This window comes from Cryptomeria japonica, unplaced genomic scaffold (assembly GCF_030272615.1).
Source record: "Cryptomeria japonica unplaced genomic scaffold, Sugi_1.0 HiC_scaffold_36, whole genome shotgun sequence".
In the NCBI taxonomy this organism is placed as follows: domain Eukaryota; kingdom Viridiplantae; phylum Streptophyta; class Pinopsida; order Cupressales; family Cupressaceae; genus Cryptomeria; species Cryptomeria japonica.
In genome coordinates this window covers 343,226-415,314 of record NW_026728858.1, presented here as the reverse complement: position 1 = coordinate 415,314, position 72,089 = coordinate 343,226, and the positions used below count along the sequence as shown (strand labels likewise).

General features: G+C 35.4%; 2 protein-coding genes across 2 annotated transcripts; both read right to left on the bottom strand.

Moving 5' to 3' along the window:
• Positions 1 to 31,006: 31,006 nt before the first annotated feature.
• LOC131054911 (ATPase family AAA domain-containing protein At1g05910-like) lies at positions 31,007 to 42,700 on the bottom strand. The gene is made up of 11 exons (XM_059214980.1): positions 42,575 to 42,700; positions 35,611 to 35,661; positions 35,391 to 35,495; positions 33,486 to 35,282; positions 33,164 to 33,352; positions 32,869 to 33,011; positions 32,349 to 32,594; positions 32,056 to 32,242; positions 31,883 to 31,948; positions 31,524 to 31,767; positions 31,007 to 31,416 (listed from the first exon to the last, which is right to left on the bottom strand). The coding sequence occupies exons 1-11, from the start codon at positions 42,698 to 42,700 to the stop codon at positions 31,007 to 31,009; spliced, it is 3,564 nt and encodes a 1,187-aa protein (XP_059070963.1).
• An 8,704-nt stretch (positions 42,701 to 51,404) lies between these two features.
• LOC131862170 (uncharacterized) lies at positions 51,405 to 52,415 on the bottom strand. Its single transcript, XM_059214981.1, has one exon. The coding sequence runs from the start codon at positions 52,413 to 52,415 to the stop codon at positions 51,405 to 51,407; it is 1,011 nt and encodes a 336-aa protein (XP_059070964.1).
• Between the last annotated feature and the right edge of the window lie 19,674 nt (positions 52,416 to 72,089).

Sequence of the window (72,089 nt, the reverse complement as noted above, 5' to 3'; positions counted from 1 at the left end):
TGATTTAAACTCACAAATGCCCCTAAAGACTGCATAGACACGACTGAAATGAAAACCTGCGATCTGGAAACTAAAAATGTTGTCGAGAACACAAACGGGATTTTGGAATGCACATACGCGACAGAAAAACAAAAACATGATTTTAGAGGGTGCAGACGCAAAAAGTTGAAATATCATCGGAAAATGTCAGATCTGGAAGTTCAAAAACACAAAATTTGCAACAAAAGATGTTAAATGCAAAAGGGACAAGAGTCCCACCGGGCGTGCCAAAATGTGTATGGTGAAAACTGGATAATGGAACAACAATATTGAAAGACTAAATGAATTCAACCATAAAACCCTAGCCTAACAACAACAAAGGTCCACCATAACATATGAAGATTACTTGAGACAATGCAAATCAACAAAATCAAAAAGATTATACCATCAGATGTCAACTAGGGTTTGAATCTTCATTCTTCTTATTTCCATTGATCTTGCTTGATATATTTGCTCTCAGATTTTATGTGTGCACAAGAGCTCAAAAAAAAATGAAAATGTGGTTGATAGTTTGATCGCAAAAAGGCTTGATTGCATAAGATTGATTAGAATGCTCATTAGCTGATTTGAATGATTAGGGTTCATAATGAAAGAAGCATCCTCTTATATAGAAGACACTGTAAGAAATGGAGGGATACGATTAAGAGGTGTAAAGATAAATGGTCGGCTAGGATTAGAGGGTAGGTAGAGGAAATAATAAAATGATAAAGGGGGTAGGTAGTGTAGGAATTAAGAGATGAATGACATGTGTCATGGATAGAAAAGGCTAATGAATTAATTAAATAAATGAAGATTTATTTAATTAGTAGAGGAAATGGGATCAATTAAATAAATAAGTATATATTTAATTTAGGAAAAGGACAATTTAAATAAATAAAAGTATTTATTTAAATGAGGAAAGGCTTAGAAGAGGATTAATGAATTCGTTAAATAAATAAAAATTTATTTAATTAAAAAGGACAATTTTAAGTATCTACACTATTAATGTAGTGGATTCCTCTTAAGGATTATTTGATTGTTATAATGAATAAAATCCCTCTACAAATTTCATAGAGTTAATTTACACCATACATACACTTGTGTGGTATTGAAGCATAAAAGTGTAAGTCTCATTGATAATATAATATAATTCATATGAATTGTATGAATCATGAGGGAAATTGTTAGGTTGCTCCACTAGAATGAAATTGAAAAAGATATGCTAACAGTATTTCATTGCATGCACAATCTAAAAATATTGAACACTAATAGGTATTCAAACATACAACTAATTATGTGATGTATACACTTATGGATATTACAACTTGCATGTTTGTTCCTTTTTCCCATACTTCTACAAAAAAACATTTATGACTATTATTCATAAAATTTCACCTCCTCATGTACCTTTATTTATTTCATTTTACAAGGAGATCCTAAACCACAATTATTATGGTCATTATTTTCTCCATAGTCAATGTTGGCATTTGCATGAAGATTGTATTAATGATATGTTATGTTGTCATTGATATCAATTAACCGGTAATGTTATTATTATAATGATGTTTTGTAACCGGTAGGAAGAGCTAAGTGAAGGAACTGTAACTGGTAGGAAAGTTTGTGGAGTGAATTGGTATTGCTAAGTATTGGAGGGTTGAACCGGTAAACCATGCCTGTTGTTTTGATAAACCCTAACCAATTAAGTTTGGTGAATTGGTTATATTGGTTTATGATTTGATGACGAGCGGTGATGATTATGACACATATGCATATTGTATGAAGAGAGTTTCAAAGTGATTTTGGCATGTTGAGGTAACAATTTTTTTTGTATTGGGAATGAGCAAGTATATTGCATATAATGCAAAGCGGGTGATGAGTTATTGAGTTCGATGAAGCGGTGATCAAGGAGTGGTTGAGGCTTTTTTGAATGATGTGTAGAGATTTTTTATGTAATCCAACAGTCATACTTAAACCTACTTGTTTGTAATCTCTATGAGAATTAAGTTTTTGTTGTGTTACCGACCTAGTTGATTTATTTATAAGGTCGATGATTTGTTTAGTTTGAGTGTGTTGGCAAAGTTGAATTGAATGTGTGGTTGCCAAACTGGATGATGTATCTATAGTTTGAGTAAAGGAAGATAGTAGCATGAAAAGGATTTGAACAAGCAAGTGAAGTATTATTCAAACAGATCAGAAAACTCCTATTGTTTTCTAAAAATTATAGCAGTTAAATCCCCTAACCCGGTAAGCTCTAACAAGCTTGGTGTTATTCAAATCCTATAACAAGGTGATCCATTATCTTGGATTCTAAATCCTTTACAAAGGTTACTCCTTACAAGGTATTTCTTCTAACAAGGCATTATAGTCAATCCCTTAACCGAGTGGTTCCTAACAGGACCTTTTGTAAAGCTTTAACAAGCTTGGCTCCTAACAAGGCAAACTTCAGAAGAGTTCAAAATTTCTTGTGAGTTCCATCTCACCATGGTTTTTCCCATTTGGGTTTCCACGTCAAAAATATTGTGTCAAGTGGTGAATGTTTTTGTGGTTATGTTTCTATGGTTGATTTTCTTAACTACTTATTCCACTTTGATAAGTCATGATAACCGACAACAATATGAAATGAAGTTTTACTTATGTCAGTAAAAGTATTTGAATGGTTATAAGTTTCAAGTTGATTATTGTTATCTGTTGTAACAGTCAACCAGTTTAGTTTGACATTTTTTATCTTGATAGAGATATTGCATTTATAGTTCTAAGTTTACTTTGAGAGATTGATTTTGAGATTGGTGAAGTTTTATTAGTTTTTCTATCTACTGATTCACCCCCCCCCCCCTCATTAGTTGACCGGATCCTTGTTCTTTCATAATACCATCAATTGGTATTAGAGCCAGGTTCTTAGGTCCTCTAAGCTCTAATCCTAACAACTTGAGGTAAAGATCTTGTAAATCATGATGAAGAAGGAAGGTCTAAAGTTTGATAGAGAGAAGTACAGGATATGGAGTGACAGAATGAAAATTTATATCAAGTGTCTTGGAAATCAATACTGGGAACATATTAATACTCAATATGTTGCACCTATTGGAATTATGACTGATGATCAGAAGAAAGAGCAACAAGAAAACAATCAAGCACTAGAGGCTATTATCAGTTCTTTATCTGATGTTGAATATGTTGATGTTCATGTTGGTATTATGGATGTGTTGCATTAGTTTTGTCATTGATGTCAACACTTGTCAACACTTATCCTTATGGAGGTCTTTGGTTATGTTCACCGGCATGTTCAGTGACTTATGCACAGTCACCGGTATCTAATTAACCTACAGGTTATATTGTTCACTGGCATTAAGGATGATCTGTTATCATCTGGAGATTACTTGGTTATGTCAAAGACATTGTTTGGACACTTGGTTTTGGTGATTTAATTATTGGTACAATCAAGTTTGCATATTTGTTGTTACCGGCAAATAGGTCTTGGTTATGGACCGACAAGCATTATCTATTCCAGATCAGCACGACACATTATGGAGATGATTTGTTACTATTGTAAATGTATTGAGCTGACATGATGCGTCACATATTGATTCATTTGTAATTGATTTTATTGTAGTATCTTAGTGAGTGGACCTACACATCTAGTCTTAGGTTTTCGTATATATGTAAGATCTCAGTTGTGAGATTATGTAGAGGAGTAAGGAAAAGGATTGTAATAAGATATATGCGAATATCAGCAGAGCTATACATGCAGACATCATTTGAAGATTTAAGGAAGGTATGAGGAAGACAAACAGAGCTTAACCGGTACTGAATCTAGCATATGAAGATGTTATTTTGAGCAGTACATTATCATTGGATTTAACCATCCAATTGTAGTCAGTGTGACTCCCATTTTGTACACACATACTATCTGCAGTAGTATCATCTGATTATGGGTAAGGTTTCCCACCGTGGTTTTTCCCCTTACAGGGTTTCCACATACAAATAACTATGTTATGTGTTATGTATGTTATTTGTCTTTCTGTTTCATGAATTAAACTTTACCGGTACTATTATTAACTGCTAAACTATCTACCGGCATTAAGTTTGGTTAAGTTGTATTTGGGTTGAAATTAATAGACAAATGACTCACCCCCCCCCCTCTCAGTTGCCTCTGGGTCCTAACAATTCATGGTCTGGAGACTGCACATGAGGTATGGAAGAAACTTGAAGAGATTTATAGCAATAATGAACATGTGAAGATTGCCAAGGAAGGAGTCTAAGAGGGAATTTTGATGACATACGGATGGCGGAAGGTGAGAATATCCAACAGTATGGTCAGAGGATAAAAGAAATAGTTGGTGAGATCAAGGGTGTTGGTGGTAAAATGGATGATGCCACAGTAGGTAGTAAGGTATTGAGAACCCTACTACTAGTCTACGTTATCTGAGTTGCATCCATTTAGGAGTTGAAATCTATTGACAAAACCAAGGTAACCCTTGATTCCATCATTGGTAAACTTACTACTTTTGAATTAAATGGTTATGATGGTAGTGTTCAAAAATCTGAATCACCATTTAAAGCTTCTGTTTCTAACCCATCTATGAGAAAAAGTAGAGATGTCAGTCACAGTTATGAATCTAGATCCAGCAAAGAAGTCGATAATGAAGATAATTTAATTTAGATTGAATCTTTGTTGGCCAAGCGGTTGCCTAGAGGAACCAGTAAATATAGAGGTAAATTACCTTTGAAATGTTTTGCATGCAACAAGATTGGACACATAGATGTGTTGGCATTTTTGATGTTTATGTTGTGATTGTCATTGATGGACACACACTTGTATTGAGATCTCCTTTATATGTATGAGCTAGAGCTCAACCGGTATGTTGTATTCTAGTCTTTAGACTATTGGTGATTTTGCAGAATGTGTTTCCCAGTCTGAAGCGGCATGTTGACCCCAAGCGGCTCAAAGATCTCAAGCACTACAAGGAAGAAAAGCAGCATAACACATTCTTACCAGTCTTCATTTTTGTCAAACAGGAAACTGGTATTTTGTATGAACCGATAATACTCTATGATGAGTTCCCAATCCATCGATTGATTGACGGTGCCGACCCACTGATGGTGCTTTTTGTGTCATGTTACTGAGTATGTCTAGATTCATTGAACCTAGGAAATTGTAATGTAATCCTATTGGACTGACATGAAATCAGATTCCTTTAAAAGGACATCATGTCTAGGGTTTTAGGCTGTTGCTAAAAGGGTCTATGTTGTGCTAGGGTTTAAGGTGATTGTTGAGTTGTTGAAAGAGCGATCTTATCTGAGAAGATCAAGTTGTAACTGAGAGAGAGAGATAGAGAAGACTGAAGTAATGCTGGAATGCATTAGCAGTGAACTATACTGGATCTAACCAAGCAGTCTGTACTATTAGATAGATCAAACACTTGTTGATTAATCACATCTTTGACAAGTCTGTAGCCCTTAACCGGGTAGGCCCAAAAGCCTTTGTAAAATCCTCTAACAAGGTGGTTCACTTCTATGAATATAACATCCTCTAACAAGATAGTCTTTAATTAGACTTATCTCCTAACAAAGATTGAGATTCCTAACAGGATCTGTTCTGGTGAAGAACATTGTAAGACCTTAACCGGTTTGGTTTCTATTCTGCAGATAGTGACTTGTGAGTTCCATCTCACCGTGGTTTTTCCCATTTGAGTTTCCATGTCAAATATCGTGTGTTATGGTTGTATTGCTTTTGTGGGGTTGAAGATCTGGTAAAGGATAGAGATCATGAGATCTCCAAGTTGAAAAAAGAGATTAGTGCACTAACTGCTCGCCTTCATGAGAGCAAAATGGAAAAGGAAGACATGCAAGGAGAACTGAACATAGCCATCTCCAAAAAATGCAAGCCTAATGGAGACAAATACTTCTATTTCCAAAGAACTCTCTGAGTCAAAGGAAATACTTGCTAAGTTTAGCAAAAGTACTGTCAAGTTAGAGAAAAAGCTTGAGTCATCTAGACCGGTAAAGAATACCAATGGACTTGGTTTCTCTGGACATGAGGAAGGAGAATCCTCAGGAACAAATGCTGAAGCATCAAAGAAGCAACCGGCACTCAAAGGAAAAGGTAAGCAAAAATTCAAACCTCTTTGCTTTAACTGTCTTAAAGAAGGAAACACTGCCAATGTATGTAGGAGCAAAGCCTACAATAATTTTCCTTATTTTATCAACAATGTACCTAGATCCAATAAGTTCAATGGTCATTGTTATGCATGCAACAAGTCTGGGCATAGAGAATCTAAATGCAGGTCTATCATGAACAATACCGGAAGATATCCTCAGAGGACCCAAGGAGCTGGTATGGAATCTTTTGTGAACCAGAACCCTAACCGGTTTAATGCTTACAATTATCAGTCAGGCAACAATGGTTATCAACTGGCAACCGGATGGATAGAAAACTATTGGATTTGTCATGGACATGGTCACACTACTGCTACATGCAGAAGGAAGAATGGAAACATGAACAATGGACCTTGGAGAGCACCTGGATTGGTTTGCTATCAGTGCAACAAACTGGGTCACATTGCAAGATTCTGCAGAAGCAAAAAGAGTATATCTGATGATATACCGATCACTCAAAAAGGAGAAATTGATGTTGAAACAATTCAAGCGAACATGAACAAAACCTAGAGGAAGAAACCAACAATGTTGGAAGAGGAACCGGTTTCTGCACCTAGTGTGGAAATATCAGAACCGGCAAACTAAGCTCCAAAGAGGCTTAGGTGGACCAAACGGCGAAATGATTGTGAACCCCCGGTTACACCGGTAAAAGACCTTAACCGATATGTAATACCTGTCGCTTGGCAGAAGACTGGAAACGGTAAAAGAGGCAAATTAGGGTTTACGCCCTAATAGAGGAGCATTAATGGCGGTAGGTGGGAGACATGTATAAAAGCATATTTCAAATCATTTCTCACTCTATTTTTGAGCGAAGAAAAAAATTTCAAAGTGCAGAGCGAAGAAAAGGTGATTTGAGCTAAGATTTCAAGAAGTTGACAAGTCTTGAAGGTGATTCAAATCCAATTTGCAAGCGGTCGTGGAGAACACAAAGCGGTGATTTGGCAATCGACGGAGAGTGGAGTGAAACAGAATCAGGAAGCCCTAAATTCACGTTGTAAAGGTATTTTTCGTGTTCTTGAAATACTCAACAATGGCTTCCTCATCTCATACTAGTTCTAGTACATCCATTGAGTCAGAAATTTTTATTCAAAGGAAGTCCAAATATAATGCCTTATCACAAGTTATGGCTGGAGTCATAGTTGAAGAGGGAATTTCAGATTATATTGATTACAAAATAGAAGACCTAGGGTCCTTAGTGATTCACACCCAGTTAGGTTTATTTTGCGGCAAGGACAAGAAAATCAAACCGGAGTTTAGTATCCTAGAGAAGAAGAAACTCCATAATGTAGTATACTTTCTGGAAGATTTTACGGAGGATCATATCAGGATCATTTTGAGTAGAGTCCATGGTGACAAGATGTACCTGGAGAAGATGCATGATATCATGCCTCAGGCAATTCATGCAGTCACCGACTTCTGTAGCACAGGGGAAGTGCCAGTCCTAAGAACGGTAAGCAAAATGAAAATGGCCAAGCTCATCGGTTCAACAAGTGACTCACGGGGTATGACAGTTAATCCTATCAAGGATGATCTGGTGAAATACACCTGCATGGTGATAGGCTATAGAACATTCTCAGCCAGCAGAATTAATTATGTATCTGTTGCAGTGGTAAATGCCACTTACCGGATGATTAAAGAGGATGCATCATTTGACTTATGCACCAGTATGCAGAGGCAACTCCTGTCTAATCTGAAGTTGATTAAACGGGATAATGCACTGAGATTCAAGTTTGGACAACTACTGGTTGGGTTGTTTTTCTATTTCCAAGGCTACTTTCCTAGAGTAGGAGATGTCCAGTGGTCTCCTAACCAACCGGTAACCAAGCAGATCAAGGAAAGTATACAAGCCATTGGAACCGGTTACCCTGAGGTGTTGAACAAATATTTTGATGAGTTCAGAAGGAAGATGAGTCAAAGGGTAAGGATCTCAGGTGACATAGTTAAGAAATACGAAGATGACATATGTTTCACCATTCAGGTGGACAAATGCTTAATGGAGGTTGTTGAGCCTAGAATGGAAGAAGTGGAGCCAATGGGCTATGAGGTTATGTATGATATGCTGGAAGGGTATGCCTCAACCCTTATTGCCTCGCCTCTTGATCCTAAGGCTAAGAGGACTGAAACCTACTTGGAGAGGATTGCACCGGCCGAGGAACCATCTGTTAAGAAAGGAAAAGAACCGACAGCAAAGAAAGAAAAGGCAGTGCCTGCAGCATCGGCACCGGCTACCACTGCAACTCCAAGAGTGACCAAACGGTCACCTGTAAAGAAGAAACCGGAAGTGACACTGGCAAAAGTCTTCAAAAGAAAAAGGAAGACTAAGTCAAATGAACTAGACTCCGAAGAGACTGAGTCTGATGAAAAGCCAAAGAAGGCCAGACAGACAAAGAAGATGAAGAAGAATGAACCGGCAGCATCCGCACCGGTAAATATTGATATCTCCTCATACAAACCTTTGACACATTATCAAAGGACAATAAAGAATATTAGGATAAAATGACTTCATGATTTAATAGATTATTATGATGATTTTAGTGATGAGGAGAAAGAAGAAGTATTATAGGAAATCATTATTTATTTGTGTAAAAATGACCGATCGCCATCAGAGATAAAATCTCAGACACTAGATTCTTTATATAAAGCATTAGATAATAAATGGCGCATTGCTATTGAGAAAGAACGAGAAATTAGGGAGAAAGTCTTTGCACAGTACTTTCCCGACCTCTCAAATTCAGAATTATTTGATGTTTTGGATCAGAATAAAGGACTCTTCTTCACAAGGAGAAGAAGACTCTGGTTGTTAGAGGGGAGAATTGATGATGTTGAAAAAGACACTCATCAGCATATGGACTATGCTATCAATTCTCACAAAGCACGAATGGCCAACCTCCAAGCGGAAAAAGAACCGGTTGTATCCAAACCGGATGAAGTTTTTGATGAAGAAGGAAACCTGGTTGAAGAACCAGTCAACACTATTGATTTTGATGCACTGGACATAGAAGATGTCACTCAGGACATACCTTCCAAGGGAACAGAACAGGGTCAACAAGTCGAACAGGGCAGTGAGCAAGCCAAGGACACACAGGAAGCGGCCAAGGAACAGGAAGAGAAGAAGAAGAGGGATGAAGATGAGAAAAAGAGAAAAGAGAAAGAGAAGAGAAAAGAGGAAGAGAAGAGAAAAGAGGAAGAGGAGAAATGAAAAGATGAAGAGAAGAAGAAGCAAGAAGATGATAGGAAGAAGAAAGAAGAAGAGGATAAGGAAGAAAAGAAGAAGAAGGAAGAGGAATAAAAGAAAGAAGAGGAGAAGAGGAAGGAAGCAGAGAGGAAAAAGAAAGAAGAGGAAGACAAGGCACAAGAACAGAAGAAGGAAGCAGAGAAAAGGAAGAAGGAAGAAGCAGACAAGGCAGCAGAAGCAATGAAGAGCACATAGATGGAGACTCTGAAGGCAACCGGGAGTCAAGCCAAACTGGCTGATATCTCCAGTCCTATCGATCTCCAGTTTGCAAGTGAGTCGGAGCTTATGCAGAGCATCAAGGTTGCTCAAGAGCACCTTGAAATCATCCGAAGGAAAAAAGAGCAAGACATAATTCAGGCGGCTGTAGACACCCTTACCGGTTTGATCCCCGGTACCAATCTTCCTAACACTGAATCATCACTACCACAGCTCAAACTACTATGTATTGTAGTGGATGATCAGGTGAAAAGCCTAGAAGAAGTAGTTGAGGCAAATGTCAAGATAGAGCATCAAAAGGCTCTTAACATTGCTCTAGTGAAAAAGTTGAATGAGCTTCGGTCTGAACTTCTAAAAGACCAAAAGGATATAAGGGACGCTTTGGATGAGGGAAACTTGCTGCTAAGCAAAATATGTCAACCCCATCTATTTTGCGATGATGTGCTAACTCAAAAGCAAAAGCTTCAAACAGACTTACAGTCCTACTTGAGCACATTTAAGCCACCCTATGATTCCTTTGCAACTTATGGGCAAACCGTTCACCGGTTCCAGATCCAGTCAGCCAAAATGGAGCAAGAGATCAGTACATGATCTAGGGATTTGTAGGAGCTACAACTGGTTTTACTTCCACGTCTGCAAATTCTTCAGAAGTGTTATCTGAACCTTGATGCCTTGACAGTTACGCAGGAGCTAAGCACAGTTGATGCCATGGAGGAACAGGTATCCCAGATGCAAACATAGAAAGAAGTGGCCACCTCCCAACTTGAGTCCTGGTCTGTATCAATGAAACAATTTTTTAAGGACTATAAATCAGTTTTTGACAAGTATTATTCATTGTTGTCATAAACTTTTATTATTTCAATATCAAATGGAAACAACGTTGTTCAGCGGTACTTTGTCATTGTTGGCAAAGGGGGAGAAGTACTCTATCTATTTTGGAGACAAATAGGGAGAAGTATCTGGTTTTAAAATTTTGATATATGCTATATGCTCTGATATCTCAATGTTTATGTTATGTATGCAAAATTGCTATACATTGTATTGATTAAGGGATAGTGTATATGCCTAGGGGGAGCAATTTTGTTAAAGGCATGTTTTTGTTGTAAAACACTTAGATGTCAAAATTTTATTTTCCTAAGTGTTGCCATCAATGCCAAAGGGGGATATTGTTGGCATTTTTGATGTTTATGTTGTGATTGTCATTGATGGACACACACTTGTATTGAGATCTCCTTTATATGTATGAGCTAGAGCTCAACCGGTATTTGTTCCAACCGGTATGTTGTATTTTAGTCTTTAGACTATTGGTAATTCTGCAGAATGTGTTTCCCGGTCTGAAATGGCATGTCGACCCCAAGCGGCTCAAAGATCTCAAGCGGTACGAGGAAGCAAAGCGGCATAACACATTCTTACCGGTCTTCATTTTTGTCAAACCGGCAACCGGTATTTTGTATGAACCGGTAATACTCTGTGATGAGTTACCAACCGGCATTTTGTGATGAGTTACCAATCCACCGATTGATTGATGGTGCCGACACACTGACGGTGCTTTTTGTGTCGTGTTACTGATTATGTCTAGATTCATTGAACCTAGGAAATTGTAATGTAATCCTATTGGACCGACATGAAATCAGATTCCTTTAAAAGGACATCATGTCTAGGGTTTTAGGTTGTTGCTAAAAGGGTCTATGTTGTGCTAGGGTTTAAGGTGATTGTTGAGTTGTTGAAAGAGCGATCTTATCTGAGAAGATCAAGTTGTAACTGAGAGAGAGAGATAGATAAGACTGACGTAATGTTGGAATGCATTAGCAGTGAACTATACTAGATCTAACCAAGTAGTCTGTGCTATTAGATAGATCAAACACTTGTTGATTACTCACATCTTTGACAAGTTTGTAGCCCTTAACTAGGTAGGCCCAAAAGCCTATGTAAAATCCTCTAACAAGGTGGTTCACTTCTGTGAATCTAAAATCCTCTAACAAGGTAGTCTTTAATCGGACTTATCTCCTAGCAGAGATTGAGATTCCTAACAGGATATGTTCTGGTGAAGAACATTGTAAGACCTTAACCGGTCTGGTTTCTATTCTACAGATAGTGACTTGTGATTTCCATCTCACCGTGGTTTTTCCCATTTGAGTTTCCATGTCAAATATCGTGTGTTATGGTTGTATTTCTTTTGTGGGTGAATGCTTTACTTGCATTTTGGTTTGCATGTGTGATAACCGGTATGTCTGCTAAATTGTTTTACCGGTTTGTCTTCAGACTGTTTAAGTGTTTTAGTGCAGAGATTTTTGGCATACTAATTCACCCCCCCCTCTCTTAGTATTCATCAAGATGCTAATTGTCCCAATGGTGATAATGAGCACAAGCGAGACAAGTTCAAGAAGTACAAGGGAAAAGGAAAAAGAGATTGTCTTATTGTAGTTGACGGTGGTATCACTGATGAGGAATCTAATTGTGATGCTAATGAAGACATTGTGTTTGTAGCCATTAAAGAATTATTTGATCAGAAATCTTTAGTTTCACGCATGGATAATTCTGATGATTGGATCATTGATAGTGGTTGTTCACATCATATGACCAGTGATCAGAGCAAATTTCTTTCTTTGAAGGAATTTGATGGTGCAGTTGTAAGATTTGGTAATGACTCACCCTGCATGATTAAAGGTAAGGGAACTATTTCTATTAATGGAAAGAGCAGTGCAGATGATGTCTATTAGGTTGAAGGTCTAAAGCACAATCTGTTCAATGTTGCCCAACTCAATGGCGGAGGATATCCATTGGAGTTTAAAAATGGTATGTGCAAAATCTATGATAGCAAAGGTGAACCGATTGCAACCGGCAAGAAAACTAAAGGTAACCTGTTTCACCTGAATCCTAAAGTCAGCAACTGTTTAATTGCTAAAATAGATGAAAGTTGGCTTTGGCATAGGAGATTTTGTCATTTGAATTTTGATAACATTGTTAAAGTGAGTAAGTTAAAGTCAATGAGAGGTTCGCCTCAATTGGACAAACCGGTTAATGCTCTATCTAAGGAATGTTAGTTAGGAAAGATGACATCCTCAACTTTCAAGAGCAAGTCTTTTTCAGCAGAGCAATTGCTAGATTTGGTTCATACAGACCTATGTGGACCAATAAGGACTAAAAGTATTCAAGGTGATAGATATTTTATGATCTTCACTGGTGATTGCTCAAGGATGATGTGGGTCACATTCTTGAAGGATAAAATAGAGGCATTTGGTAAATTCAAGGCATTCAGGGCCTTAGCTAGAAAGGAGAGTGGAAAGAAGATAAAGTGTCTGAGGACAACTCAAGGCAGAGAATTCACTTCTTAGGAATTCACTAGATATTGTGAAGAGAATGGTATCAAATGACAACTTTCTGTACCTAGGACACCACAACAGAATGTTATTGCAGAGAGAAACAACCAGTTAGTTGTTGAAGCTGCTAGGACGATGTTGATACAAGGAGGTGTAGCGAAAACTTTTTGGAGAGAATCTGTCAGCACAACTGTCTACACTATGAACAAGATTTTGGTAAAAAGAGGTAAGGACAAGACTCCTTATGAATATTGGTATGGTAGATCACCTAATGTTGATTATTTTAAGATATTTGGTAGCAAATTTTTTATTAAGAGAGGTGACTATATTAGCAAGTTTGAGGCTAAAAGTGATGAAGGTATATTTCTTGTTTATTCCACCATGAGTAAGGCCTACAAGTGTTTTAACAACCAGAAACAAAGAATCATTGAGAGTGTTGATGTTCGAGTGGATGAATATCCTGAAGTCTCAAGAGAAACCAATGTAGAGAAAAAGGATGAAGACCCTTTCATTTTGTTTTTGGAACCAAAACCTGTGAAACCTTAAACTGGTAAAGCAAATATTGATGTACCAGTTCAACAAGAATAGGTAGACTCAGAAGAAGATGATGATAATGAAGATGAACCCAAAGATAATGAACATCTTATTCCGAGGTATGTGAGACTCAATAACAATCCCGAATAAATTATTGGAGATAAGGATGCTGGAGTGCAAACTAGAAGAAGAATCGGAGAAAATTCCTGCATGATCTCCACTATTGAGCCTAAACTGCTAAGGAAGCATTTGGTGATGATCATTGGGTTAAAGCTATGAAGAAGGAGCTTGAACAAATTGAGAAGAAAAACACATGGACTCTAGTACCTCGGTCGGTAAATAAAAATTTAATAGGTACTAAGTGGGTTTTCATGAACATGTTCAATGAAGATGGTGTTGTAGTTCGCAACAAAGCTAGATTGTTTTGCAAAGGTTATGCACAAGAAGAAGGAGAAGATTATGGTGAGACTTTTGTACTAGTGGCCAAACTGGAAGGTGTCAAAACTTTACTGGCTTTTGCAGCTCATAAAGGATTCAAAGTATACTAGATGGATGTAAAGTTAGCATTTTTGAATGGAATACTAGAAGAGGAAGTATACATTGAGCAGCGAGATGGTTATTCTTTAACAAACAAGAAGGACATGGTATTTAATTTGCACAAGGCACTATATGGATTGAAAATAGCACCAAGAACATGGTATGAAAGGCTTCATTCACACCTAATGAAGATAGGATTTTAGAGAACTAGTGAAGATAGCAAAATATATCTTAAATCTGAAGGAGATAAAATATTGGTTAGTGAAGTGTTTGTAGATGATATCATATTTGGAGGAAATGATGACATGAGCAATAACTTTGCAAATGAAATGAAAAGTGAGTTTGAAATATCTCTAGTGGGAGATAAAAAAAATTCATAGGTTTGCAAATACAACAAATGAAGAGTGGTATTTTCATCACACGGTATAAGTATGTGAAAGAGGTATTAAATAAATTTGGTATGAGTGACTATAAACCAATTGGGACACCAATGGTTACAGGTTGTAAATTGTCTAAGGAAGATGAGGCCACATCTGTTGATGAGAAAGAGCACAGGTCAATGATTGGAAAATTTCACTATGTTGTTCACAGGAGAGCGGATATAGCTCATGCACTTGGTGTAGTTGCAAGATTTCAGAAGAATCCGAAGGAAACACATTTGATAGCAACTAAGAGGATTTACAGATATTTGAAAGGTATTGTTGACTATGGATTATGCTATCCATATGGAGGAAACTTTGATTTGAAGGTGTACACAAATGCAGACTGGGCAGGTAATGTTGATGACCGGAAAAGCACAATAGGTGGAGCATTCTTTCTTGGAGGAAGACTTGTTTCATGGAGTAGTAAAAAGAAGAGTTGTATTTCACAATCTATTGTTGAAGCTGAGTATGTTGCAGCTTATATGAATTGTACCCAGGCTATTTGGATGAAATACATTTTGGAAGGTTTCAAGATGAAGTTTAGAAAACCTATAAAGATCTTATGTGACAATACTAGTGTCATAAATATTTCAAAGAACCCTGTCTTGCATGCACGAACCAAGCACATTGAATTGAAATATCATTTCTTGAGGGAAAAAGTGCAAAGTAAAGATGTGATCTTAGAGCATGTTTCTACCAAGGAGCAACTTGCAGATATCTTTACTAAAGATCTTCCTAAGACTACTTTTGAGTATCTTAGAAGTCAGTTAGGGGTTGTACCCCTTCATGAGGTAAATTCAGCATGATGTAGATTACATCAGTCCCGGAGCTACTTGCAGAATTTTACAGCAAGATTGGTGTAGAAGTGGAGTTATTCCACGGGGGGAGAATCAAGTTGTAGGTTGTTGATGCTGCACAATGAAGTTTTACATTGCCTGTTTTATTTTTTATTTGGCATTGTTGTCAAAGGAGGAGAAGAACTATGTGATTATTGTGAGAAGAATTGTATGATGTACAACCAGCTAGTAGTTTAAGAGAAATTGAAGACAAGATGAAGACAAGGAGAGTACAATGGTAAATTGTAAACCAGGATTCCTATTCACAATCACAACAATCAATGGTATTGATATTTGTATTTCCATCAATGCCAAAGGGGGAGATTGTTGGAATTTGCATGAAGATTGCATTAATGATATGTTATTGATGTCAATTAAGCGGTAATGTTATTATTGTAATGATGTTTTGTAACCGGTAGGAAGAGCTAAGTGAAGGAACTATAATCGGTAGGAAAGTTTTTGGAGTGAGCCGATATTGCTAAGTATTGGAGGGTTGAATCGGTAAACCCTACTTGTTGTTTTGATAAACCCTAACCAATTAAGTTTGGTGAATTGGTTATATTGGTTTATGATTTGATGATGAGTGTTAATGATTATAACACGTATGCATATTGTATGAAGAGAGTTTCAAAGTGATTTTGGTGCATTGAGGTAACATTTTTTTGTCTTGGGAATGAGCAAGTATATTGCATATAATGCAAAGTGCATGATGAGTTACTGAGTTCAATGAAGCAGTGATCAAGGAGCGATTGCGGCTTTCTTGAATGATGTGTAGAGATTGTTATGTAATCCAACGGTCATACTTGAACCAAATTTTTTGTAATCTCTATGAGAATTAAGTTTTTGTTATGTTATCGACCTAGTTGATTTGTTTATAAGGTTGATGAGTTGTTTAGTTTGAGTGTGTTGGAAAAGTTGGATTGAATGTGTGGTTGCCAAACTAGATGATGTATCTGCAATTTGAGTAAAGGCAGATAGGAGCGTGAAAAGGATCTGAACAAGCAAATGAAGTGCTATTCAAACATATCAACAAACTCTTGTTGTTTTCTAACAATTACAGCAGTTAAATCCCCTAACCGGGTAAGCTCTAACAAGCTTGGTGTTATTCAAATCCTCTAACAAGGTGATTTATTAGTTTGGATTCTAAATCCTTTACAAAGTTTACTCCTCACAGGGTATTGCTTCTAACAAGGCATTATAGTCAATCTCTTGACCGGGTGGTTCCTAACAGGATCAGTTCTTAACAGGAGTTTTTGTAGAGCTTTAATAGGCTTGGCTCCTAACAGGGCGAACTTCAGAAGAGTTCAAAATTTCTTGTGAGTTCCATCTCACCGTGGTTTTTTCCATTTGGGTTTCCACGTCAAAAATATTGTGTCAAGTGGTGAATTTTTTTTGGGTTATGTTTCTATGGTTGATTTTCTTAACTACTTATTCCACTTTGATAAGTCATGATAACCGACAGCAATACGAAATGAAGTTTTACTTATGTCAACAAAAGTATTTGAATGGTTATAAGTTTCAAGCTTATTACTGTTATCTGTTGTAACAAACAACCGGTTTAGTTTGACAGTTTTTATCTTGACGGAGATATTGCATTGATAGTTCTAAGTTTACTTTGAGAGATTGATTTTGAGATTGGTGAAGTTTTATCAGTTTTTCTATCTAGTGATTCACCCCCCCCCCCCCCTCTCAGTAGTTGATCGGATCCTTGTTCTTTCATCATACCATCAGTCAACAATGTGAAGGTATTCCCATTAATCCAGGCAATTAATATAGCATATGCATAGAATAATTTGATATAATTAAAAAATTAACATCAAACAAATATAAAACTATTTATGTGTTTGTCTAAACATAGCCAACGGGGTTCTTGTGGACACTTTAGAGAGTTTTGTATTTCCTCTTGAGATGGGGTTTAAGGAGATAGGTGAAGTTTTCCATATCGTGTTCCATTGGCTAGATTTTGTAGTTTACTTGGAAGACCTTTGTTACAATAGTAATTGTGATACCCTCTCTAATACATCAATGTCTAAATTATGTTTTCCAGGAGAATATTATAGTAGTGATGAGAGATACATATATACTACTTTAAACTTGAAAATTATGTTGTCACTCGAACAAAGAAATTTATAAGATTGCAAAGGAAACAAACATCAAATAGAAACTTTATATGAAACCAAAGAAAAAATTCATTAGTTAAATCTTTTTTGTGATAATTACAATATTTTTAAGATATATCAAATGATTAAAATGATCATGATTACAATTTAGAGTCAAGTCACTTCACACTTGAAAATTATGTTGGACACTCTCAGTGACATTTGTTATGATTATAAGAGTAAGGAACATTAAATAGAATTTTTTTATGAACACAAATATAGAATTTATTAATGATGCCAAAGGAATATATCAAAAGAACAAAAAAAGGGTAAAAAAGAAAAAATAGTAGTAGACAATAATAATTTCATTCCTCCATATATGAAAACATGGAAGATTCCATGTTTATGCTCCAAAGAAAAATAAGGAAGCAAATTTCACCAATCTCGATGCCACCTTATTTGAAGATGCTAATTTCAAATGGGTTCCAAAGAAAAATCAAAATATTAAGAAAGAATAAGTGGAGCCTAGTCCACAAGTAAAATACTAACATAAAAAAAGGTCAATCTACTATTTTGCATACATCAAGCACATTAAACAACAATATATCATGATTAAATTGAAAATATTAAAAATGTTTGTAAAAGTACAAGATGAGAATAATCTAAAATATGATGACCCATCTAACATTATTAATTGAGATTTGAATCTTTTATGCTCCTTTCTTTGGTAATTAAATTGCGGATAAGGACCTTCTCTTACTCTATTAATAATTAGATAGAATTTAAATAAAATATCACATTGATTATAGGCATGATTGAGACAATACATATTTTCTATAACCAAAAAGGATGTAGGACAAGTTAGTGAGAAAACCCAAGATAAAAAGATAAAAAACAAAACAAAACAAAAAGATAAAATGATTGAGAAAGCAAGTCACACTAGAGTCATTAGAAAATAGAAGCACTAAAAACTGTGGTTGAGGGAGATATAAAAAGAATCTTATATGTTCCATAGGGGACTATCTATATATAAGATTTCATTAGGAGTAAGTGTATGAAAATGGGGGGCCAAATGGGGCTCTTAAGTGGCCACTTTTTTCTTTTAAAAAAAGAAAGACTTATAAAATTGAAAATGTATGAAAATAAGAGTTATAATGCACCAAATTTATTTTCTAAACTACAATTTTTTTTTTAAATGGTGAGAAAAAGGGGGGCCACAAAAAGTGGTCATGTTTTTTCAAACCATAAAATACATTTCCGTAAGGATCGTGATGGGCCAAACTAGGCCTCTAAGTGACAATGAAAAAAAAAAGTTCAACAACTTCACATAAAAAATTGAACAAGTTATTGTACTATCGTAAATTGTATACCTTTACAATTTGACACTAGGTTTGGAACCACTTTGGTATTTTTTCAAGTAATTTATGCCTAATTCAACTTAGTTTTACGATTGTTTCTTTAAAACTGATGCATTACCCTATTCACAACCTTTTTCATGGCTCATTTTTCTAGGAATAGAGTGGGGTGCCCTTGTTCAAACAAATTAGACTCAAAATTCAAAAGATGAATGTTGACTTTGCAAATTGTGGGAATTTACTTACCTTTATTAACCTTACCTGAAAATTAATTTTGAAAAGGTTTAAAAGCTACATATAAACACAACTCTCTCTCTCTCTCTCTCTCTCTCTCTCTCTCTCTCTCTCTCTCTCTCTCTCTCTCTCTCTCTCTCTCTCTCTCTCTCTCTCTCTCTCTCTCTCTCTCTCTCTCTCTCTCTCTCTCTCTCTCTCTCTCTCTCTCTCTCTCTCTCTCTCTCTCTCTCTCTCTCTCTCTCTCATTTCAAACTCTAAGTCTCTAAAACCAAGTTCAACCAAGCATAATCAAGCAATTCAAGTTCAAGTATGCATTCAAGGAGAAAAGCATTCAAGCATACAACTTTGTTACAAAAATCATGTTCGACTACATTGTGTTTCTCCCTAATGAAATCATGCACTAACATGTTGTGTGAATTCACCCAATCTACAACAAGGCTTGTGTGATATTTCATGCCAAGGGTTTCATATTTGGGGTAACATTTGTCAATTCAACATTTTCATTATTATTTTGCCTCTATCCCCCTAGGACATGCACTCTTCTTAGGATGTTATGCCCCTATGATGATATTTATCTTATATAAGTTCCTTTTTGTTATTTTATAATATAAATTTAGCAAAGAGAATGGTGGCCATTGATCTTGCTTTGATCTAATGGCTTGCATATTTGTATTCATTATCAAATCACATGAATTAGTCATCTAATCTTCACTTGATGATATAGTTCATGCAACTCCTAATCAAGACCATGAAATGTCTCAAGGCCCTCAAGCACCATTGGATGACCCCCATTTTTATTCTCCCAATTATTCTTATGGTAGCCATTATTACATAAAATTGCCAAATTGCATTAACTTGCAACCTATAAGGATTGTTCAGAAATTTCCCTCCAAGTGATGTGCCAAAAAATTACTCCAAGGATTGTTTTAGATCTTGTGCTCATGTGTTTGTTGTGCTTTGTGCTTTCATGATTTATTATTGCGGTAATTTTATATAGTTGCGACTTGAACTTTAATTTAAGATTAGAAATTATGTAAATTTTTAGGTCCAGACTAATCCCCCCCCCCCCACTTCTACCCTTCCCCCCCTCCCCTCTCATTCTTGTGGTGTGTTCAACAAGGAGATGGTATGAGAACAATGCTTTTCAATAACTTAAATAACAATGAATAGACATTTATAGATAAAATATATACATATCCAATCTTGACTATATGAATATTTAGGTTCAACTCCTATTGTAAGGACAATGACAAGACCTTGACTATATACACAAAATTAATACTTATTAAATTTTATAATGAGATATTGCATAGTTTCTTAGGCTCAAAAAGGTATTATAAAATAATTCAGTGGCTAAAACCCGAATTTTATTACCAATGTAGTAAGCTCCAACATTAAAAGTTATAAACTTTATCTAATGCCCTAAGTCCACAACATACATTGCTAATCTTAAAAATGTTATAGTTAATATTGGTTAGATGATCTAATGACATCCAAAATTAATTATTGATCTTGTTTGATTGTCATCTATCACTCATGCACAACTATCATGTGGACATTACATTGACTATAATCATTTGTGCTCTATCTTTTTGCTATTATGTGCAAACAATGTGGTTTTACCAATCATGAAGAACTCGTGGCACTATTTATGCCATTGCATGATCTTACCTCTTCCACACACAATCTAAAGCTTACTTACAAAACTTCATAAATTGTAGAATTTTACTTTCCAAAAGCATGCCCTTACACCAATAGGAAAATGAACATCACTATATCAAGTGCCTAATATTGCAAATGTAAGCCAATTGAAGTTTTGTACTAGAATGTACCTTTAAGTGTTAGCTTGATAATGGATGATAATTGATAGAAGAAAGTTAACTTTAGATTGATTTATGATGTGATTGAATGACATGCATATGCAAATAAAGAGAAGAATTTTTTCAATGTTCTATCAAAACATTCTTGAATAATGTGAAAATGTCTTAGGATGAAATTTTAAAATATGTACACACTCAATATATGAAATTAAAATTTGGCATTCATATAAGTGAGTAATGGTTGGATCTGAGAATTATTAGATTTGAAATATGAAAATTTGTATTTTTTATTTTTTTTTATCGATAAAAGGTCGAGGCCAAAGAATTTTATTAATTTTTAAAAAATAGATAGAATTACATTTACACCTCCATTCGGTGTGGGCACCGGTAGGAAAGAATGGAGGGAAGAAAACCTCTGGTCTAGCCCAGATCCTCAAGGATCAGAAAAAATTAAGAATGCGATACAAAATGGAGATACAAGATCACAAAGGGAACTTGTCCAAAATAATGAAGATTGTCTGTAGAAATCCTCTGTATAATTTTATTGACGATGAATAAGCTATTCAAGTAAGAAATAACATGATTCTAAACAAGAAAATAAAATATACTATTTTAATCAACTAAATTTTAAATTAATAAATACATCAAAATAATCAAATCGTATGCTAAAATGATACAAACAAAGCATTGAAATAAAATACTATAAAACTATATAAATATCACTCTACACATATATAAAACAAGATAACCTGTATAGTAATATCCCACAATTATAATGTTGAATGAACTTAGTATAATTGTGAATACAAAACCACACATTTATTGTAAAGGTCAACAATATTCCTACTTTGACAAAACAAGTAATTGTCTATTGAAATATCTTACCTGAATGATAAAAGTTATAGTCTATGGAAATTTCTTATCTGAATAATGAAAGTATGATCTAATTTGGGTTCGATTTTTTTTTTCATTTAAATTTCTGGCTTTACTTTTACGAATGCATGTTTAATAATATCCCTATTTTTACACCAAGGGTGTTGATCACCTTGAAGATTTATCTATGATAAAAAGAGAATACATGATCTAGTGATGGCACTATTAAGGTATCTTCTTGGGTAGTACCCCATAATCAAGAAGTTATATGGTCAAATCCAATAGTTGTAATCATTAGTTGCTTATAATTTTGATTTTAGTAGTTTTTATACTTTGTGTGTTGTGCTAAATCACATTAGACAATAAGAAGGGTATATTTTTATTAGTACCCTAGGTATTTCATGGTAGAAAGAAGAACTAAGAAATAATTAACCATGATGCCTCATTATGTTTTAAAGCCACTCATTAATGGAGACTGGACATACATGGTCACTCTTGTGGTCACTATTGATATCATAATAAATTTATAAATACCAAATAATGGCTATTATACGAGTGGAGAATGATAGCTATTGACTTTTTAGGTGTTTCAACTATCAACTTGTGCTTGGCCCCATTAGAGATGTTGTAGGTCTCTATATACGTAAACAAAAGTCTAATTAATTCAATAGATAAGGTCATGTAGAAGGAATTTGATTAGCATGTATAGAACATACTATTTATAATAGCCAACTCTCTATAATGTATGAAAAATACAAGGCATAAAACGAATTCAATAGTTGATAAGAATTTGATCTAGAGTAGATTTATTGGCCACATCTATGCAAAAATGGTATTAAGATTTGAGACTAATACTAATAGGCCCTAGAGATTGTTACGTGGTCATTTGGTAGAGAATTTAAAAATGCGTGATCTTTATAATCTTGTATAAAATTTCATATTATTTGGTTTACAAGCTATCAATGTTATGTTTAATAGCTAGATAATACGGACCTTCTGTTGAGTTTGGATCTATAGTGGTCACATGTAATTAAGTTATATTTTATCTTCAAAGAAATTCCTAGTATTTTAATATTCACTCATGAACATTAATGTGTATAGTATGTAATGCATCAAAGTCAAACAATTGACTTGGATATGAACATATTGTTTCATAATTTAGGACTAAGGTAAGATATTAATCATTGATGCATAGAAATTAAAATTTTAAGGAACACATCAAAACTTCATTATTAAGAGACAAAGCTTAATTCATGTTTAGGTTTAAAGACCTTCATCATAAGCTTAGTTTTAAGAATATATTAGACCCTTTTAATATTTATCCGCATTGGCCTCATGTTTGAAGATGTTACGCCCCTATAATGACATTTTATCTATTTTTTATATTATAGACTCTGACTTCACACCTGCCATTTAATTTGGGTTGCAAGTTTCTAAAGCCTTTTCAACAAATCCATTTTGTTAATCCCCTACAATCAAGGGGTTGAGAAATTATTTCTTTGAGGCAATCTATCAAATAATTCATATTCCTTTTCTACGCTTACAATTTTTTGTATACACGGACCTGCAAGGGCATTTTCAACTACATGTAACAAAATTAATCCTATGTAGTTTGTCTTGTGATGGATGTTAATACCTTTCTCCAATGCTCCCACTTGCCTTTTGAAATATGGAATTGTCACACTGATATCTAGTGAATGGACATTTTTTTATAATTTTTTGTTACATAATTTTTTTTAGTTAATTTTTGAAGATAGAGTAATTGTAATTTGGACAGATGCATATTTTGTAATGCATAACTCTTTTTTTATGCATTTAAATTAGCTTCTTCTTTTTGTGTTGAAATGAGGATATCAATACCTAGGGAAAATATATTTTTGTACAATTTTTATTTTCTATTTTTCAAATTCTCCACATGTGTGAAACATGTCCTTAATTTTTGATGAAAAACCTAAATTCATAAGAAATAAAACATAAATATATTAAGGAAATTAAATATATTTAAAATTATACTATTTGGAAAGCTTATAATAAGGACTAAATACTTTAAAACTCAAAAATTTTAAATGAATTCATTTGACCCCCAAAACCTAATGTAAAGGTGGGTTTTAATCAACATTTTGATAGTTGCGAAGGAGACTCCATTGCGGGTATGATTTAGAAGTAGAGAGACTCTATCCAAGAAATTTTGATCTAAGAGCCTTTGATCTAACTCTCCTCAATTAATTACTTCAAATGGGACCTCTTCTAGCTTAAATCACTATATTTTCTTAAAAAATGTATGATTTCAACAAAAATCAAGATGTACCAAAAAGTGTAACCAAGTATTGTGGGGTCACCCCATTGTGAATTTATGTGTGTGCGACACTTTCCTTTGTGTACACGTCACTATTTTATGTGAATGTGGCATAGCAACCTGCAATTGCATTACCAATTAAAGCAAATGTAGTGAAGATTCCATGAATGCAGCACATAAAACTTGCAACTTGTAAGATTTAAAAACCCACAAAATAGATTTAATTAATGCATGATTTCACATCAGGTTCATCAAATGTAACGAATATAAAATGTGAAACATGTAATAGATCAAACGAGAAACCACAAACTCAAATCAACTACTAAATTCTCAATCGCGATCAATGTAAGAGTAAAAAATAAAAATCAATAACAAAGTAAACCCAATGTCAAATTCATGAAAGAGACTTCCATTGCTCTCCTTCTTTTTGTGTTGTATGTGATGGCTCTCAAAATCGTCAAACTTTTCCTACAACATGATAACAAAAAAATTTGAAGACTATGATTATTGATGAATGATAATTAGGTTTTCTTTTATAGATTTCATGATATTGATCAACAATTCACATTAAAATAGAAACGGAATTATCAATGGCTGAGGATTGTTGAGACAATTTGATTGAGAGTTGATTTCTCATGTGAGTCAGACTGACTGATTAGCCAATTGGCTTGATTGATGTATTGGGATAGATGACTAGGCTATTATCTGAATTGATTGGGAGTGAGGTAGATTAATTGGCTCGATCAAAAAAAGGTGATTATGAGTTGAAGTGGAAGTCGGTGGTAGTTAATGGGAGGGAATAATTAGCCATTTTAAACATATGTTGTAGGAGAAATAATTAAAATAAATATTTTATCTATTTTGGAAGAAATTGATTTTTGAAAAGGGATGGACAATTAAATAAACCGGTAAATTAAATAATTTGGAATAATTGTTTAATTGTGAGAAATTGATAGGAAGAGATATTTAATTATAGATTATTTAATTAAATGGGATGAGGGGGTTAATTAAATAATAAAAATATCCAATTAATATTACAATAAAATAAGATGATTAAATAATTAAAAAATATTTAATTATGAGAAGAGAGGGAATTTTAATTTTTAAATTTAGAATAGGAAAATAAAGTTGGATGAATTAAATATTTTTTAAATTATTTAATTAGTTAAGAGGAAAAATTAGTAAAAGTGGCATTCACGGGCGTTAAGGCAATTCTAGATGTCTACACATATATGTGAAAACATGAATTGTAAAAATTAGGTTGACATGAGTAAGATATTCTTGAATTGATTCAAGTACAATACAATGTTCACTGTCATTGATTAGGATGCATGCTACTTAATTAGAAAAATAATGTACACCGTGTAACTTCTATGAATACAAAGGAAACCTTTGACAATATTGAAAATACCATGGGATGACCATCTTGCCTCTTTCAATTTTTTATATATCACCAATCTCTTCCACAAAACTTATATATGCGTCATTTATTAATTGAGACTAGCAAAACCTCATGCCTTTAAAAACATTTCAAGATAATGAGATAATTGTCAAATTCTTGGAACTCTGCAATGGTATTAAAATGAGAGATCATATAAAATGATTTGAAATCAATCTTGATACCACTATCTATTTTGGGGAAGAGGAAGAGTTCCTTAGTCGTACTTTTTTTTTTTTAAATCCCCTAGAGAAACCCTCTCTAATGTGCTATCAAACATAGAAAAGATGAAAATAAAGATTTGTTTAGTGATAAAAAATTCTTAGAGGCCTTATTACATGAGGAATCCAATCTTCCCCTAGCACTTCCACAATGAAAATATCACTTAGCAATCTTGATTGAAAATAAAAAAGACATAAATTTGTTGGTATTTTGATGATGTTTAGTTGTGATTGTCATTTATGGACACACACTTATTTTATGTATGAGTTAATCTCCACCGGTAATATGTGTTGTATTGTTCACACCGGTATTATATGCCATTGAATGAATAGTCTTTGTTTGTAGAAGACTATCGATGTTTTGCATAAAATGCTTTCCGGTCAAAGCATGACTGAAGACCTCAAGCGGTATGAAGCCCTCAAGCGGAACAAGGACCCCTAGCGGCAGTCAATATTTTTTATCAGAACACTATGTTCCAGTTTACCAGTCTTTGTTTATCGGTATATTGTGCTTAAGAAGTAAAATGGTAGAGTGTGATGAGTTATCATCCACTGACACTTTGGCAGTGCTTCTGTGTCGTGTTACCAAATGTGTCTAGATGCTTTGAACCTAGGAAATTGTAATCCAATCTCATTGGACCGACATGAAATCAGCTTCCTATTTAAGGACATCATGTCTAGGGTTTTTATAGGAATGAATGTATGTGTGTATGTATGTTGAAGAAGTGGAGTTGTTATAGAAGCATCGTGCGATAAAGATTGAACATGAAAAGGATAGAAGACTAAAGTAATGTTGCAATGCATTAACAAAGAGTTGTCAAGGATCTAATCAAGCATTCTATGTTATTGTCTAGATCATTCACTTGTTGATTACTAATCTCTTCGACAAGTCTAAAATCCTTAACCGGGTAGGCTCAGTCAAACCTTTTGTAAATTCTCTAACAAGGTGGTTCACAGTTGTGAATCTGAAATCCTTTAACAAGGTAGTCTTTAACAGGATTTATCTCCTAACAGAGATCTGGATTCCTAACAAGATCTGCTCTGATGAAGAAAATTGTAAGGCCTTAACCAGGCTGACCTTAACTGATCTGACCTTAACCGGTCTGGTTACTATTCTGCAAATAGTTGACTTGTGAGTTTTACTCACCGTGGTTTTTCCCATTTGGGTTTCCATGTCAAAATATCTTGTGTTATGGTGATTGTGCTTATGTGGGTGAATTCTCTATTTTCTATTTGGCTTGTTTGTGTTTTAATCGGTTTATTGTTTAAACTACTATACTAGTCTGTAGTAAAATTGTTTAAGAGTTTTGTTAAAAGTTTGGGCATAGTAATTCACCCCCCCCCCCCCCCCCCACCTCTTAGTATTCATAAAAATTTGGGGATAAAAAATAATCTATATATTTGCATCTTAAAATCCTCCAAAAGAACACAGAGTGTCATCAATTTTGCAAAGCACAGTTCATATATTTTTATTGGTCCTATGCTAACATGTTTGGATTGGACCCTTCTATTTTGGTTCACCTCCATGCATGGTTTTTTTAATGCTAAGTTTCAATTAAGGGAAACTACATTAGATGCATCCTAAAATTGCCCTACTAGTCAAAGAAGAACTACAAAAACTTTTAAATGTTAACTTCATACTCCCAATTGACTATCTTGAATGGATATCCATTATAATTCATGTCAAAAAAGATAAAAGGAATATGCATATGTATAGCCTTCAAATATGTTATTGCATCTTGCCCAAAAGATGATTTTCATCCTTCCAACATTGGCATAATTATTGATCTCGAAGCTAGTTATAAAATGCTATCACTTGTGGATAGTTTTTTGAGTTGTAATCATATTTGAATTGTTATTATAGACCAACACAAAATTTCTTTCATAATTCCCCTGAGGTATCTTTTTCTATCAAGTGACACCTTTAGATGGATAAATGTGGGACCTACTTATCAGAGGGCAATGATAGTTACATTTCATGACATGCTCCATAGAAATTGTGGAAGTTTATTTAGACGATATTTCAAATGGGAAAATAGAAAATAAGAGAATACCACTCATGTCCTTGAATTTATATTTGAATCCTTATATATATATATATATATATATATATATATATATATTAGTTCCAAGAAATTTATTTTTGGTATAACATCAAAAAAATCTTGATCTTTATTATATCTCAATGATATATAGATGTTTATATTTCTAAGTTTGCAACTATCATGGATATGCCACCCCTTTAAAATTTTAAAATAATATAATTGACTTCAAGGAAAGCTACTAGCCATATGAAGATTAATAGCACAACTTTTTACAAATGTCAACCATTTCCCCACCTTCTCAAGAAAAATGGTGGGTTTCAATGGAATGAATCCTACTGAGAATATTTTGATCATATCAAAGACTATATTGCATCACCAACGGTTCTTATGTCTCCTATTAAAATAATCACATACTTCTACATATCAACTATATTAGTCTCCTTGGGCGCACTCTTAGCACAAAATGATAAACAAGATTGTGAGAAAACAATCTATTATCAATCAAACACTCATGAAAAATGAGCTTTCCTATATTTCTATGGAACGGTAATGTTTAGTAGTCTTTTTTGTATACAAAAATTGTGACATTACATGCTTAGTCACCAAGCAAATCTCATTTATTAATTGGATCCATTCAAATGCCTCTTATTCAAAAATTCTCTTACAATTAATATGGCTAAGAGGGTAACGTTGTTAGGTGAATTTGACAGTAAGTTTTAAGATAAAAAAGAAATTAAAGCATAGGTTTCTATGGATCAATCATTTAAGGCACCTCTTATAGATAATCATCCATTCGCTATAGATAATCTTGATGAATCTATCTTTACTATTGAAGAGCCCTCTATATAGAAGTTATGTCTCGATTGTTCTTGTACTAGTCATGGAGCAAGCGTTTGAATCTTGTTTATACTCAAGGAAATTCGATGTTGAAAGCATTTAGATTTAGCTTTCCATGTGCAAACCATGTTGTTGAATATGAAGCTTTTCTTGTTGGTCTTAATATAACAATTCAATGGAATATCCAACACATCCTTGTTCATGGTTATTCTAAACTAATAGTGAAAAAGGTTAATAATGAATATCAAACAAAATATGATGAATTGATCACCTACAAATACATGGCAAATAGTTTCAAGAATAATTTCTTGCAGATCTAGTTGGAAAAACAATCTAGTTGATGATACTATAGCCATAATTGAATGTGTCTTGGATATGCCATAGAATAGTCGACATTCTAAGTTCTTGTTGAGAAATTATTAATACCCACACAATGTCCCTAATTTTGAACTTATATGATAGCTTATTGGTCCTTATTCGCCCTAGTATCATGATATTTACGCTTACCACCATGGTCAAACTTCACCACTTAACCTTTCACATAAATAACACAAAACTTTCCTCCAATGTACACCATACTTCACTATCCTTGGTGATATTTTATATCAAAGAGGCTTTGATAGTTTATTACTAAGGTACTTAAATATGGCATAGGCCAATTTCTTTGATAGATTGTTACTAAGACTACAACTTGTTTACACCATATGAAATAGTTTATGGGATAAAATATTTCCTTCCAATTGAGTTTGAACACAATACATTAAGGTAAAAACTTTAATTCATTATGGACTTATTAGCAGCCCAAAAAAAGAGAATGATGCAACTTAATGCTCTTGATTTTATCTTAAGAGAAACCTTCCATCATATTGAGATAGTGAGAAAATATTAAATTAAGTGGAAAGACCTCTTTATCAAGACAAAAATGTTGCAAAAAGGTGAATGGACTCTCCTTTATGACTCACAATATAAGGATCATAAGATCAAGATGCAAATAAGGTGGTTAGGACCATATTAGGTTGATGAAGTATATCTAAATGGTGCGATTCATTTATCCACTATTGAACCAATCTATTTTTTTTGGCTGGTCAATGTTCACTAATTAAAGATGTACTAAAGGCATTAAACAGAGATTTTTTAATCGAGCAGTTCAAATCACAAACCACAAACATCAAACATGCAGCATTTCAAAAAGATCTTAAATTTTTCACAGCTGTGATTTTTAATATTATTACTCTCATCTTAATAAAATTCTTTCAATATTACATTGTAATTTGTTTGGAACATTTTTGGTCATACTAATTCCAATAGTAGTAGAATGCCTAGTTGCGCTTACACAACCATTAGTCTTGTGTAGTCACAAGTCGAGTGTGCTGACGTTTTTTTTCCAAAATTGCACCCATTAAAACCTAAAGCTTTGCGATTACTTATTCTTGATTTTAAATGTTAGTTTGGCCAATGAACAAAACTCAACCCAAAGGTTGACACCTTTTGCTCTTTAGGCTCTGCTAGACCTAAAGGTATCCCTTATCAAAAATGATATATTATTCAGCAACAAGAAGCAGATATAAAATAATATGCAAGATTTTCTCAAACTGACAGTGTTCTTGACTATCTCACTTCTTAAATCAAAGAACATGGAGAATCCTAAGCTAACAAAGCAAAGAACATAACTGAAAATAAAGTGTTCAAATGATTCATCTTTGAATTCCGATGAATGCTTAGACCTTTGAACAAATAACTACTCAGATCAGTGCTTCATCCGGGCAACAAAGTCAAATACCAAACCATGCAGAGACTCATCATGACACTACAAATTCACATCCAAGGGGCGCCTTTGTATTATTACATTATAGAAACACTCCCACCAATAGACACTTTCTGCAATTCTTCCGAGAAATCCAAAGATGAACATACATTACTCCATATTCCATTTAGACCAGATTAATCCATTCCTTGAATGAAGACAGTAAATGGAAAATGCAACTCAGAAAGACTAAGAAGACCAATATCAATGTCCTTGACATATCAATTTGAAAGCAATGCACACTCATCCATGGAGACAACAACAAAAAATCAATTTATTCAACCTGAAAGAGAACAATATCATGAAGAAATCTGTCTACAAAGTGAGCATATTCTCACTGAAACCTATGTATTACCAAGATTTCCTGTGCATATGTCACAATATTAATGATATCTTTTCTTATTTCCCCTGTAGCAGGATTAAGGTCTTCACTGCAAAATTCACTCCTTTAAATTTCTCTGACTGTGAGACAGCAGTTTGGAAACCGCCGTTCGCGACGGGGAAAACGCGAAACGAAGTTCTCCCGTCACGTTTCTGGTAACATAGCAGTTCATAGGACATTCCGTTACAAAACTCTCTTTAAAAATTTCTTTCATCGGATGAGAAGTCCTTCAAAAATTTAAAAATCATAGTTTTGTCCACATCTTTCAATGATATCACCCCTCGACAAATTAGAGCCCCAAAAACACTTCATAGGACATTCGGTTACAAAACTATCTATGAAAATTGCTTTCATCAGATGAGAAGTCCTTCAAGAATTTAATAATTGTAGGTTTGTTTGCATCTGCTAAGGATATCACCCTTCGACAAATTAGAGCATAAAGTCTTTCAAGTTCTGAGATTCCATAACCTTCGGTACATTTCACAAAATTATCTTCTATTGATTCAATCTGTACTGCCAAGTGATTGCTTATTGGCACTTTGGAAGAGGATTTGTGTTCCGGTTGATTCATTATTTCTTCTTGATTATTTGCCTCACATTGCTGCACACCTTTAAATGCCTCATTTGTCACACTACCATGAAGGCATTTTGTTTTTAGAGTATTCTGCCCAGGTGTATCAATCTCCATGGGTTGTGATCTGTCCTCAGCAAATGGATCAGAGTCCCCAGCCACAACTTTACCTGTAGAAAAAACACATTCTGAGAATTTCAATACAATTGTGCTTCTAATTCTAAATATCCAAAATAAAAAAGGATTACAGGTGGCATGGTGCAAAGCATAATTCCACCTTGATCAGGATCACTATTCTGCTTTGAGCGCTTCAAGACCTCGTAACTTTGAGATACATTCATATCAGGCTGAACGTTGCGTAAGCATTCACTTGCTCTTGTAATATGAACTGGTTGAGCAACAGGATTCGAAGGAAAATTTGTAGTTGAATCCTCTGACAAACGAGTTGGCCCACCCTGAGCAGCAATTTTATCACAAAAGGCAACTAGTGCAGGATCCATTTGGGAAAGCATGCCAAGAATCTGATTATGCGTAAGACAAGGATTAGCAAAGTGAACAATAAATGCTTACTACTTGACATAAAACATTTGAACTTCGATTACTGTATGTCTCTATTATTAGCATATTTAACCATACCGCATCCCTTAGTGCATATGCTCTGCTGACAATTCGAGCTCCATTGTAGTCATCACCATTATATGCCTGTTATGCAAAACTAATGATAGTTATTATCAGGAATGAATGGAAAACAAATTTTTGTTCAACCCCATAAAGCTGATAGGATCATAGGCATGTCCAATCATGCTTACTTTTGCATTGGCTGGAATTAGTTCCACATCTTGCAGGAATGCTGAGCATGTCAAGTAACGTCGATTATCTACTCGCTGCAGTAAAGTAGTGATATCCATTGGATTTTGAACTATTGCATAATAGTCAGGAGCGTCTTCATCCATGACAGGGTAATGGAAGACACTGAACCGTTTTTCATACAGAAGTCTGCACATTGTATGTGGATACATATAAGCACTCAAAATTAATTTTCACTTGGTAAACACATCCTCAACAAATGAATCAAATAATGATTGATGCATCACTACAAAACCTGCTGCAGACATCCCGAAGACACATTCGGAGTCGTCGAATAGCATGCTCCTCTGCTTCTACCTTGGCACGTAGCTCAGTTTCACTTGGTCCTCTTGCTGCTTTTGGTACCTTTGGAAGTTCAGGATTAGAAACATTCTTTTTAGGAGTAACTACTACTTGTTGATCAGGGATAGTAAGAACAGCATCAACCAGTTGCGAGATGAATCTACACCTGTCATCTGAACTTGGTTTTTCTACTTGGTAACTGCACATAAAGCAAAAGAATGTAATCCATTCAGGATTTTACTTCTATTATACTAAACCAAAATAAAATTTGCAATGCATTCAAGGTGTACCAGATACCATCGAATTCATGTACACTCAATTCAATGACAAATTCAATTTATACAGAGCCGGAAGCTAACGAGGTACCTGGTACTCAATGCTATACAGAATGGATTCACATGCCTTAGCATAATCTTGAACAAACTAAGCAGAAAAAATACAAAAACTAAGACAATGATGTCCTTGATACATACATATAGCGACGACCAAACAAGGATGCAGCTTCTCCATCCAATTCATCAGAGGGTACAGAGGAGGTTGCAAGAAGTAATAAAGGAAGGTCTGATGGCAATTCTTCCAGTATAGATAGTAGAACAGCTCTTAGCTGATCATGGGCCTATGAAGCTCAGTGAAACAAACAAAATCAGATATATAGTCATTTTAGGAAGCTCTAGCAATAAAAACAAAGCGATTTCAAATATATCACAGGAAATCCCAAAGGCGTAGAGCTTTAAAAGTATAAGTGTACTAATGTAATGATATACACACCGTCTCCCACCAAAGTTGAAGTTGAGGCAGATACAAGATAGAAGGAGTAGTCCTCCTTGCTTCTCCCACAATGTGTACTAGTGCTTCCTCAGGGGTCCGTGCACTTGGGTCGGACAAAAGTGATGGAAGCCCAAGACAATGCACAGGGAACCTCTCTAATTCGTGTAAAACTGCAGGGCCAATGTGATCCTGGCAAGAAAAGTAGAAATATAGCATCATTCAGAAATGTAGCTAGATTAGAAGCCAGCCAATTCAAAAGTTTTAAAAAACAGACTCATGTTATAGATGTGTAAACATCTATGAAAGCAATTTCTAACCGTACCAAGCCAGCACCCTCCTTCCCACAAAGTAGAAGTCTTGGTCTGTAAACAAATGGAATGGAAGAACCATAGGGAAATCCAAGTAACTTGGCAAGATGGCGAGAACTGTCATTCAGCGAATCTTTTTTATCACCCTTGGCCACTACGTAGAAGATATCAGAAATATAATCACTGATTATTTTTAGTTGTCCTTGTAAGCATGGAGCTATTACTGGGGACAATGGCCTTGACTGTACTGTTGCACCTCTATGGGCAGCAGGAGTAATAGTAGACATAGCTTCCAAGAAATCATGCTTCTCTACTTTCACAGAATCCAAATCTATGACAAACTTATCATCACTAGTGTATATTTGAGGATATTTCTCACGGAAAGCATTAATTGCAGCTTCTGTGCACAAAGCTTTTAAATCAGCACCACAATACCCCATACAAGCTGCTGCTAATTCCATTCTTATTTCCTCTGATAAAGGATTCTTCCACTTTCTTGTGTGGATCTTTAATATCTCAGCTCGTGCTTTACAATCAGGTAAGGAAAATACAAATTCACGATCAAACCGACCAGGCCGACGAAGAGCTCCATCAATAGCATCAATCCTGTTTGTCGCTCCAATAAGCACTACTTGACCTCTAGAGTCTAGACCATCCATTAGAGCAAGAAGCGTAGATACAATAGAATTGTGAATTTGTTCTTGTTTACTAGACCTCACTGGGGCAAGACCATCTATTTCATCAAAAAATATTATGGATGGTTGGTTCCTTTGTGCTTCCAAAAAAAGTAATTTCAGCTGCCGCTCAGCTTCCCCAACCCACTTGCTGAGCACATCAGCTCCCTTTCGCATGTAAAAGTTTACTTTCTGTCCTGCCTTGGAAGCTGCACATGCTAAAGCCCTTGCAATCAACGTTTTTCCAGTTCCCGGAGGACCACACAATAAGACTCCCCTTGGAGGAGAGATGTGATAATTTGCAAAGAAATCAGGATAGAGAAGAGGGAAAAAAACCATTTCTTTCAATGCATCAATGTGGTCAGAAAGCCCTCCAATATCATCAAAACTCACTGTTTCATCAACTTGCAAGGGTTGAATGTCAGCTCCACCTTTTGAACTAGGCTCAGCAGGTTGTGCACCTACACCTCCATAACCAAACGTATCACCTTGGTGTCCCCATCCAGATGCTGCAACTTTCAAACCCCATGCAGTTGCGTTATGCATGTCAAGTCCGCCACAAACCCATTGCTGACCAAAGTTTGTATTTCCCACATGCATCCATGATGACGAACCAACAGGACCCTGATCCATCTCATCCACAAGAAGAGAATCATCTGAATCATCAACTCTTTGTGCACAACGATGTTTTTCCGCCCTTGAGCCACCTCGTCTCGCATCACGTGCATTTTTTATTCCCATTCCTTTATGCAGTACTTTTCGTGGTGGAGACTGCAGTCGTTGGTTTTCTTCTTTTTCAAGAGAAAACCTCCTCGCCTCAGTGCGATTTCGGAGAGCATACCGTCTCCTTCCTTCTTGTTCTTTACCCTCCTCACCCTCTTCCTCAACTTCATCAACTTCATCTTCCTCTCCTTCATCCCCAGCCTCCCCTTTATTTCTATCATCTTCCTCCTCTGTGCATTCCTGGTCTTCAGAATCTTGAGAAGAATGTCGGATGGTTGACTTTCGAGGCCGAAGTCCTTCTCGCCGTGGCAAAGATATAGTATCTCTTGTCCTCTTCTCTTGCATTGGACTGGACTGCTCATCCAGGCTAGGGTTATTCTCAACTTTAATAGTAGCTGGCCGATATGTTCGTCTCTGCAGCCATTGATACCCAAACTTAAAAAATTATGCAACAAAGTATTAGGCAAGAGAAGTTATATCTTCACAAAAACCAGAAACAATGGAGATTGGAGAAAATCCTACCATCAGATCTGCATCCTCTGTGTCTATGTTATCTGTTTCATAATCCTCTAAATTGACAGAATTTGTCCTGTTTCTTGTAGAACGAGGTGGAGTGGACATATGTGACTGCCAGTATAAGCAACTTCAGCATACAAATTTAATCATGAAAGATGCCTACATATTTGACAACGTAACGAGTACAAATTTCTTGGAAAGAGCAGCTGAGAACTCTATCAGTTACCTGCACGTTCATGCTCTCTGTCTGATTCGAAGGACCAGCAGTTTTATGCACCTGAGAAAAGAAATCAAAATAATTTAGAGGCTTTTACCAGATAAATGAGAAATCCACAATGATCTACATAAAAAAGCATAGAATGACGGATGTATTGTAATAAATAAAAGTCTCAAGTATCCATGACCCAAAAAGCACAGATCAATGAGAAGCGAAGAAAATTTTCAAAGTAAAAATGATTTATTATTTAAATCAGCATAAATATTCATCTCTGCCAAGTAAAATACTGAAGAACACTAGCATACTGAAACAAAGAAGAAAATAGACTCAATTTAAAACTTACATAAACAAATTATAGAGCTTTAGTATGGTAGTTGTAGCCTAACACCTTAATTGTGAGATTATCATGCTGACTATGCCTTATAGAATGGGGCCCTTAGAAATTTGTTCACTGAACATTGTTGTTTTGTATGGTAGTTGTAGCCTAACACCTTGGCTCGAGAGATGATAAAACGCTATAACATTTGTAAAGGGGTTTGATATCGTGGCAGATGATTATGTTCAGTCACGCTTGGTACAAATTTTGAACATAACAATTTGTGATAAGCAGTTTGTGAAATGATAAATACTGTTTTTGAGTATCACTTCTGATTGCAGGAGTTATTGTAAGGAAACCACAAATGATGATTTTACTCCATCATTACATACTGTTCATGAGAGGAATACATATATGAGATATGTCTAAATTTATTGATTTATAATTTGTTGGATGAATATGTCTGAATCCCCAATTAGAGGGATAAATTTCCCAAAATGTAGAGGTTGTATTAATTAGAGAATGTGCAAGATGTTTGATCTAGATGACAACATGAGAAGTTAATAATAATAACTTGGCTTAATCTTAACATCCATAAAGAGTATGTATTAATATTGGAAAATGTTTAGTCAATGAGAAATTTCAGTGGGCGGCGTGAATGTCACTGACATCATAGTTACCAAATAGAGGTGGGTAATGAATAAGATCTCAATTAATTAAGTCTGGTATCACTCCTTCGTGTCGTACAGTCTGTAACCATATAGATTGTTATGATTGGATATTGACGTATTGGTAAACTTAGGTGGTAGATTGGTATTAAATATATCACGAATAAATTGAACATGGCTAATATTATCTGTCTGACTGCATTCTCAACATGTTTCCTTTCTCCTCTTATGACGATTTATGGGCAAAATCTCTATACTCATCAAGTTCTTATATTATCACCTCATGGTTTGAGCAATTGTACTCTTACACATTCTTCCTTCCTATATTACTCTTACACATTCTTCCATCCTATAGATTTTCATAGCATCGTCATGTTTCAGTAATCCCTATGTTGTCCTTCCCATGTTATTAGGAGTATGAAACCCATGTTTGCAAAAAGAAGGGCCCAGGTGATTTAAAATAATCACCCCATTTATAAGTACTCATAAAGCATACTCATGGAATAACTAAGCATATTCAATCACATTGAAACATGTAAGATAAGGGGCATTCGTTCAAAACAAAAAGAATTCATGCTGAAAGTTGTCATGCCCCCCGATCTGACATCCCTTATCAGCAAATCTGAATATAAAATTGTCTTACAAAGTAAGACTTAACAATTTTATAAAATCAAACAATGTGCTTTGATCGCCTATAACATACAGTAGGGTTTGTTAATTATCATCAGCCTTAAGGGATCCACCTTTCCTTTCCTATGGTGCAACGATCCTATTCACAAACTATTAGTTAATTAAGAGAAACAGTTCAATCAAACAAGGCATCTCTTAGCAAAAGTCAAATATGAATAGGCAGCGGTCAAAGAGCATGACTCTCTAGCATGGAAAGAGGATATAAAAAGATCGTCTTAGCAATTCAAAAGGGGGGATGAAAGAAATCAGACTCAGATCATCATCGGAAAAAGCCAGACAAATTCAGCTATCGAGAGCCAACATATATTAATAATCTATCTGCGATCTGGTATGAAAAGAATATCAGTTAACGATATGATAATGACTACTTGAATTACTCTTTGAACAGCATATGGGTTGGTTAAGAAATCATATGTTCATATAATTTTGAGCGTATTAATAGGGGCAACTATGCATAATCTTTATATGTGATCATACAATCTCTTATACTGAATTAAGGCAATAATGCATAATCTGTATATGTTGTTTAATACTGTCAACCATAATTAAGAAATAAAGATACAAGGAGGGGAAACGGTGGTGAGGTCCTCTCCGAAGTACGCCACCTCATGGTGGTGACTGAATGGTTCCATGAGGCCAAGGGGGCACAAGGAGTGTTGCCCTTGGGCTTCGGAGGGAAGGATCCTCAGGACACCCTACTGCGGTCATCCGAACTTCCCTATCATGATTGGCTATGGGAGTTAAAGAATTCATATTATAGGGCAGAAGATAAAGGTAGCATGGTGAGGGGAATGGCTACGGGATTCCTCACTAGGTACACCACCCCATGGTAGTGACTGAATGGTCTCATGGGGCCAAGAGGGACAGAGATCTGCTCTTGGGCCTAGGGTAGAGGAACATTCAGGCACCCTAACCTACCCCTTTGTCTTAGTCTCCCTATGGTTGAGATCCATCATTAAGTTTTGCTTATCTTATAATCAGGTTAATGTTCCTAAATCCTAGTAATGAGATCTATGTTTTACTTAGTATATCTAACAATGTTTTGTTTAATTATATTTCAATGATTATCTAACATGTTTGCAGGACCTCAATTGAGGTGATCTAAGTTGGTACATAACCCTACTCCATCTCCTACTTCCTTGGAAATTTGACTTTTAGGCAAACTAGGGCATTTGATAAAAAGGGGACATTACAAGTGGTATCAGAGCATGTTCCTGCCAGCCTGAGGGAATTAATCGATGCAATTAAGCCAACGAACCTTAAGGGCTCTAGAGAGAGAAAAAAGGAAAGCTACAATAGCCATGGAACATGAGTTTAGATCCTTTATGGAGCAAACTACTCAGGCCCTACAAAACATAACAACCACCATAGGCAATCTTAGGACAAATCCAGGGAATGAAAGGGAAAGATCTCCAAGTCAACCAGAGAATAATAATAGGACCACCCGGGAGTCCACCCGTAGAACAAATGCATCACCTTTTCTATTTAGGGAAGAGCCATCCAGAGGTAGTGAAGAAACCCATATCCCTGGCATGAGGGAACTTGCTGCATAATACGCAAGATTAGAACCTGAAATTAAAAGAAGCATTCCCTTCTCTGAATTTTGTGAGGCTGATGCAAGGAGAAACTATAGGAAAAGGAGGACACAGCCTAACTTGGAGATACAAAACAAAGTGGGGAAAATGACCATTACCAACTTCGATGGATCCAGGAAAATCTCAGCTCATTCATGGATTCAAAAATTAGAGACTCGCCTCACCCTTTATCCTATGACCGAAAGGGATGTTATCACATTTGCCGTACTACACCTAAAAGGAACAGCACATGAATGGTGGCATCATATGGCCTAATTACACAAGATCACAAGAATGTTAGGACCTATGATTCCTTCAAGAGAAGACTTATCGAGAGATTTGACCACACCCATCCCTAAAAATATTACAAGGAATTCACGAGGATAAGACAAAGAGGAACTCTTGAGGAATATATCTCAGAATTTCAAAGATTAGCACTTATGGTCTCTAGAATATCTGAGAAAGACTCATCTATCTATTCATAGAAGGACTAACCGGTGCAACCCGAGGACTAGTGAGTGCTTTTGATCCATCTACTCTCCAAGAAGCAATCCTTAAAGCTACTTGGTTGGAGGCCGCTCAAACCAAGGGGTGGGATCATTCTAAAAGGACAACATCAAGAGATAAGCACTTCTATGAAAAGGACAAGAACAAGAATATTTACCTCTCCCATGACGAACGAGAAGAACTAAGGAAGAAAGGCCTATGTTTTGATTGCAAGAAGAAATGGGAACAGGGACACACTTGTAAACAAGATGAAACCCAAGAAGAAAAGTTATGCTTTAAATGTAAAGAGGTATGGGGGCCTGGACATAATTGCACTTGAAGGGGCCTTAAAAGTAAACACTTGTGCTACAAGTGCAAAGAGAAGTGGGAACTAGGACACATGCGGGAAGAAAAGCCAGCTACGTATAATAGGGACAACATCAGATGAAGAAGTAGAGGGTAGCTTGAACAAGAAAATAAGATACGACAAAGGAGGTCTTAAGAGCAGCCCATCAGAAGAAAAGGGGATAATTAACAAATGGAGCTTTGTGGAGGAACCAATCTAGCAATCCCAATGCCCTCATATTCCTAAGATTTCCTCAATAAAAATTGTAATATGTCAACTCATAAGATGCCAAAGCTTCCTTGTCAAGTAATTATGGATCATGTGCATACTCCATGTTCGATGTATGTCTACTCCATGAGTATCTATGATTACCATAAAATCTAGAATATGAGAATAGCAAGAGAAAAAGACTCACCAAGATAACGAACGTGCAAACATGTTGCCAACCTAATTAGTTTTCCAAGTACAATTGGATGGCCTTGATCCTTTTCCTCTAGAAGAGAGAAAACTTGTCTTAAGTTAAATCTTGCTAGTTTGGAACTATTTCAATTAAAGGAGGAAACTCGTGGGTCTTAATTCAAATCTACAACTTATGATGATATTTGAGAAGTACAAGGTGGGTTAGGATTCATGATCATTCTACTATTGCTTGAGGACAAGCAATTTTGGGAGGGGTAGACTGTCATGCCCCCCGATCTGACATCCCTTATCAGCAAATCTGAATATAAAATTGTCTTACAAAGTAAGACTTAACAATTTTATAAAATCAAACAATGTGCTTTGATCGCCTATAACATACAGTAGGGTTTGTTAATTATCATCAGCCTTAAGGGATCCACCTTTCCTTTCCTATGGTGCAACGATCCTATTCACAAACTATTAGTTAATTAAGAGAAACAGTTCAATCAAACAAGGCATCTCTTAGCAAAAGTCAAATATGAATAGGCAGCGGTCAAAGAGCATGACTCTCTAGCATGGAAAGAGGATATAAAAAGATCGTCTTAGCAATTCAAAAGGGGGGATGAAAGAAATCAGACTCGGATCATCATCGGAAAAAGCCAGACAAATTCAGATATCGAGAGCCAACATATATTAATAATCTATCTGCGATCTGGTATGAAAAGAATATCAGTTAACGATATGATAATGACTACTTGAATTACTCTTTGAACAGCATATGGGTTAGTTAAGAAATCATATGTTCATATAATTTTGAGTGTATTAATAGGGGCAACTATGCATAATCTTTATATGAGATCATACAATCTCTTATACTGAATTAAGGCAATAATGCATAATCTGTATATGTTGTTTAATACTGTCAACCATAATTAAGAAATAAAGATACAAGGAGGGGAAACGGTGGTGAGGTCCTCTCCGAAGTACGCCACCTCATGGTGGTGACTGAATGGTTCCATGAGGCCAAGGGGGCACAAGGAGTGTTGCCCTTGGGCTTCGGAGGGAAGGATCCTCAGGACACCCTACTGCGGTCATCCGAACTTCCCTATCATGATTGGCTATGGGAGTTAAAGAATTCATATTATAGGGCAGAAGATAAAGGTAGCATGGTGAGGGGAACGGCTACGGGATTCCTCACTAGGTACGCCACCCCATGGTAGTGACTGAATGGTCCCATGGGGCCAAGAGGGACAGAGATCTGCTCTTGGGCCTAGGGTAGAGGAACATTCAGGCACCCTAACCTACCCCTTTGTCGTAGTCTCCCTATGGTTGAGATCCATCATTAAGTTTTGCTTATCTTATAATCAAGTTAATGTTCCTAAATCCTAGTAATGAGATCTATGTTTTACTTAGTATATCTAACAATGTTTTGTTTAATTATATTTCAATGATTATCTAACATGTTTGCAGGACCTCAATTGAGGTGATCTAAGTTGGTACATAACCCTACTCCATCTCCTACTTCCTTGGAAATTTGACTTTTAGGCAAACTAGGGCATTTGATAAAAAGGGGACATTACAAAAGTACATGAAACAATTGCATAAGATACAAAGCACATCCATGGATGAACACATGGGAGGCAATACACATAGAGGCGGAAGCATACATGAGAAAGGTATACAGAAACACTTTATGAATGAATCCAATACATCAAGTATGAAGCATACGGATGAATACATAAGGCATGAGTCATACACACGAATACACGTAAGGTGTAAAGTACAAAGTATACAAATGAATTACATAAGGCAAGAAGCATCCATGCAAAACATAGAATATACACATAAGGCACGAATACATGTAAAGCATGAAGTGTACACATGAAGTATACACATGAATTCACTTAAGGCATGAAGCAAGTATACATAAGTACCATAAGACATGAAGTGCACACAGGCATGAAATATAATCCAAGAAATTATAATAATGTCCACCATTAACAAAGAATTTGGTTTACATTTATATGATTTATTTCTTCATTTGGCTACAAACACTGCATTGTTATTGACATGTCTTTACAATAAGTGTTCATTAACTATGATATCAACTGAAGCTGTTAAGACTTAAGAATATAACAGCAAATGCCCCTGGAGCAGGGGATTATTCTACCCTATGTAAAGCTGAAAAAGTTATATATCTTCCAAACTTCAAGTTCATGGACAATCAGATAACTTCATAGACATATAAAAAGAAAATTAGGACAACTCCTATACTAGATCACCACCAAACAAGACACCATTTTGATGTATGAGAGTACACTCATGCAAGCATTTTCCACTAGATGATTTGTTTTTTCCATTTACCTTATGTTGCTTTGAACTATACAACCCTACCCGCTCCAAATTTATAAATAAGACATCAGTTATGTTCCATAACAAAACCTAAGCCATTGCAAAAATTAAAACAGAGACGCATTGTAAGAGATTGACTTACACTTAAATAAGCTGCATTGCGTAGATTAGGTGTGGGCTGCAGCATTTCGGCGAGGCGGGACGCCGATACAAGGCACCTTTTCTTGAGCTTGGGACTATGCTCGTGCTTATGCTTGTCATGATACATCTGCAGGCTGTGGTTGAGATTCTGCCTCTTGCGCAGGGCTCTCTTTTGCGAATTCTTCTTCTCCTTCTGTTTCTGTTTCTTTGACTCTCCACTGCGTTTTGCGGGCGAAGGGGAGGTTGACGCTTTTCCATCCATAGCTCATACAAAACAAAGCAGCTGCAGACAGCGATCTGCAGACAGCGACTCTTTCTTCTTCTTTGTTTTTTTGTTGTTAAGACAGCGACTCTTTCTTCTTCTTTGTTTTTTTTTTGTTAAGACATAACTTTGTAGTGCCTCTTTATTAGTTCACAAAACAGGCGGCAAAGAAGTGAATTAACCACTGGTTTTCTTACATTAATTACCTAATACCTGCTGATACCTGCACAGCCTGTACTGTTATTGAATTCCCGCGATGTCAAAAAAAATTTCTTTATAAATCTACAACAAAGGTAGGTGCTTCTTCGTGCTTCTTCTTATTAATTTTATTCACTTGTGAATTATGTTTTTATTAAAGATTATATATATAATAGTTTAGATTATTTTATTCACTTGAGAATTATAACATTTAGAAGATTATATATTTTTTATAATATTATTGTATATATTGTCTAGATTGGTAAAGGTAGATGCTTCTTCTTATTATTAATTTTATTCACTTGAAAATTATGTTTTTATTAAAGATTATATATAGATAGTAGTTTAGATTATTTTATTCACTTGAGAATTATCGCATTTAGAAGATTATATTTTTTTTTATAATATTATTGTATATATTATATAAATTGGTATAAATATTTTCAATATTCTTGAGAAAATCTAAAATGATATCAATTTTTAAGCTATTTCATTTATTAAAATTTATTTTATTTTATTGCAAACTATTATATTTACTATTATTTTACAAAATATCAAAAAACATATTTTATTAAAAGAAATTAATTTTCCTTAAGATCTGTCAATATTTTTTTAGATTCATTTTTAAAATTTTATTTTTATTTATTTTCAATATTTTTAATTAATTATTTATTTTAAATACAATTATCTAAAAATATATCTGTATTTTAAAATTTTATTTCTATTTGTTCTTTATTTGATTTAATATAAACATAATAATTTCAAAATAATTAAAAAATAAATAGAATTTTTTTAAAATTAAACTATAATTTTTAGATAAATATAGAAATACAATTGTTTAAACTAAATAATAAAAAGAAATATTGAAAATAAATCAACTTTTTGATGTCTAAATGGTTGTCAAATTGAAGATACAAAATAAAGTTCTTTGTTAACGTATTCACACCTTTACACTCTACCTTTGCTACCATTGTACAATGATTCCTTTCCTCCTCAATTTAGAAAGTGCTCTATATGATTGAAAGTAAGGAAGGCTTAAGAACTAGCATATATACCTTAAGTTGTAATTTAATCTATATAAAATAGATTAAATTAAAATTTAAGGTATATATGTTATCCAGAGTTGTGCGGCATGATATGGAAAACATAAAATAAATCAATATATAATTTTATATAGTACCTTTCTATTAAAATAAATTATATTATTATATTATTACACAAAGATATATGAAATTTTATATATCTATTTAGACTATTTTTTATAATATATATGTGTTGCAAGATCAAAGCAGATACTAAAATCTAAGATATATTAAACTTTATTTAATCATGAGTATTATGGTTATGGTTGGTGATAGGGTTAAGGTTAGTGTTATTGTCAGGGTTTAACGTTTACATCATGGTTCGGATTAGGTCTACGATTAGGGTTAGAGTTTACCGTTAGGCTTATGATAATGATTAGGATTTCTATCATGGTTAAGGTTAGCATCAACATTAGGGTTTGGTTTTGGTCGAGGATTATGGTTACGTTAGGGTTTAGGATTACAATTTGGATTGTGTTTAGGATTAGGGTTATGGACGCGGTTTAATATTAGGGACATTTATGGTTAGGGTTTAGTGTCAGGGTTACAATTATGTTTAGGGTTTACATCAAAGTTAGGGTTAGGATAAGCATAATAGTACATTATTTATCTTTAAAAGATGTCAATTATGACATAAACCTAATTTGTTAGTTTCTCTGCGATTTAATTGAACAATCAGGTTATGATGAGAATTTAAATGATATAATAGCTATGTTTAATTATACAATCAGATTTATTTATCTTGCTCGGTAAAGGGAATATAGTCGTTTTGTATTAATATAAGCAAAAATTTACATCTTAAAAAATAAACCTTCTCGGATCTCTTTAAATCATATATTGAGCCATATCACTACTAATTTATCTCAGAGGAGACTTCTAAGCTACAACAATCCCTAAATAGAAAAATAGGGATGGAAACCATAGTAGATCTACTATCTCTGACAATTAATAAAGCCAGAGATAATTTAATATCATATCTCGACCATACATACCTTTCTAAATATTATCATGTATATATTATCAACACCATGATAGGGCTATAAGTCAATATAGGGCTCACTCCCTCCCTAGAACTGGGCCTTCCTCATATTCTTCACTGTTGTTGCTACTCCCGCTCTCTGAGAAAGGATCATCTTTGTCACACCTTCCAGTCAAACGTTTGAACTCACGAACCCACTATAGAGTGACATCAATATCATCCCCTATAGGGGGAACCAAAACTCCATCATCTGCAAATCCCATAAATTTTTTGATAAAGTCTAAGCATCTTCTCTTCAAATGAATACTCACTTCCCAACACTCTTGATCCCATATGAAAAGTATTGGAAACCTAGGCCTTGGGACTCCATTCCTACTTGCTAACCCGTAAAAGGAAGATGGAGGGATAGTAAGGTTGTGATCGTTCTCATAGAGAGCTCTGTCCATATCCCCTAAAAAGCCTGCCTTAAAAATCCTCAAACATAATTAGATTTTGCTACCACTTTGGATTCCCCCAATTTCAAGATAGTAGCCAAGCAATGAGTCGGGATGTCGGTATTGACTCTATACCTATGGTTGGCTATGAGAAACTGAACTCCTGGAGTATGTCACAAATTACATCCAACAAGAGTGGATGTGAAATATTTGTCACTTGTTGAAGCATTTTACTTGTGATAGGACCCAAGAGTGCCATTTATCGCTTCTTCGCTACCAGCCTGATATTAGAATCCACTGAAATTATCCACATAGCTTTGCTAAACACAAAGAGAAAATGAATGAAGAATGGTTATAAAATCTCGATTTAATAGAGGCGATGAAGTTTCTCACACAAAATTTACATCCCATAATGAATGCTTGGAGACATACAAAATAAATCTATTGCAATATCTGTATCCAACTCCACTCGTGTGATCACTGTAAGACTTTAGGCTAAAGAGTTGGCAAGGGAGTACTTCCTTCGACATATCTGGCAAAAAGTTCTTGAATCCTCGCTCAATTACGTTATATGATGATGCTATGATCGCATGCTTTCTTACTCATCAATACTTTCCCTAACAATTTGTCTACATCACTTCACTTCTTATTACTTTTTACTTTTTAAATAAAATATGCCCGTTCTTATTATTGATGATGTGTCCTTCCAACTTAAATCACTATGGGCCTAGAAGTCTCCATTTTAATTTTCAAAATTCGGATTGAATTCCCGCTCCAAAGGATTTTAAAACCTTACCAAACCAAAACTAATAAAAATAATTGACAAACCAAACATGACTTAAAGTAAATACTCTACATCTATACGAATACTGTCTGCTGCTTTATTAACCAAAACATTTGCTGCCCAATTTCCTTCCTTGTAAATATGGCTGAAAACCACTCTGCTTCAAAGGAGCTAACAATACTTAAAGCTTTTTTTAATAATGCATTTAATATTTAATTTGGTGTTATCTCTCTTCTCAATTCATTGATTGTTGGTACCCTATTCTAAAGGCTCTGTCATTTTATCTATGATCCTTCCATCCCATTTTGAAATAAAAAATCCAGCACCTAATATTCCTCGATTTCCTCTGGCTACTCCATCAAAGTTTAATTTATACCATCCCTCCTTGGGCAGTTCCCATTTACATTCCAATCTATCCCGATTACTAGCTAATAGGGATAACTTTAAGAAACCACCCCCCGATCAAAAGTGTAAAATCCTTTCGAATCAAACATTATTTTTTGGGGGGAAATTTCATATTGATGGCGAAATTTTTTTCAAATTTGAAAAAAATAATAATTTGTATTGGCGGATTTTTTTTTAGGGTATGAAAATTCCATAAAATCCTAGCGAATAATTCATTATTGTGTGGGGAAATATATATAATGTATGAGGCAAATGTTTTTCATTTAAAGGAAAATATATATAAGTGTATAGGTGAAAAGTTATACTCCGAAGGAAAAATCATTTAAGTGTATTAGCGATTTTTTTTTTTTTTTTTAATCGATAAGTGCTATCTTTTATGGGGATAGCTCCCTATATTACTTGAAAATTTTGAAATTACATTGTAATAGATATTCATATACCCTAAGACCATTTAAATCAACCCAAATACATATATAAAATACTTTGCTTAATAGGCCCATACGGTTATCCCTCCTGCTACTTCCAAATTTCCTCCACTGACCCAAACGCAAAACCGGGGTTACATCTGACCTCCTATGGCTTGGTATATCACAACGGCATGCTCACCTATCGCGATTGCTTTACGTGTGGAACTCTCCGGAAGCCACCACTCTTCTGTCTCAGTGATCCTGTGAAATGGTTCAAGGTTTCCATTGAAGATTGCGCATCTAAAAACTTCCCATACCTCATCCCCAAAATTCTTCCTTCTCTCCCGCTCTTCCCTCCACACTTCTCTGTGGACCATCTCTCGAATCTCCTCACTGCTCACAGAAGCCTCCTCTCCTCCATCACTACTCTCACTATCTTCTCCTTTAACAACATCGTCACCATCACTCTCTTCCTCATCCTCAGAGTCCGATCGAAGGTAATTTTGAAATTGAAAATAAACCTTCAGTATACTAACTCTGACTCCTTCCTCCAAACCCAGAATGGCTTCTGCTACCGTATCTACTATGAAGGGTTTAATGAAACCTGCTATTAATTCAACCACTTTTTCCTTTGTTTCAATGATATCCGCCAAAGGAAGAAGAACAGCTTCCAGCACCAAAGCATCGCACCAGTGTCTGTCAGTGTTTAAGGTAATGCCCACAAGCCCCCTAATGGATTCATAAACATTTTCTTCAGTATTGAACAAGTTTTTCAATTGTGCGATCAATGCATTTTCACAGTTAACACAACTGATCCTTCCGAAAAAGCCATATTTAGCACAAATCCTTCTAGTCTCCCCTAAGACCTTGTCCAAAAAATCACTTGGCAAAAAAGCCTTCACCTTCGCCTTAAAAGGATGGAAAATGATTTGGCAATTTCTAACTTTGTCCTCTTTCTGCTAGAATCTTACTGACTGAATTCATATCTTTTCTGAGTTTTCTTTTTTGAACTATCTGAGCCTCTCGGGAGCCATGTGACTTCCTAGATCCCACTTATTGGTACCCGAGCATAATCTTTTCTTGCTTGACTCTTCTTTTAGTCTCTGTCTAAACGTTTTTCTTTAAGAAAAGTTCTCAGATGTGACAAGCCCATAATGCTATGTGCAATCGAGGCATGATTGAAACCTTCACGTTTGTCCTCGATGCACCCTTCTTTTCACAGAAAATCTTTGTCAACCGATTCCAGTTTTAGGAAATCTGCCTCTGTCTGCAGCAAGGATCTCTATCAATCTGTCTGGTAGCTCCTCCTTCTCTGTCAATTGTATTGAGTCATCACATTCGATGCCTCTATTAGCCAGCCAGTCCATTGCTGCGTTGCCCTCTCGGTAGATGTGTTTGAGGGTGAAATTGTTTAAACTTTCGCTTATTTTATGGATATTGGGTCGTACCGCCTCCAGTTTCCAGTTTTCAAAATTCTTATTTGAAATGCCATTCAGGATAATTTGTGAGTCTCCCTCAACATTTACATCCTGAATGCCGTGTGCCACACACCATTCCATTCCAGCTAGTAATCCCACCAATTCTGCCATGTTGTTTGTATTGATTCCCAGTGAACCATATTTTGCCCCTACAAAATTGCCAAACTCATTCCTTATAATGGCACCGTATCCAAATTTTCCTGGGTTGCCTCGGATAGCACCATCAAAGTTCATCTTGAAGTTTCCTATCTTTGGAGGAATCCATACTACACTGGCTCTATTCTGCTTCTTCTCCATTAGTTTGTATCCACTATTTTTTGTTAAATTCCAGTGTCTTTCCATCTCTTTGTCCCAAGAAGAATACATACAATACTTCCCTCCCACTACTTTCACATTGATTACCTCTTCTATGGCTCTTTTTATTTTTGGAATTAGCATATCATAAGACAGAGCTTCCTCATTAAATACTCTTTTGTTTCTTTCCTTCCATATATGCCACACAAGCAGCGATGGACTTACCACCCACAGTATACTCCATTTTGATTTATTGATATTGGTTGGCCATGATAATAAAAAACTTTTTAATTTAGATTTCTCACTGATCCAAACTGCATTTTATCCAATAGCCAATCTCAGACTTTTTTAGAGTACGAGCACCAAAGTAAAAGATGATCCGCTGTCTCTTCATTTTCCTTGCATAGGATGCATACACTTGGTCCAGCAATTCCAATAGTTCTCAATCTGTCCCCTGTTAATATGCGGCCATGCAAAGCTGTCCATAGGAATGCCCCTGCCTTAGGCAATACTAATTTATGCCAACACAACTCTGAGGGCCATTCCACATTCTTTATTCTGTTCCTAAGGATCTCATATCCCAGATTGACTTTATATTTGCCAGTTTTAGAAACACTCCATAGTAACTGATCTTCTTCGTTAAGATATATAATTTTTTTTTTCCTGTTTAGAATGTCTTTTAACTGCGTGTTCTTTTCCATCTTCCATTCCCCAACTGATTTCCATTTAATCCAATCCAATTCCTTCTGCCCTTCCAAAATATAATCCGTCGCATAATAGCCTACCTCTGTTTCCACTTCATAAATCCATGCCTTGTCGTCTATTTCTTCTGCTAAAGAAATGTCACCATTCCATGAATCTCTCCAAAATTTTTCCTTTCCACCATTTCCTATTTTCCATGTCAAGTGCTCTGTTAATATACTTCTGCTTTCCCAAATATGTTTCCAAATTGGGGATCCCTTAATTGAGTTGGCCACTATAAATATCCTTTCTGCTTAGGTTGAATCCAAATATTTAGCAGCCATAATCTTACACCATGATTTATGAGGTTGAGAACACATTTTCCATGCTAATTTAGCCCCAAGAGCTTGATTGTGCAAATCCATTTTTCTTAGACCCGCTCCTCCCTCCAATTTTATTAAATAGGTTGTATCCCAGTTGATGAGAGGAAACTTCTTTTTCTCCTGAGCTCCTTCCCACAAAAACTTTTTGAATAGACTGTCTAATTCTTTTGCTGCCTTAAATGATAGCCTAAAGCATGACATTTGGTAAGTGGGAATCGCAGAAAGAACAGATTTAATCATCTGGATTCTACCTGCCTGAGTTAACCACTTGTTCTTCCAGGAAGAGGCCTTTACTTGACATTTGTTGATAACGTCCTCCCACATTTTGTTCTGTTGTTTGCCGGGATCTAGCTGAACCCCTAAGTATTTTAGTGGAAAGTTACGTTGAGGATAGCCCATGATTTCCTTTATTTTACTTTGCATTCTCTCATTAGTATTGAAGAAATATATCATTGATTTCTCCTTGTTCATACTCTACCCCGAGCCTATTTCATAGTCATTCAGAAGCTTCTTAATAACCATTGCTTCCTTTTCAGTGGCTTCCCCAAAGAGAATTGTATCATCAGCAAATTGGGAGTGGGAGATAGGATCAATACTGTTATGAATGAATGCTCCTTTCCATAAACCCTTTTTAACTAAACTCTTGACATTTCTATCCAGAATCTCAGCCATTAATACAAACAAAAAGGGAGACAATGGATCTCCTTGTCTAATACCTTTTGAAGCTTGAAAAAAACCTACTATAGAACCATTTACAATGATGGAGTATGATACTGACGATACACAGTGTTTTATACAATTTATCCATTTAGAATCAAAACCAAATCTTTCAAGAACTGAAAAGAGGAAAAGCCAATTTACCCGATCATATGCCTTACTGACATCCAGTTTTATCACCATCCCCTGTGTCTTGTTCCTTTTCATCGAGTGTATAGTTTCAGCAACCGTGATTATGCTATCGGCAATTTCTCTCCCAAGAGTAAAACCATTTTGTTCTGGAGATACTAGCTTATCTAAAACCATCTTCAATCTATTAACCATGACTTTGGATATGATTTTATATATTGTATTGCACAAAGATATTGGCCTATAATCTGCTATACTTAGGCAATTTTGCTTTTTTGGAATCAGGGCTATCAGAGTATTATTTATTTCTTTAAAAAATTTGCCTCTCCTTCTAAATTCCTCCACCACCATCCAAATGTCATCTCCCATAAATTTCAAGCACTTCTGATACACCTCCATCAAATGTTGCCTTTTTAACTTCATCTTTTGAAATTGGGGCCAAAAGAGCAGCATTATCCTCATCCATAATCTGTTTGTCAATGATGTCTAGTAGATAATCAATTGTTTCATTTCTCTCCCCCTCCAAAGTTCCCAAGTTGTCTTCAAAATATTTGACTGCAATGTTCTCCACATCTTCTGCTCTACCAACCATTTTACCCTAGATATCTTTCAGTTGATTAATTCTATTTTTATTCCTTTTTGCTTTAAATGAGGCATGAAAAATTTTAGAATTTGAGTCCCCTGCGTCTATCCATAATTCCCTAGATTTGTCCCTCCAATACATTTCTTCTCTCAGGAGTATTTCTGCCAGTTCCACTTTAAGGGAATTCTCTTCATGGAATTCTTCATTCGTCATCCCCTTCTCTATCACCAGATTATTAATCCTATTTAGTTCCTCTTCCACTCTGATTTTTTTAGCAAAGATGTTCTTGAAGGAAGCCACATTCCATATTTTGATCTTGTTTTTGAGATATTTTAACTTTTGAACAAAACAAAAACTAGGAGTGCCTTTAATATCTTTACATTCTTTCCACCATTTTTCCATGTTTTCTTCAAAGTTTGAATCTCTCCACCACATGCTTAAGAACTTGAAGTTGCCTTTCACCTTCATCAATGGTATTGTGCAAGTTAACTGAACCGGGTAATGGTCTGAAAGTGTTATGGGCTGGATTTTTGATTCCAGATCAAAACTAGCTCTTATCCAAAATGAACCAACAAATATTTTGTCCAATCTCTCGAAAATTCTGCAAACGTTTGCCCTCCTATTGGTCCAAGTGAAATTTCCAGTTTTAGGAACAACATCAAAAAGGTTATTATTTTCTACAAAATCTCTGAAATCTTCCATCACTCGGGTATTCATTCTTAAACCTCCACATTTTTCATCATTGTTGAGGATTGCATTAAAATCTCTTGCTACAATTGTTTTCTCCAGATCGAACATTCTGATCTGATCTGTAATTTCTTTCCAAACCCTTTTCTTTTCCTTTGTCTTTGTCAGTCCATAAACATTGATTAGGGAGAATTCCAAATCTTCCTGCAATGTTCTTACTTTACAGTGCATCCAGTTATCTTGCTTATTAATCAATTCTACTATCACTTTATCTGGATTCCATAGAGTCGCCAGTCCACCCATGGAGCCTTTTGCCTCTTGAAAGACACTATCCCACATCCTACTTAAAGATTTGAAAAAGAAAGCTTTTTCTTCATTGAGCTTGGTCTCTTGCAACATGATGATGTCTCCTGAAATTCTTTGAAAAACCCTCTTGACCAAGCGTTTTTTGTCAGGGGTCAATAGACCCCTGACATTCCATGTTGTTATTTTCATTGATTTCCAAGGGAGACTCCTCCTCCCTTGGTTTTCTTTATGTAATCGAGTACACCAATAATACCCTTCTCTTTGGCTCTATCCTCTCTCTTCTGTTTATTGCTTCTTCTGCCCCTTATAGTGTATTAGTGATTTTTATCTACCATTTGAAAATTATTTAATTTTATTGGCTAATATTTTGTTATTTATGGAAAACTAAATATTTTATTGGCAATTTCATAAATTCATTGCCATTTTCGTTATCTATTAATAGCCATTTTTTGTTATCTAATTAATGCAACATCGCGTCGAGTTCGAACTCTACACGTTGTACATATACAAGCTTAGATTATTTTATTTACTTGAGAATAATCGCATTTAGAATATTGTATATTTTTTATAATATTATTGTATACATTATATAAATTGGTATAGGTATTTTCAATAGTCTTGATAAAATCTAAAATGATATCAGTTTTAAAGCTATTTCATTTATTAAAATTTATTTTATTTTATTTCAAACTATTATATTTACTATTATTTTATAAAATATAAAAAAACATATTTTATTAAAAGAAATTAATTTTCCTTAAGATCTGTTAATAATTTTTTTTATATTTAATAAATTTTAATTATGAAATAATAGATTTATTTTTTAAAATTTTATTTTAATTTATTTTCAATATTTTTAATTAATTATTTAATTTAAAAAATTATATTTATACAATTATCTAATAATATTAGTGTAGACACCTAAAAATATCTCATTAATTCTACACTAATTATTCATCTATTTAATTAAGTAATTCTTTAATTATTTGATTAAGTTAAATATTTATTCTGATCAGAACATTTAACATTTTTAATTATCAAATTCTTATCATTTCATCATTTAATCAATTAACCCTATCTCAATTATTAATTAAATATCAATTATTTAATTAATTGCAAAAATTTCCTTAGTTAAATAATCTTTATGATTTAATTAATTCAATTTCCTATGATTAAATAATTTCATTTCAGTTAATTAATTAATTAATTCTTCCAATCCCCAAATTATAATTCCAATTAATTCCATCTAATTTCATGTCATTTTCCCCTAATTCGAATTTCACTTCATTTCAATTAATTTCATTTCTTCCAAATTCATTTTTCACCAAATCTGAATTTCAGTTACTTTCATGTGCATTTTAGCATTCAAAAGTCCAAATTCAAATCCAAATTGAAAATGAAAATCAAATTCAACTTTAAATTCCTACAACACATGCTAAAATCTAAACTGATTGATCAAATCTGTTATCTAATTAGTTAACGCAACTAACTCATCAATCACCCTTTTTAACTCTCAATCACCTTTTCTGAATGATCAATTAATCTACTTATCTCTCCAATCAATTCAGGCATCTGATTCATCAACTCAGTCAACTAGCTAATCTATTCAGTCTACTAGTTAATCGATTGAGTTGACTCCTCAATCAAATATGTTAACAGATCAATCTAATGAGTTAACAGATCAATCAGTTTTAGTTGTCTATCAATCAACACTTGAGTTCAAATTCTCACCTTCTTTGTGTTGAAAATATATAAATTCAACCTCTTTTTCTCAATTCAAGCTAGAATTAGAGTCTTCAAAGTTATTGTCCATCTTATGCAAGAAATCAGTGCAATACCTAAGAGCCACCTACACCAACAATTATGGAGAAGAACAATGGAAGCACAAGTGGAGAATATGGAGTTTTAATTTAGTTTAATCTTTCTATTTCTATCATTTATTTCATTATACAGTGTTTAAAATCGATTTAATTAGTTAAGGATTTTGTGATTCGTCCTTTTAGTCTAATTAGCTTCGATTTCATGATTTCATACATGAGAACAATTGGTGAACCTGACATGAATCAGATCTAACATTCCTCTATTGTTTTAATTGGTTTTGCAGATACGTGCGTGCACAAAAAACCAGAATCCACAATAGATCAGACATAAATTCGCAATTGCAAATATTTATCCACAATTGCCATCAAAATCCATTGCAATTGACAGTAAAATCCACTGCAATTGCTCAAAAAAGGGGAAAAATAATTGTTTATTTGTTGTTTCTTAATTAGTTGATCTTGCGCACCTAACCCATAAAAATCTTTCAATTCTGAGAATTTTTTATTTTTTGCATAAAATGTGTCTAATCCAATGGTAGGAAAGGTAACCTTCGAAATCTCAAGTGCAAGGAGGGAAAGACAAGATAGGATAGAACAAAGAGCATACAAAAGACTCCTAAAAGAAGATAGAGAGCTTCGCGAAATTGAAGAAAAAGAAGCAATCGCCCAATATCATAGAAGCATCCATTGATTCATTGCCAAATACAAATTTTATGACGACATTAATGTGATGGCTCGTGTGATTTTGGATAACATCATTACAGAATCAAATTTCTATCTTCTGTCTTTTGTTGTTGTTTATTTAAAAATAAATAAAAAATTTATTTTTGCATTTAACTAATGAGCGATTAACCTGATATTGCTACACAATTGCTCAAATATCAATTTGCAATTTCTATCACAATAATTCGCAATTGCTAGTTTAGGTTTTTTGCATTCTATCTCTATTTAGTTATGGTTTTTATCAAGATTGCTCTCTATTTGTGAAAATATATAGATTTTTAACTAAGAAAATTAGGCTGGATAGCCCACCATATGTCTACTAACGTTATTTTCTCTGCAGGGTTAGAGTAGAAAAATTCTTTTGGTGTTGTTAAAAAGAACAATACAATTTCCATCATTTCTATGACAGTTAAAATGAACCCCATGCCTTTTTGGAGTAACATCTCTAATGTTTAGAAAACATTGCAATGAAGGTTTAAAAGGAATCATTATTCTTCCTGTCTTCAAGGTGATAGGTGCTCTCCCCTTTTTTGGGTAATCAAAAAGTTATACCCACCTTTTTCATGCTTTATTTCATTTTCTACATTAGGATAACACCTTTAGAAGGCTCGCCTCCCAAGTATCCCATAAGGCCAAGTGAGAGGGAACGACCTAAGTGGCAATGACTAAAGCCAAGTAATCCAAGACACTCTAAATAAATGTGTATGTGATAAAAATCATATGCGATGAGTGTTACATGTTGTCACAACAACATTATGCCTCCCTCAGTGCCTATACGGTACGTTAAAATCTGTAGAGTGTAACTTCTACAGACTGGGAGACCTCCCTCAACAGAGTGTAAAACAATGCTGATTGTGACCACTTGAACGAAACTCTTTCTAAACACCTTAGAAATTAGAAGCCCAACTAAGTCAGTAACTAGACACTTGGATTATCACAGTGCAAGGGTGGGGAACAATTTCCCCCCAAGACACTTACCATATATCTCCTAGGATAATAGGCCAATTGAGGAGCAATCTGCTTTGGTCTAATTTCCTAAAAAAGGTTAAAAAATGGGCGCACCCTAGGGTGTGACAGGGTTGTTTGAGCTAATGGAGTATCAAGATGTGGTTTGTGGTAATACTTGTGACCTTTTGACCATTAGGAGAGTCTGCTTGATGTTCTATCGATTGACCAATTACAACGAAAACAAAATGGGGTTTTGAAAAAGACTCCAATATTCATGAGAATTTGAAAAAGCTCTTTAAACAAGTATTATTTATGTGTTATTATTCTTTTTGATGTGTCTATTGTGTCCTTTGCTACATTTCACCAAATTCAAACATTTTATAAAATACCAAACACAAAGTGGAACCTCAACCAGGTTTAGTCAAAACATCAACAAGATCAAGTCCCTCAACAAAGTCAAGTGTCAAGATCAATGCCAACATCAAACCAAAACTTTTGCAAAATTCAAAGATGAAAAACATGTCTTTCTCAAGTGATCTTAAGTCGTAGACATCTAGTTAATGTATAAGTCCTTTAGTGTCATCATACTGCACAAAGTTTTTGCACAAGTCCTCACATCACAAAAAGAGTAGTCTTCAATCAAGTTGCATCCACTCATATAGAATTAAGTATTGCATTAGAGTCTAAGAAACATACCTCAATACATGGGTCTGAAAGTAGATGACGAATTTCCATTTGAGCAACCCGATCTTGGGCCAAACAATGACCAATTAGGAATAATTGATAGTTTGGACAACCTTGCTTGGAAACTAAAAGTTGATCGTGCTCAGTATGATATAGTTGAGACCATCATAGATAATGAGATTCGGAAATCTGTTCATCTTGATGAAAAATTGAGGAAAAAGATTAAAAAAAAGGCATCTCAAAAGGAAGCCATCAGACAATTGGTTGAAAAGACTATAGCAGAATTTCTAAATCCTTGTTAGATTCCTTAAAACAAAGTGTCAATCATTCCTAGGTTTTCCATATATTTTGCATTATAATCTTTAGCATATGGGTCTAAAAGGAGATGGCAAATTCCCATTTGAGCAACCCAAACTTGGGTCAAACAACGTTCAATTAGAAGTAATTGATGGTTTAAATATTCTTGCTGAAGAATTGGTAGTTGATCAAGACCAATACGACATAGTCCAAGTTGTCATAAATGAGGAAGTTTGAAAGTCAATACAAATTGACATAGACCTCAAAAATCAAATCAAAGAAGAGGAAGATTTTGAAGCATTTCAGCAATATGCTGAAGATCTTGTGTTTGAATTCGGAAATCCTTGATAGCAAGTCTTCACTCATAGATTGCATTGTCTGCATTTTAGTCTTTAGAAAGTCTTAGAAGCATACCTGGTTACATTTAGTTGAGTCTTGCATTCGCATTTTAGAGAGTCTTAAAGAGTCAAGATCACGTGACCCTTCGGTTAACCCAACATGGAATATGAACTTGTCCACAAATCAACAAACACCGGGTTGGAGACCCGCAAACTTATCAACAAACATAAACATGATGCCCTCCATTGATGAAATACAACATAATCTAACTAAAAAAGAATTGGAACCAGCCCAACAAGATCTTGCAACACTCTCATCAATAATGATAGAGACAAATATCTTGCATGATTAGTCCAAAATGGGGCCAAATTACCTCCAAGAGTGAACATTTCGGCTATATTGCCGCTAGGTGTGACATTGCATTAATTTTGTTCCTTGAGTATCTACTATTACACAGACTCAAGCAACACTTGCAACATCAACCTAGGGTGTATCTCAAAATACTCAAGCAACTACAACTTCAACACCATCAACAGTTGCATTGGCAATTACTAGTGTTAAATCTCAAAAAATGCCTAGTGTAACAATGCAAGCTAAAATAGCTCAAAACCCTTCTTCAACAAGTATAACCCAACCTTCAGTTTTAGGTGGATCTACCTACAGTGGCCAAAATGTGAATCAAGGGATAACAAGATCAACTCAATCGAATGTCAATACACAATTTGCATACTTTACACAGCCTAGTGGGACTTATTGTACACAACTACATGGTCAATCTACATTTCAGAAAGCTCAAGTTACTCCAATATTGTTCCTTTTGTGAGAAATACTCATCAAGTCAGTACACCATTGATGCAAACATAGATCCTGACTCAACAAATGGAGAATCTTCAAAAACAGATGACCAGTATGCAAACAGTCAATGATAAAAGGAGCTATACAATGGAGGACCTTTGTCCATATCCTTTTGACAAAAAGTTATACATGCCACCTTTTCCCATGCATTTTGAAACTCCAAGTTTCGGCAAATATAGAGGGAAAGGTGATCCTTGAGATCATGTTAGTGAATTCTTCATGATATGTATCGAGGTAGCCCACGATGATACATACTTAATGAGGCTATTTTCCAAAAGTCTTGGAGGGACAACATTAGAATGGTTTTCACACCTCCCACCTAAGATTGCTTCGTGGGGTGAACTGGTTGAGTTATTCATATCAAAATTTGCATTCAATATAGATATTCCAGTTACCTTGATAGATCTATCTGCAACAAGGAAAAAGAAAGGAGAAACCTTCACTACATTCTTGCAAAGCTGGAGAGGTTTATACCACAAATGTCTTAGTCATATCCCTGAAGCTGAGCAAGTAGACATTTTCAATGAAAATCGTGTACCTCCAATTAAGTATCCATTACAAATGCAATGCCTAAACAATTTTAAAGACATCATGGAAAAAGGCATCAAATGTGAAAGAGGCATATTAGAGCAAGGGATAATGAAACACCACAGAGATAATGGGCCAAACACAAGTACAAACAATGAAAGACCAAAATTTTGGTCTAGGAACAAGAATGTCACAAATGATGGAGTTGTTGATGCATGTGTTGTAAATAGAGCTCAACCAATATTATATCTACAAGGACCAGTTGATCTTGCTAGTAAGAATCTAACTCAAATAAACAACACCAACGTACTACAATCAAGAAATCCAAGACCACCAAGGGCAGGCGCACCCAAAAGAATATTTACACCCCTTGGTGAACCTATTGAATTAACACTCAAAAAATTGATACAAATTAATTCCATAACTTTACCAAAATTGGACCTTATGAACTAGGTCCATTTTGATGAATAATGATGAACAAAAGATACCCTTACTGGTACTAAGAGGGGGGGGGGGGGGGGGGGGGTGAATCAGTATAGTCAAAGACTTTCTAACAATCTTTTCAAGATAAAACAACACTAACCGATTGTCTTCATTACTGAACTTAACCATGGAAATACCGGTTAAACACAGTAAGACTTTAGACAACATAGATAAGTCTGAACACTTCAAATACATTTAATACTTGATAGCTACTTTACCAATAAACATATGAATGTGGTGTGTCACCAATACCATAACCATTAGCTCTGCATGCATAATCACTTAATCATCTCATGAAAAATGCACAACACATGACACACAGATTTTTCACGTGGAAACCCAAATGGGAAAAACCACAGTGGGAATGAATACCCACAAGCTTGTTTTTGAACTCTTTTGAAGCTTTCTTTGTTAGGAGCCTAGTCCGGTTATAGACTTTACAATAAGGTTCTGCTAGGAACCAATCCTGTTAAAGATCACCCGGTTAAGGGATGGCTATATACCCTGTTAAAGGTTACCTTGCTAGAGGATTTGAAGAACTTAATGAATCTTGAGTCACCTGGTTAGAGGATTTGCAGTAAGCCTGTTAAAGCTACCCAACAAAGGGATTTTCCTTCTGTTGAAATGGTTAGAAGACAACAGGTAAAGCTTTGATCTGATAACAACACTATATGCTAAGGCAGATCATTTTCAGTTCCTATACTCCTACAATCACACTCTATAGTTTTCTCTTACTGGTCTGTCAAGTATCTCATCACTCGGATACACACACAACATTAGCCAACAACTTACAATAACAAACATCATCGACCTTATAGACAACAATTAGGTCGGTAGCATAAACCCTAAACCCTAAGCATTTTAGGTTTACAATAGAAGCGGTCCAATCCTGACCGTCCAAACACTTTGCATAGAGCAATACAATTTCAAACAAATCATAAGACAATCTACATCGTCCATTCTTCACTGCACATAGAAATCAGTACCTCGTCACACTTTCTTCTCATACCACTAAGAAGAATGTTCATTCCCGAGGTAGACATTTAATGCAGTCGATCTTCTCGTGCAAGATCCTCAAGGAAATCCTTCATGTGCACAAAGCTGACGTGGCATCACAATCTCATCTTCATCTCTTAGCTAGCTTAACACAAAATGTCATCGGTTGCATCGCACAAGCGAGATTGCCAAACCGAAAACCCTAGAACTGAGATTACCAACCGGTAGTCACACTCAGTGAAACCTCGACACCGGTTCACTGCATTTCTTCATACCGGTTCACCAACTTCTTCCAATCTGCAAACTGATTCACTTACACTTATTGACATCAATGACAACATAAATTATCATCATATCAACATGTCGATTCATCATATGCCAACAATCTCCCCCTTTGGCAGTGATGGCAATACTCAATGTAGCATTTCAACTGTAGACATCATAGACCAGTGTATTCTGCATCATCAGATATATTCTCCCCATACATCAGATATCTTCTCCCCCTTTGACAACAATGCCAAAGTGGAGGCACAAGCTTCCATTCTCCACTATGTTGCTCCCCCTATGGAGTAGCATCCTTCAACACATCAATCTTGAAAGATTTGACACTGTAGTACCTGACTAATGTGGATCACACAACTTTAGTTGACTTCATGAAGGGGCAGAACCCCTAATTCACCTCTCAAATAAGTAAATGTAGTCTTTGGTAAGGGCTTAGTGAATATATCTGCTAGTTGCTCCTTACTGGAAACATGTTCTAGTACAAGCTCCTTATTCTGAACCTTTTCTCTCAAGAAGTGATACTTAAGCTCAATGTGCTTATTTCCAGCATGCAATACCAGATTCTTGGAAATATTTATTGCACTTGTGTTGTCACAAAATATATTCACCGGCTTAGATATAGGTACTTTGAAACCTTCCAATACATGTTTCATCCAGATTGCTTGAGTGCAGTTCATAAATGCTACCACATATTATGCTTCAGCTGTAGACTGAGAAATACAGCTCTGCTTCTTACTCGTCCACGAGACTAGTCTTCCACCAAGAAAGAATGCTCCACCAGTTGTTCTCTTTCGGTCATCCACATTACCTACCCAATCGGCATCAGTATATACTTTGAGGTTAAAGTCGCCATTATATGGATATCACAATCCATAGTCAACTATTCCTTTCAGATATCTAAGAATCTGCTTGATAGCTACCAAGTGGGATTCTCTTGGACTTTTAAAAAAATGAGCTACTATGCCCACTACATGAGCAATATCTGGTTTGTTGTGCACCACATAGTGCAGCCTACCAATCATTGACCGGTACTCCTTCTCATTCACCAACACTGAATCATCTTCCTTAGTCAATTTACAGCCGATCACCATCGGTGTACCAACCGGCTTGCTCTCCTCCATGCCAAAGGTCTTCAATACCTCTTTAACATACTTGGACTGGGTAATAAAGATACCCTCTTTCATTTGTTGAATCTGTAAACCAATGAAGAACTTTATCTCTCCAATCAGAGACATCTCAAACTCTTTCTCCATTCTATCTGCAAAAGCATGACTCATTTTATCATCTCCTCCAAAGATTATGTCATCTACAAATACTTCACAGATCAAAATCTGATCACCTTCAGATTTTAGATAGATGTTGCTATCCTCACTTGTTCTCTGAAATCCAATCTTCACAAGATGAGAGTGTAACCGTTCATACCATGCCCTAGGTGCTTGTTTTAATCCATACAGGCCTTTGTGTAATCTACACACCAAGTTACTATCTTCTGATAAGGCAAACCCTTCTGGTTGCTCAATATATACTTCCTCTTCTAGGATTCCATTGAAAAACATAGACTTCACACCCATATGATAAACCTTAAATCCCTTAAATGCTGCAAATGCAAGTAGCATTCAGACACCTTCCAGTCTAGCCATAGGAGCAAAGGTTTCTCCACAGTCTTCTCCCTCTTCCTGAGCATATCCTTTGCATACAAGTCTTGCCTTGTTCCTCACAACTATGCCTTCTTCATTTAGCTTATTCCCGAAGACCCATTTGGTACCTATGACATTCTTGTGTTCTGGTCTGGGTACCAAGGACCATGTTGCATTCTTTTCTATTTGGTCTAGCTCCTCTTCCATTGCTTTAATCCATTCTTCATATGGAAGTGCTTCTCTAGAAGTCTTGGGCTCTAATTCAGAAATCATGCAAGAGTTTTCTTTCACCTTTCTTCTTGTGAGTATCCCTACATCTTTATCTCCTATGATTTGCTTCAGATCATGATGCAATTTTACATACCTAGGAATGACTCTAGCTTGTGCTGCTAGTTTTTCTTCTTCTTCTTCACTTACCTCTTCTTCTTCTCCTACTGCAACTTCTATCGGTACAGGAACACCGAGATCTTTACTTGTTTCTTTCTTAACCGGTTCCTAGAAGGCTATACGCGGTTCATCTTCCACTTCTTCCCTGCAGGTTTCCTTGGGTTTTTCAGGGGATTCATCAACCCTGACATTGATACTCTCAACAATTTTTTGTGTTCTATTGTTGTATCACTTGAGAGATTTGCTCTTAGTAGAATATCCCAGAAATATCCCTTCATCACTTTTAGCATCAAATTTGCTCAGATGCTCACCTCTCTTGATATAACACTTACTACCAAACACTTTAAAATAACTCATAGTGGGAGTTTTCCTAGTCCAATACTCATAAGGGATTTTAACTCTACCTTTCTTGATGAGTACCCGGTTCATAGTATAGACTGCAGTGCTCACTGCTTCTCTCCAAAAAGTGTGAGCAACCTTTCCTTGGATCAACACTGTTCTAGCCACTTCAATTATAGTCATGTTATTCCTTTCTTCTATGCCATTATGTTGTGGTGTCCTTGGGGCAAACAATTGCCTCTTGATACCGCTATCTTCATAGTACTTGTTGAATTCATCAGAAGTGAATTCACCTCCTTGATCAGTTCTTAGGCATTTTATCTTTTGACCACTTTCCTTCTCTGCTAATGCTCTAAAGGCTTTTAACTTTTCAAATGCCTCAAACTTGTCTTTCAAGAATGTGACCCACATCATTCTTGAGCAGTCATCAGTAAGAATCACGAAATACCTATCTCCCTGAATACTTCTAGTTTTCATAGAACCACACAAATCAGTATGCACAAGATCAAGTAAGTTTTCTGCTGAAAAAGACTTACCTTTTAAAGTTGAGGAAGACATCTTCCCAAGTTGACATTCTCTACACAAAGAATTATCTGGTTTGTTCGGCAAAGGCAATCCTCTTACTGCCTTGATCTTACTAGCCTTTACAATATTATCAAAGTTCATATGACAAAGTCTCTTGTGCCATATCCAACTGTAATCAAACTTTGCCATCAGACACCGACTTATCTTGGCATTCAACTGAAACAGGTAACCTCTAGTCTGCTTACCGATGGCAGTAGTTCACCACTTTTACCATTTATACTGTAGACTCCACCTTTGAACTCCAGAACGAGTCCTTTATCATTTAACTAAGCAACACTCAATAGGTTATGCTTAAGACCTTCTACCTAGTAGACATCATCTACACTGCTTTTTCCATTAAGTGAGATGGATCCTTTACCTTTCACCAAACATGGTGCATTGTTTCCAAATCTGACAACACCTCCATCATATTCTTCTAGAGACAAAAACTTTCTCCTATCACCAGTCATGTGGTGAGAACAACCACTATCAATTATCCACTCATTAGAGTTGTCAATGCAAGAGACAAGTTCTTTCTTGTCAGGCACTTCTTCCTTTACAGCTACAAATACCATGTCTTCATTTTCTTCATCCTCAGATTCTTCATCAGTAATACCTTCATCCACTGCAACAAGACAATCTCTTCTATTTCCTCCTTTATACTTTCTAAACCTCTCTAGTTTATCCTTATTCTCATTGTTAGGATAGTTAACAACTATATGTCCTATCTTATTGCAGGAAAAACATTTTAAAGGAAGCTTACCTCTGTATTTTCCAGTACCTTTTGGAAGTCTCTTGGCAAGAAGAGCTTCAAACTCCATCAGAATTTCTTCATCATCCATACCTCTTCTTTGCATGGATTCATAACTGGTACTTGCTTCTTTTCCTTTTTCGGTTGGTGTAACAGATTCTCTAAAAGATGACTTAGTCTTTTGAACACTGCCATCATAGCTATTCAACTCATATGCAGTTAACTTTGCAATGATAGAGTCTAAGGATACCTTGGGTTTGTCAATAGACCTTAGTTCCTAAATAGTAGCAACTCTGATTGCATGGACCGGTAACAATGATCTCAAGACTTTACTGACAATGGTGGCATCCTCAATTGTTCCACTAGGTTTCTTGATATCTCCAACAACAGTCTTGATTCTTATGTCATATTATTGAATGGTCTCACCTTCAACCATCCTCATGTCTTCAAATTTTCCTCTAAGGCTCTCTTCCTTAGATTGTTTTACATGCTCACCACTGCCATAAATAGTTTCCAATGTGTCCCATACATCTTTAGGAATGTCCTTATCTTGTACATCAATGAACTCAATATCAGACAAAATGCTAATAAGGGCTTCCATGACTTTCCCATTTTCTTGAATCTCTCTTTTTTTATCATCAGTTAAAGTGCCAGTGGGAATTACATAGACATTTTCAACATAGATCCAGTGTTGAGCACCCAAACTCTTGATATAGATCTTCATTCTATCCTTCCATATTTTGAAGTTATCTCTATTAAACTTAGGACCTTCCCTCTTCATCATTAAGGCGGGATCTTTTACCTCAAGTGGTTAAGCTTATATCACTGAGGACCTGGAGTTGCTCTGATACCAATTGATGAATAATGATGAAAAATAGATTCCCTAACTGGTACTAAGAGGGGGGGGGGGGGGGGGGGGTGAATCAGTACAGTCAAATACTTTCTAACAACATTTTCAAGCTAAAACAACACTAACTAGTTGTCTTCGTTACTGAACTTAACCATGGCAATACCGGTTAAACACAGTAAGACTTCAGACAACATAGACCGGTAAGTCTAAACACTTCAAATACATTTAATACTTGATAACTACTTTACCCATAAACATATGCATGTGGTGTGTCACCAATACCATAACCATTAGCTCTGCATGCATAATCACTTAAACAAAGAACACTTAATCATCACATGAAAAATGCACAACACATGACACACAAATTTTTCACATGGAAACCCAAATGGGAAAAACCACGGTGGGGATGAATACCCACAAGCTTGTTTTTGAACTCTTTTGAAGCTCGCTCTATTAGGAGCCTAGTCCGGTTAAAGACTTTACAATAAAGTTCTGCTAGGAACCAATCCTATTAAAGATCACCCGGTTAAGGGATGGCTATATACCCTGTTAAAGGTTGAAACCCTGTTAAAAGTTACCTTGCTAGAGGATTTGAAGAACTCAATGAATCTTGAGTCACCTGGTTAGAGGATTTACAGTAAGCCTATTAAAGATACTCAGCAAAGGGATTTTCCTTCTGTTGAAATGGTTAGAAGACAACAGGTAAAGCTTTGATATAATAAAAACACTATATTGTAAGGCAGATCCTTTTCAGTTCCTCTACTTCTGCAATCACACTCTGCAGTTTTCTCTTACTAGTCTGGCAAGTATCTCATCGCTTGGATACACACACAACATTTGCCAACAACTTACAATAACAAACATCATCAACCTTATAGAAAACAATTAGGTCGGTAGCATAAACCCTAAACCCTAAGCATTTTAGGTTTACAATACAAGCGGTCCAATCCTAACCGTCCAAACACTTTGCATAGAGCAATACAATTTCAAACATATCACAAGACAATATGCATCATCTAATCTTCACCGCACATAGAAATCAGTAACTCATCACACTTTCTTCTCATACCACTAAGAAGAATGTTCATTCCAGAGGTAGACATTTAATGCAGTCGATCTTCTCATGCAAGATCCGCAAGGAAATCCTTCACGTGCACAAAGTTGACCTGGCATCACGATCTCATCTTCATCTCTTAGCTAACTTAACACAAAATGTCATCGGTTGCATCGCACAAGTGAGATTTCCAAACTAGAAACCCTATAACTGAGACTACCAACCGATAGTCACACTCAGTGAAACCCCGACACCGGTTCACTGCATTTCTTCATACCGGTTCGCCAACTTCTTCCAATCTACATACCGGTTCACTTACACTTATTGACATCAATGAAAACATACATTATCATCATATCAACATGTCGGTTCATCATATGCCAACACATTTAAGCCCGCTTGGTGGAATGACAATGATTTTTGTGAATACCACCGCAATAAAGGTCATAATACAACATGTTGCTACAAACTAAAGAACCTCATACAAGATCTCATTGATCAAGGCGACATTACTATGGATTCTAGTAAGACACCAAACACAGATCATACCATCTTCAAAGATAAAAGGAAAGGCTTCTAGTTCCAATGCACAAAACAATAATGCCAATTATACTAATGTTGCATTTTATTATGCCATAAACGCACTCAGTGCAGTATATGACATAGTGGCTACAATCACAATAAATCCCACAAGCAAAGACTGTGTTGTCACCACTAAAAGATCAAAGGTCACATTGCAAGGGGTAACTTCAAATCCCCCTTCAACAAATAGCATTTACAATATGGTGGATCAGATGAAGCAAAATCTAGCTCAAATTTTATTATTTGAGTTACTGTGCATCTCGCCAGCTCATAAGGCAGTCCTTGACAAAGCATTACGAGATTCAGTTGTTGCCAGAGATATTAACAAGAACACATTCCATTCCATGGTTGGAAACTTGGCAACTTCAAAGGTCGCATTCATTGAGCAGGATGTACCTACATATTGACCCATGCATAATGATCCTTTACACTTGAAAGCTTTGATTGACCGAAAGAAAGTTCGAAGAGTACTTATAGATGGTGGCGCTGGCCTTAACATACACACATTGCATTTGATTAAAGCTTTAGGATATTCAAAACATTATATTGATTCTACCAAGAGAATCAATATCAAAGCTTATGATGACGAGGAACACCCTTCTAAGGGTGTAGTGACTTTGTCAATACAAATAGGACCAGTCACAACAGACATCACCTTTCAAGTCCTAAACAAAGAATTGGGGTACAATATGCTATTAGGTCGTTAATGGATACATGCCATGTAGGAAGTACCTTCAACTTTTTACCAATGTGTGAATTTCCCATACAATGGCATTGAAATCACCATTCATGGCGACCCAAACCCTTTTCAACACTGCAATTATTTAAGGGCGAGCATAGATCAAGTACCAAACAATCAAACATCTCCACTTCACTTACAAATGGAATCATTGAAAGTCACAAAAATAGAAAAAAATACACCTACCACATCTTCTTTACAAATTAAGGAAGTTGGTTGTGGGTAATATTCCATTTCAAGTACCTTGAATGGCAGACAATCATCCCTTTTTCCTAGGTCTTTTGGGAAGCCTCAGAACATAGTGATGAAGCAAGATAAAGGAAAAGAGATAGTGAAGTACTCAGATTCATACTCTTTCATTAGATGAGGAGACTTACAAGAAGAATCTCTAAAGGGAGATTTTAATTAGTGGATATATAGAGAAGAAGACGACATGACAATACCCAGGTTACCTCTACACCAATATGGCAACAGTTTCAAGATGCTACAAAAACATGGGCACGATGGTACCATAGGATTGGGATTAAAGAAGCAAGGCAGATTAGAACCTGTTTTACTACATGAAAACCCAAATAATCAAGGTTTGGGATATAAACATGTACCAAAGATAACAGAGGCAAGGCAACGTACACTAGATATACTGAACAAGCCTAGGCTACCCTCAAAATACATACCTCATAATTTATTAACAATATGAGTATTTCCCTCTTCATCTCAAAGAAGCAGGAGAGCACCAACATATCCTAGTATGGAATCAGATGGTGAAGATATGAGGCAACTTCTACAAGAAACTAACACAAAATCATCTAGCAATACATTACCAAAAACATCTGAACAAGCAAATATGGTAACAGATATTGTCATGTGTGTGAAGTAGGGTAGCTGCAGCTGCAAAACAAACACTCCATAGATCATTACAAGCATGGCTAGCAAATTGAAATCAAATGAAAGATAAACAGTGACAAAGAGACCTATCGCCTCCTAAGAGATGCGAGTATGGATTTGCTCTCAGATTTGGATAAGCAATCCTAGTGACTTGACTACACGTAGATGAAGGATTTGAAATGATGATGATATGAAAGCTAGATGAGACTGATTATGATAGATTGATCAAAGAGTATAATTAAGCTAATGATATGCATGACTAAACTATGATGTTGATGCAATTAAGCTAGAAAATGATCAAATTAAACTAGATCTAAGATGAAATTGCCTATAATAACAATGCTCAAATGATATTCTAGAATGGATATGCCTATAGTAACAATGCCTAAATTAATATGAGATGGGATCCTTTGTGCTCCAAAGTGGGGGATATTTATAAGTGTAGATGGAGGAAATGGATTGAATACAAGATTCAATCTTCCAACATCCAACAATGAAGTACCTGCAAAACACACACATGCAAATGCAAATATCTAAGCTAAAACACACATGCATGAAACAAAAATCCACTCCATTGCACTCCTATTCCCCAAGATTTTACATTTAATATATATTTTCTCTCAGAAGCACTTATGCAAAAAGCTATGAGGAAATCAAGATTTGAGTATGCAAAGATAGCGGATAAGATTATAAGATAATGGGATGCAAATTGACATAAGTTCGACGCATAAAGATGAGATTCCCAAATAAGAGAGGGGGCCTTGTTTAAATAGATTTTCTCCTGGCGAGTTCATGTTGTCGGATGAATATGGGATAATGCAAGATGAGTGGTATAGGGAAGATGAGTGGTAAATGGGAAATGGTAAGTGGTAGGAGGAGATATTTAAGGGTTTTATTAAATAAATAGAGAAATGTGTATAACGTGAATGCATGAAGGTGTATGCATGAATATGATATAATATTTTATTTAATAAATTTAATGGATAAATGATAAGATATTAATAATAATATAATAAAAGATGGAAATTATGAATAATAAATTATGGAGAAATAATAATGTAATAATAAGGACTCGGCCGATGTTCGGAGAAATTTAAAATTAAATGACAAATTAATGGAAATTTTTATATGTCTACATTTTGCCCCTCTTTGAGACAATGCAGCTTGTCGCATTGTTTCAAAGAAAATGATCAACTAATATATGCCCCAGAGGTGTCCTGGTAAGGATAATGATTGATTGGCTATGCCCCCTTGAGAGATTGATTGAACATAATGATGGAGATTGATCTCTCGATAGATCGCGAAAGAGAATATTGGATGATTGATATTGCACAAGTGATTAGATTGAGATGTACATTTAATAGAAATGCACAGTTGATGAAGCGTAACTGAATAATTGATGGAAATGAACAATATAGTCGAATTGATAAGCTGATTAAGCTGATTGAGTTGATTAAGTTGATAGGGATTGATGCTAGCACAAGATAAGGTGATCCAACGATTGATTGATTGATCCAGGGCATTGAGATTGCAAGAAGCAAGGTGGCTGATAAAGAGATTAAAGATTCAAAGACATTGCATCAATTAGATAAAGTGTTTGATTGACCACACTAGAATAAGAAGAACGAAGAAGATGATGAAAGAAATGATGAAAAAGATAGATGAGAAGGATGATGAGAAGAGAAAAGTAATGATTATGAAGAATGATGAGAAAGAGGATATGAAAGTGATGAGAATTCTTGTGCTTTTTAAGTGCTTGTATCGTCATCGATCTTATTATAGCAAAAGGCAAAAATTCATTTGGATATCAATTAGACCTAAATGAATCAGTCACACCAATTACGAGAAAGAAAATATATCAAATAGTAAAGGAATGCCTCAGTGTGTATTAGACCAATATGTCCTTGATGATCTTAAGCGATCATGCCCTAAGACGTGTCATCATATTCCTAAGGAATATCCCACAAGCAGCAAACAAGTGAACATGCCCCATCCTTGCCTTTATAGTCAATGGCATCCTGGAAATAAAATCTCTAGTCAGAGACATCCTGGAAAAGCTAAAATATATGTCACCAAAAAATAAAATCAGAAACAATCAAGAGAAAATAGGCAAACAAGCAAACAATATGTTTCATGCCGAATGTTTTTTTTGTTCACAATTAATGTGTTTAGTTTTAATAAGCCGATCAGATGTTTTATGTTTGCTCGATCATAATCTCGTCATGTCATGACTTCGTTGAAGTGTAAAATTGCATGCTTGTCTTAAGTGTTCGTGTCTTCACAATGTTCATTACATTTTTTTGGATGTTTATGGTTTTTTTAGGCTTTTTACGAGTGTTTTAATTTTTAGGCTTTTTTCAAGATATTTTATGATTTTTATGGTTTTTTTTAGGACATTTTATGATTTTTTTAATTTTTTCAAGACATTTTATGATTTTTAAGATTTTTCCAAGACATTTTATGATTTTTAAGATTTTTTTCAGGACATTTTATGATTTTGCAGTCAGAAGGATATTCTGGTATATACAAGGGATACTTGATTATGGACTATGGTATCCCAAGAAAGGGGATTTTATCTTGCATGCCTACACTGATGCTGATTTGCAGGCTGCATTGATGACCGTAAGAGAACAAGTGGTGGTGCATTCCTCCTAGGTAATCGGTTGGTCATGGCACAGTAAGAAGCCGGATTCAGTTTCTCTATCTACTGCTGAGGCATAATATATTGTTGCTACCACATGCTATTCTCAGGTGCTATGGATGAAGAAGACCCTCAAGGATATTCAGGTAGAGATGTCTGACCCTATTTCCATCCAGTGTGACAATTCTGGTGTAATTAACATATCAAAGAATCCGATTATGCACTCAAGGACAAAGCATATTTCCATCAAATATCATTTTCCCAGAGAGGTGATAGATCTATGAAGTCAAGGTAGAGTATGTCCCTATAGGTAAACAAGTGGTTGATATCTTCACCAAGCCTCTACTAGTAAAGAGTTTTGAGTATCTGAGACACAAGTTAGGAGTGGTATCACCTATTTCGTGCACTTAAATGTGTATGAATATCTATGGTTCATGGGGAGTTCATTGTAAAATCTCCTATCTCTTGGACCATATGTTGGACATAGGGGGAGATCAAGTGATTATGCTCAGTATCGACATGCTTGAGCTTTTGGGTAGTACTCATTGGTCCTCATTTGAAATTTCCTTCAATGTCTATTCAATTTTTACTTTGATAAAAATCACAATTGGACCATCGGGTGAAAGGAACACTAGACAAGTGTATTGGAAGAATAAATTGCAGAAGAAGGAAATTATTGTAGGAATACCCAAGAGAATTTCATGATTAGGAGAATCTACTTTCCCAATTGGTAGCACTCATAGTACAATCACATTTGACTGTTATGAACAATTGATGTCAGTTGGTGTCTCTATCCTCCATCTTATATGTTGTTGGTTGAGCGGATAGAAATCAAACAGGGAGAATACACTGTATAACCAGTGGAGAATGAATTAGATGGAAGGATGCCCTGGCCCTTTGTCATTGTTGTCAAAGGGGGGGAATGGTCCAATGGGTAGGGTGAAGGAATAGAGTGTGTTGACATCAATGCCAAACAAGGAGATTGCTGGTATTGTGTTGTCATTGATGTCAACCGGTATGGGATTATAATTGACCAGTAAGTATTGGATGTTTGAAAACAATGAATCCAAGAACACTAAGAGGGGGCGGTGAATTGATGTTCTGGTAGTAATATAAGATTTTACCTTATTACAACATACACATATAAACCGGTAAATGAAGAAACATTTAACATGAAGTAAATAAACAAGCCACATGAATGAACATCATAACACACAAAATTTATACATGGAAAACCTAAAAGAGGAAAAACCATGGTGGTATTTATGACCCACAATATCAATTCACTGGCCATGTGAAAGATATTGCATAGTATGGGGG

Bases quoted from the DNA above. Each gene is read 5' to 3' on its own strand.
- LOC131054911 (XM_059214980.1), bottom strand. From the start codon at position 42,700: ATGTATCATGACAAGCATAAGCACGAGCATAGTCCCAAGCTCAAGAAA. The intron at 33,012-33,163 runs GTGTGTATATCA...TGAGCTTCATAG, and splicing joins TTCAACTTTGGTGGGAGACG to GCCCATGATCAGCTAAGAGC. The intron at 31,768-31,882 runs GTATGGTTAAAT...ACGCATAATCAG, and splicing joins CATATGCACTAAGGGATGCG to ATTCTTGGCATGCTTTCCCA.
- LOC131862170 (XM_059214981.1), bottom strand. From the start codon at position 52,415: ATGTGGGATAGTGTCTTTCAAGAGGCAAAAGGCTCCATGGGTGGACTG.